Source organism: Pipistrellus kuhlii, unplaced genomic scaffold, assembly GCF_014108245.1.
Source record: "Pipistrellus kuhlii isolate mPipKuh1 unplaced genomic scaffold, mPipKuh1.p scaffold_m20_p_5, whole genome shotgun sequence".
NCBI lineage: Eukaryota > Metazoa > Chordata > Mammalia > Chiroptera > Vespertilionidae > Pipistrellus > Pipistrellus kuhlii.
Window position 1 is genome coordinate 31,726,084 of NW_023425551.1, and position 66,260 is coordinate 31,792,343.

The 66,260-nt window shown below is 42.7% G+C and overlaps 1 protein-coding gene and 1 pseudogene across 1 annotated transcript; one reads left to right on the forward strand and one right to left on the reverse strand.

Moving 5' to 3' along the window:
• Nucleotides 1–24,799: 24,799 nt before the first annotated feature.
• On the reverse strand, nucleotides 24,800–28,555 carry LOC118706168 (annotated as a pseudogene).
• Nucleotides 28,548–46,742, forward strand: OSTM1 (osteoclastogenesis associated transmembrane protein 1). The gene is made up of 6 exons (XM_036415451.2): nucleotides 28,548–29,040; nucleotides 31,398–31,512; nucleotides 38,146–38,243; nucleotides 40,424–40,591; nucleotides 42,964–43,129; nucleotides 45,027–46,742. The coding sequence occupies exons 1-6, from the start codon at nucleotides 28,639–28,641 to the stop codon at nucleotides 45,080–45,082; spliced, it is 1,005 nt and encodes a 334-aa protein (XP_036271344.1). The 5' UTR covers nucleotides 28,548–28,638; the 3' UTR covers nucleotides 45,083–46,742.
• The last annotated feature ends 19,518 nt before the right edge of the window (nucleotides 46,743–66,260 follow it).

Sequence of the window (66,260 nt, forward strand, 5' to 3'; positions counted from 1 at the left end):
AGAGAATCATCGATCAGCTGCCTCTTGCACACCCCCTACTGGAGATGTGCCCGCAGCCAAGGTACATGCCCTTGACCGGAATCGAACCAGGTATTCTCAGTCCGGAGGCCGAGGCTCTATCAACTGAGCCAAACCGGTTTTGGCTAGTTCCAGAACATTTTTACCATCCCAAAAAAGAAACTCCATTTCCATTAGTAGTCACTTCCCATTTCCTCCTCCCACCAGCCCCCAGAAACCACTAATTTACTTTCTGCTTCTGTGGGTTTGCCTATTCTGAACATTTCATATAAGTGAAATCACTCACTATGTAATCTTTTGTATCTGACTTCTTTCACTTAACGTGTTTTCAAGATTTATTCTGTTGTAGCATGTATCAGTACATCATTTCTTTTTATTGCCAAATACTATCCCATTATATATGTATGGCACATTTCATTTATTCATCCATCAGTTGATAGACATTTGAGTTGTTTCTACATTTTGGCTATTATGAATAATGCTGCTATGAATAGTCCTGTCTAAGTTTTGTGAGGATGTATCATATGTTTTTAGTTCTCTTAGATATATATCTGGGTGTAGAATTGCTTGGTTAGAAGGTTTAACTTTTTTGAAGAAATGCCAAACTGTTTTCCAAAGTGACTGCACTATTTTACATTTTCATCTGCAATGCATGAAGGTTCCAATTTCTCTGCATAGTTGCTAACACTTGTTATTTTCTATCCTTTTTATTACAGCCATTTTAGTGGTGTGAAGTGGTATCTCAATGTGGTTTTCATTTGCATTTCCTTAAGGGCTAAAGAGGTTGAAGAGGCATTTACTTTTATGATTTAAAATAATCTTGATTGAAGGAGCACCACGAAACCATTTGAGTTTTTACAAGACACTCTACCTGGACTTCACACCATGTAGAGTGGTGAAAATATTTGCCAGGATAGTCTATTGCTATTTGGAATGTAATAGAAAACCAGTTCAAAATGACTTAAATAATGAGAAATATTATTTCACATAACAATAAGTACAAGGTCAGGGAATTACAGAGTTGTCAACTACTTAGAGCTATCATATGGAGATTCACAACTTCCTTCCTTTTTCCCTACTAGCATGTCCATTTTGTCTGCACACCTGCTTTCTTTGTGGTAGCAAGATGTCTACTGAAATTCTGAGCAGTCCATCTGGGCCTGGAAATGTCCTGTGGAAGAGAAATCTTTCTCAGAAGACTTTATCTGTCTTTTCACATGTTTCATTGGCCTAGAATTATACCACATGCCCAAATCTAAGGCAATCATCTGCAAACCAGGTAGGAATTCCATGTATATGGTTTAGTTGAAGTGAGATTTACTACCTTCCTAAGTAATAATTACATGGGGGTTCTGCTAACAGGGAGGAAGACAGGCAACTAACAGCATCCCTGTTAGGTAGCTATAGACTACAATATCATGATAATGAAAAATATTAGGTTGAATCTTGAAATTGCTTCTATTGGGCCATTGACACAACACTAATTTTATATGGTTTGATCTAATAATTCCAATGCCATTTTCACAGATTGGGCTGAAGAGTGAGGAGAGGATAATATAGCTCCAGGTTTTAGTTCAATCACTTAAAATAGCTCATGAACTGTGAATCACTTAAATTGATTGATACAAGTAAATCAGACTCATGAGCAAGAAGAATTTGTGTAATATGAAATCTTATTTGATTTCTGTATCTCTTTCTTGGCACATCTCAAATGTTAGGAAATATTTTCTACAATCCTGAGGCCTAAAGATTTTGTCCCAATGTCCGTGCTAATGAAGCCTGTGAATGTTTTATTTATACAGACTTACAGTTTATTGAATTTTAATTTTGAACAATTAAATCACAGAATGCATTATTCTGTTTTCATTAAAAATGTTTAAAGATTTCAGAGAGAGTGACTGTCTACCTTCCATTTTAGGGCTCTCTTTTAATCTAGGCAGACTTTGAGAAGTCTAAAATAAGCTTAGTAAATGAACAGGATGATTTTAAGACTGGGCTACCCTTGATTGTAAGAGCTATGCACAGAGCAGATTGGAAAATGGCAACCTTTGTCTTTCTAAAAGTTTAAATGTATGTTTCTTTTAATAGGTAATGCAGTCACATAGCACAAATTCAAAAGATACAAAAGCTATAGTGAGGTCTCCCTCCCACAACTTTTCCTTAGCCACTCAGTTCTCTTCTCCTAAGACAACTACAACTAGAACAAAGTTTTATGAATAGTCAAACCACGCTTTTCCCTACAAGTGGTGGCATGCTTTACACACTATTCTGCTCCTTCTTCATGTTGTTGCTTTGGCTTTTACCACTCAGGCTATTTTAGAGAATATTCTATATTGGTATACAATGAGCACCCTCATCTGTTTGGTTATGGCTGCATAATAGTCCACTGGGTAGATGTACCACATTTTTAAAAAATAGTCCTCTGTTTATGGACATTTAGAGAGTTTTCCATCTACTATAAACAGTGCTGAGAAGCATAACTTTATACATGTGTCATTGGGCACATATATATCTGTACAGAAAATTTTTAGAGAGGAATTGCTGCCTCAAAAAATGGATGCTTTGTAATTTGATAAATAATGCCAGATTGCCTCTATTCCAGAGAGTTTGTAGCAATTTAAACTCCCACAGCAGGCATGAGAACACTTGTTTTCCCACCAGTGGTAGCTTTCCAGAAGAGAAATGTCATAAAGTTGCCCCCTGCACCTTCAATATGGGTATGTGAGCAGGACCCCAAATGTATCCTATTCCCATTTTTATTAAAAAAAATATTTTTATTATCCATGAAAATGCTGTAGAAATATGTCACTATTTTGGAGTTGTTTATTTTAGGTGCATGATCTTTAAAGGTATGTGATTGGTATTCCTATATAGTCTCTTGTAAAGAACAAAGATGGTGACATATACATGCTTGGTAAGCCTAATAAAGGCATTAAGAGTTAAGCTGTTTAGCCGAAACTGGTTTCGCTCAGTGGTAGAGTGTCGGTCTGTGGACTGAGGGGTCCCGGGTTGGATTCCGGTGAGGGGCATGTACATTGGTTGTGGACACATCCCCAGTGGGGGGTGTGCAGGAGGCAGCTGGTCAATGTTTCTCTCTCATTGACGTTTCTAGCTCTCTATCTCCTCCTTTCCTCCTCTCTGTAAAATATTAAAAAATATATATTTTTTAAAAAGTTAAGCTGTTTAATTACCCATAAGTCTATGTTGTAAGGACAAATTAGAGTATTTATTGTTAAATATCCAATTTTCTCAGAAAGAATAAAGCTTTTACTTGCTTGAGTTAAAAAATATATATATATATATATTTTATTGATTTCAGAGAGGAAGGAAGAGGAGGAGGAGGAGGAGGAGGAGGAGGAGGAGGAGGAGGAGGAGAGAGAGAGAGAGAGAGAGAGAGAGAGAGAAACATCAATGAGAGAGAATCATTGACTGGCTGCCTCCTGCATGCCCCCTACTGGGGATGGAGTCTGCATCCTGAACACGTGCCCTGACCAGAATCAAACCATGACCTCCTGGTTCTTAGGTCAATGCTCAACTACTGAGCCACACTGGCTGGGCCCTGTTCCCATTTTTAATGACTCAGAGTAATACTCATCATATGGTATTAAAAGAACAAACAAAAAAAAAATACAAATCTGAATTGTGTAAAAATTTTGGGGTAAAAAATAGAAAAAAGAATGGAAAGACATCATTAAAATCTTGGCAGTTTTTGTAATTTCTACAACGACTTCTGGTTCTACCCGGTGTTTCCCCGAAAATAAGACATCCTCCGAAAATAAGACCTAGCACATGGAAAGATAAGACATCCCCTGAAAATAAGACCTAGCGCAACTTTGGGAGAAAAAAATAATATAAGACACTGTCTTATTTTCAGGGAAACAGGGTATTTATAATGAGAAAAACAATACTAAAGTCACTGCTGCTGTTGTACTTGGGCTGAGAATCTCAGAGGAGCTCCCATCAGCAAAGCCTTCCTTTAAAGGAGCCTCTAGCTGAAACCGGTTTGGCTCGGTGGATAGAGCTTCGGCCTGCAGGCTGAAAGGTCCCGGGTTTGATTCCAGACAATGGCATGTACCTTGGTTGCGGGCACATCCCCAGTGGGGGTTGTGCAAGAGGCAGCTGATCAATGATTCTCTCTCATCGATGTTTCTAACTTTCTGTCCCTCTCTCTTCCCCTCTGTAAAAAATCAATAGAATATATTTTAAAAATAAATAAATAAAGGAGCCTCCGTCTCTGTACCATTTTAAGCTGAGCACCTGCTCTCCCCTTGGGTGTCTCCTCAGCTTGGTCAGAGAGGCAGCCTCAACTCACCTGTATAGTCTGACAAACCTACCAAAACTAAAGTTCCAACCAGATTATATCTTACTTTATTATTATTATTACTATCATCATCATCCTGGTTTACCAATTTCACCAATCACAGCAGGTTTAATCGTACTTTCTGACTTTTCCATAATTATGGCTTCTGTTTTCGTTAAGACCATTAAAATGTTTCTGAACACCTCAAAGATAACTATCCAGAAAAAGGCCTGTTCATTTGCTAATAGTCCTTGGGCCCGCCAGGCAGCTCATCCCGGCCTGGGCCAGGGCAGCATGCTTGAAGCTTGTTTGGGGGAGGTGACGTGGAGCTATCCAAGTCCCTGGCCCTGGCCTGCACTCACGTTGCATAAAGGCTGCTGGCTGTGGCAGTTGCAATGTTCTCTCTAAACCCCACTCCTTTTGTTGACTTGCAGAGGCTTACATTCCAAAAAAAGGTAATTTGAAAGTGCTGCTGAATTTAGACGCATTTTGCTAATTTGTTTGTATTATGCATAGAAATATTGGTATAAAAGGTGTTTCAATTATTTTCTAAGGGAGGGACCTATGCATTCTCATGGGCTACAAAGCTTTTAAATGAAGTTATTTTTCTCGGCCTATAATCGTTCTCGCTTTTAAGTGCCTGAGCAGAGAAAGTAAGTTTACTGCTCCTCACACAATGGGCCTCTTCACTTTTTAGGTTTGGGAGACCTGGGTGACCTAGGAAAGTTAATTAGAAGGTTAACAAAGACGAAGACAGAGTCGAATCCATCGCCTCTCCTTCAGCCAAAGATGTCATCCATTAATTAGGGAAATCGTTAAGGTGGCCTTTATAGAATCCATAGAAAATCTGCCATTGGCGGTCGACAGTTTTGATCAGATTTTCCTCTCCCCAATAATGCTACCCTTAATGGCACGAAAAGCAGAGGCTGGGGTGGGCAGAGGGGGAGGGGGAGGGGGTGGGAAGGATGTGTTTCAGCAACATTACAGTTAACCAGCCGCTGATTGTGACGGCTTTGATTCTCAGGCTGCCCCGCATACTTGCTCCATGAGGTAATCCTATTGAACCTGGAGGCCGGGGAGCGGGAGGGAGGCTGCTGCTCCAGCCTCGCAATCTCAGGAGGCCCTGGGAGTTAGTGGCGCGGCCCCCGAGGTGGACCGCTGAGGGCCAGACAGTCTCCCCTGCAGCTCAGCGTCTGCCGCCCTGAGGACTGCCTGGGCGCTGGATGGGCAGCATTTCTTGGGGAGGTAACTTGGAGCTCTGAGCCCCTGGCCCTGTCCTGCATTCACTCTGCATGAAGGCTGTTGACTGTGGCTGGTGGGGGTCTGACTGGCTCTGGTGGGCAGCCCAGCCTTTTTTCATTGCTTTGAGGAAGATTTCTCCTGTCTCCCTCCCCTCTCCCTGCTCTGCCACTAAAATACCCACTCAACTAAGGGAACATTTGTCTGATTAGCTCTTTACCATCTTGAGAACAACCCTGCTAATAGCAAGTCTGGGTATTTGGGGAGGTTGTATTTGAACCTAGAATTTCTGATTTAGACAGTTACTTAAGCCTTCGGGCTATTAATTTTGGTATGATATGTTTAAAGAAGGCATTCATTCTGAATATGAAATGTCTTATTTTTTAATGTGGAATTTTTAAAAAATCATTTTGAAATGTACAGTGGCATTAAGTACATTCCCAATGTTGTACAACCATCACCACCATCCGTCTTCCCAAACTGAAACTCTGCATTGTGGGACTTATTTATAAAACATTTCAGGGTTGGCTCCATGGTTTTTCAAGTTATCAGTAAATGCTCTTTAAGCAATCAATATCTTTTAAGGAGTTGGGAGTTTTTGCACAACTTCATGGCAAAATCTGGTCCAATATAATGTAGCCCTCCTTTGCCATGTAAGGCATTTCTAGGTACTTTTGTCTCTCGCTGGACTGAGCAGACACACTGTACAAAAGCTCACTCAGATAGGACATTGCCATTTTGGTTTGCCTTGTTCACCCCGTGGCAGAGTGGGTAAGAGTTGCTGTGCCTCATGCTCAGCTCTTAACATCACTGATGGAAGGACCAGAACTACTATTCTCAATATATAATCATACCTGGTGACTCCACCACACCCAGGCTCTGGTTCCTTCCTCTGCCAGGGTGGAGAGGAGTTTCTCTTGTCATCCAGCCTCCTCTCCCTCCCCCCCCACAGCAGGCCAAATGCCAGGTCCAGATCAGGGCTCTGGGACAGCAGCTGCCACACAGGCTCTGTCAGCAGCTCCTTCAGTGGAGTCCTCATTCCTCCTTTCCTGGGTGTGCCCACAGACCGGAGGAAATTAGAGTGATGTGCCCCTGATATCCCAGAAGAAAAGGTGGTAAATATTTCTAAAAAATCAGCCCTATCCAGTTTGGCTCAGTGGCTAGAGTGTCGGCCTGTGGACTCAAGGGTCCCAGGTTTGATTCCAGTCAAGGGCATGTACCTTGGTTGCGGGCACATCCCCAGTAGGGGATATGCAGGAGGCAGCTGATCGATGTCTCTCTCTCATCAATGTTTCTAACTCTCTATCCCCATCCCTTCTCTCTGTAAAAAAAATAAATAAAATTATACTTTAAAAAATCAGCTAAATTATTAAAAGTACATAAAATTAAAAGTACACAAATTATGAAACATAGCCATAGCTCTCTTTGTCATCAAAGTTTAAAATAAAATCTTTATTTGGACTGGAACCTTTAGTCTTTCTTACTGCTTACAGTAAAATGCAGGAGGAGCGATGTGATGATAACAATGTATGGAGCCACCTAACTTGTCTGCTTTCACAGGTTTGCAGCAGGAGAGGAATTTCACCTTCCCTAGAGTCTCACTCCTATCTGATTTAGATGATATTGAGATGAGATTTTAGATACTAGTTTGGTGGAACAACTAGTTAAGACTTTTGGGACTATTGAAATGGAGTACAAGTATTTGTCTGTGAGAAGAACACGGATTTTCAGGGAGCGTTGTAGACTGAATGTGTGTGTCCTCCCTACCCCAAATTCATATTTTGAAGCCCTAACCCCTTATGTGACTATATGCTGAGACAGGGCCCATGAGGAGGTGATATAGGTTAAATGAAGTCATAAGAGTAAGGCTTTAATCTAATAGGGCTGGTACCTTTATAAGAAGAGGGAAAGACATGAGCTCTCTGTTCCTCGTGTGAGAACAAAGAGAGAAGACAGCCATCAAAAAACCAAAAAGGACAGGCCTAAGACAAGTGCAGCAGTTAGGACCTTTCAGGAGCAAAGATCAGTGGGGGTGTAGGACAGGAGTGGGGGTGTAGGGGGAGCAGTTAAGAAGATGGGGAAGGTGGGGAGATTGAAGAATGCAAAACAGACTTAGCAGGCATTGCAGTTTTCCCCAGGACATCTGGTCATTCAGACTCTCCACGGTTTCTCATCCACTTCATCTTGAGGGTGACCTTTGTCATCATTGTCCTAATCAACGCAAATTTGATTGTAAGGATACAAAAACCCATTCAAACTTATATATTAGGGGAGGGCTGGAAATACAGCTGGATTTCTTGGAAAACTACAGGTATTCCCTACCCCCTCTTTCTCTGAGGCCCTGTGCTAGTTTTGCTGGGCTGGTCTGCCCATCTCTCTTTGGTAGGATGGGCCTGAGAGGGGGGGTATGTTATCAAACATCTACTAAGAAAAGGAATCCTGAAATTTTCTATTCAAACCATAGAAATATCCAAAAATACCTTGTTTTTTTTTCTTCTCTATTTTAAATCCTACATAACCAGATTTAAATTTAGATTAATGGATATATTATACTGAGGAGTGAAGTACATTGACTCATTTTCTGATAAAATCTTTGTGTTAATCAGAAAATGCTTTTATTAAAAAATAAAGTCCCACCCTAGCTGGTTTGGCTCAGTTGATAGAGCATTGGCCTGTGGACTAAAGGGTCCCAGGTTTGATTCCTGTCAAGGGCACATGCTCTGGTTGTGGGCTTGACCCTCAGGAGAGGGCATGCAGAAGGCAGCCGATCAATGATTCTCTCTCATCATTGATGTTTCTATCTCTCCCTTCCTTTCTGAAATCAATTTAAAATATATATTAAAAAACACCCAAAACTAGGGTCCCTTGGCCTGGTTTGTGGGGATTGGGCCAAAACCAGCACTTTGACATCTTCCGAGGGGTCCCAGATTGCGAGAGGGTGCATACCAGGCCATGGGCCCCCACCACTGCATGATTAGGGTCAGGGAGAGACCACAGGAGGGCTCCAGGGTGAGTCCTGCCCATCTTGCTCAGTCCCAATGGGCTGAACCCCAGAAACAAGCTAACCTACTGGTGGTCATAGTGACTGGTGGAACAGTCAAATGGTTGGAAGGACAATTAGCATATTAAGCTTTTATATGTATATATATACTAGTAGACTAGAAGCCTGGTGCATGTGGAAGGAGGGAGGGACGATGGGAGGTTGGCCGGCAGGTCTGATTGAGCAATTGGGGCCTGCCAACCGGGGGGAGAGACCATGGGAGGTTGGCTGCTGGCCCCGGGGAGGGAGCTGGCCCTTGGTCACCTTGGGAAAGGGGCCGCATCCACTGCCACCCATGCCCAGTTCCCCACCCCAGCCCAGGGCCTGAAGGCACCAGCGGAGTCAGGAGAGGAGGTGACCGGTCTCCAGGCCAGGTGCGGAAGGAACAGACACCGATGTCAATATTGGCGCCCCACCACCTTGAGATTTCCTGCCTCCCCCCCTCCTTCCCTTGCTGCTGCTTCAATACCACAGCAGGCGGGCGGCCCCCCGGGGAAGGGAGAGGATGGGAATGAGGCAACCCCTTGTGTTAAGAACTGCCTTTCAATAGATCGCAGTGAGGGAGCTGCTCTGCTATGTACAAAACCCCAAATCAGAAGCAGGTTGTCTATGTCTATGAACGGTTAGCACCAGGGACTGATGGGGGCTGGCCGGCCATGGGGAGGGGCCACAGGAAGTTGGCTGTGGGAGTGCACTGACCGCTAGAGGGTAGCCCCTGTGTTGAGCATCTTCCCCATGGTGGTCAGTGCACATCATAGTGACTGGTGACTGGTCATTCTGGTTATTCAGCCATAATGGTCACTTAGGTATATATATATATATATATATATATATATATATATATATATATCATAGATAGATAGATAGATATAGATAGAGATAGATATAGATAGATATAGATAGATATAGATAGATATATAACCTATATATATCTATATCTATCTATCTATATATATAATTACTTTAAATTTATGTGTGAAATTAATTAGTAAATTTAAAGCGTAAGTTATTTTAGTCTTTGGCATATAGGACTTGCTCCATAAATGTCGAATGACTTCTATGGTGCTAAGGATCTCCATGCATAAGATATATTATAGGAAATTGGGCTGAATCTGTGCAAATCCTAATCTCATTAACTATTATATCAAGGTTAGTTTTTTTGATACTAAATTCCTCATAAGAGCTAGTTCTGTTAGCTACTTTCACAAAGTGTGATATAGGGGAAGAATCAGGTAAATTGAGGGTTTCATTCATTGAGTTCAGGTTTATCTGAGCTGCTATCATAAAAGAAAGGCATTAGTAATGCATTCATTTTTTAAACTTACTCAACAAATTTTTACCGAGGACACTGGGGATATACAGTATGATTGAACAGAAGCAGACACGATCTTTGCCCTTAGGGAGCTGACAAGGAGCTGGTACTCAAACTCTCTCACACATCCAAAAGGCGTGGGGAGAAGCTTCATCTTCCTTGACCGGTTTCCTTAGTCTCTGCAAGTGTCTCTCTCACCAGCGCCTCGGAGGAGGTGGGACAAGCAAGATAAACACCAAGATCTAGTATCTAGTATCCAGAAGAGGGCTGGGGCCTGAACATAACCCCACATGAAAGTGTGTGTGTGTGTGTGTGTGTGTGTGTGTGTGTGTGTGTCCCCACACACACACATAGAGGTTTTTAGATCACTGTGTTGGCTGGCGGTAGGGGAGAGTTTTTTCCACCAATGGTGAGACACCGTCAGTGACTTTGAGTATTATGGTTTCAAATGCCATGTCTTGCCTTAACTTAAATCTGACAATAGCCAATACTTTTGGAGAGCTTATTAAAGGTCAGGCACTGTGCTGGACACTTTCCATGTTTTGTGTTTAATCCCATCCTCAGTTTGCTTATGAGGGGACTGTAGCTGTAGAGCAGTGTTTCCCAGGGGTACGGGAAGAGTTTGGTGGGGGTACCCGTTGCACTGGAGTTTGGTGGGGATATGCACTGCACCGTGCTTAGCTGCGCCTAATTCTATGTTCTCATGAGTATGAGGAGTACTTAGCGTTATAGAAAATTATAGAAGGGGTACACATATGTCAAAAGTTTGGGAAACACTGCGACATAGTCAAGGTTACAATAAGTGGTTGCAAGAGAACCAAACCTGTTTTATCCTACTTGAGTGCCTACGCTCTGCCAACCCATGCAGGCCCTTTACTCTTTTCTAAACAGAACAGTGGAAACCTTGAATTTCTATTCCTTTTCACAATGAGAGAGAGAAGTGCACATATTTTTCAATATATAGAAAAATAATGATAACAATAGCTAATTGCGATTACTATGTACCAGACACAATTTTAAGATCTTTAAATGTATTCTTTTAATCCTCACAAACCTAGGAAGTGGCTTCTAATTATTTAATATTATTCCTCTATTATTTCATAGATGAGAAGTTGAGACACAGAGGTTAAGCAATTTACTCAAGGTGACTCAGCTGGTAATTGACAGAGACAGAGTTTAGACCCAAGGTGTCTGGGTCCAGAGCTTAAAATTTTGTCAGGTCATCCAAAAGAAATACATTATTTAAAACATCTATGGCAGTTTTGAGTTGGTGAAATAAAGATCACTAGCATGGGCAGGGCCCCTCTGTCCTCACCCCGACCGCGATAAGCTTGAGACCTGATTCCATCCAGTCTGACTGAATGCATCCCTCTCTCATTGCGCAGAGTTCGACCTGTGCAACGGTACACAACAGCACTGAATTCCATCCACCATAAAATGGCCTATGGCCAAAAAGTGCACCAAATTTAGTTTCTGTTCCCACATGTATAACATTTTCCAAACTCTGCGAGTTCTCTCAGAGAGTTAACTGCATGCCTTGAAAGGAGACACTGAAGAAACCTAGGAGCATTTTCTGTACCAGCTAAGGCAAGGGACTGAAAAGCCAAACATTAATTGTTTGAAACATTAAATTTTCAATTTTCACTCCCATCAGCTGGCTACGTGGATAAATTGGACAGTGCATCACTGACTAGGCACCAACCTCAGTGGCTCCGCTGGGGCAAGGCAGAGGCAGGAGGCAGCAGGGAAGTTTGCTGGTGGATTTTAACCTTCGACCTCTAAGAACATGCTCCATCTTCCTGCATCACTGCGACACACATGAGTGATCCCTGAAGCAGGCTGATGTCCTCAGACGTAAACCTAGTTTGTGACCATGAACCATTAAGGATGCTCGATAACTACTAATTAAATGAATTAGGTGCACAATATCTAATTACTAATGCTCTACATTTCTCCTTTCTTTGCGAAACCACGACAGCAAAAAGTTCCCAGGGCAATCGATTTGTATAAGCAAAAAACAACAACAAACAAACAAAAATTACACGAAATTAAATTAAGAGGTCACACACCAATAGCAAAAACAAAATCAGGAAAGCATTTTCTAATCAGAAACCGCAAAGAACACAGGGCTTTTCTAGAATAGCAAAATCAGGGTTTGGATGGTGGCATTCTTTCAACCAAGATTTCACAAATATTTCCTGGAACAGGCCCAAGGTTGGAATCCTAATTTAGCCTATTCTTTCTCAGACGTGATTGAATTCACTTGCTTAGGTTCCTGCCTCCCCCACCTTCCCTCCAGTGGCACTGTGCACCCTGTTTGCTAGTCTCTCCTCCAGGGAGAGGAGGCTCGGTCCATCCTCAGCTGCTTCGTATCAGGGAAGTTTCCCCCGACCTTTGTTCCTGCTGGTACTGCTCCTCAAGGCCACTCACCATGCTCTGCACTCCCAGCCCACACAGTGGCTCTCCACTCCCTCAGCTGGGGAGGTGATCATCTAAAAAACATTATCTGGAAGGAATCTGGTGCAAGAAAATATGAAGAAGGGTGTAGTCACTTAAAACGTCACTGAGCTGAAGCAACTTAGGTTCCTGTGGCTAAAGGAACCTTGAGGCATAAGAACCTGGAGAGGTAACTCTTGCTGTGTCAGCGCCCGGTGAGGGTTTAGCAGCACATACACCAGGGTGGAGGGAAGGTCCCTAAGGAAGCATTCGCTCCCATGTTAGCCTCCACAGGGCAGGCCTCTGGCTCGCCATCCACTTGGCCCACACACGAAAGCCATTGCCACAGGGAAGACCTGAAGGCCCCCTCCTGCTTCTGGAGTTCTCCCTGGCAGGTTGGCTGGCTGACTTGGCTTCAGAGTTTGACAAACATTAGCTTCCATGCCTGCTCCTTGAGGATAAACACTGTTCAGATGAAGGCAGGGGAGGGAAACATCAGAAGCCCATGTCTCTCTCCTCTCTGTTCTTGAATGTTTTTTAAAAAGGAGTTTGGCCCTGACTGGTTTGGCTCAGTGGATAGAACCTCAGCCAGCGGACTGAAGAATCAAGGATTTGATGCAGGTCAAGGGCCTATATCTTGGTTGCAGGCTTGATCCCTGGCCCACATCTTTGTGTCTTTTTCTGTGTCTCTCATCTTCCCTTCCACTCTTTCTAAAAACCAATGGGAAAATATACTTGGGTGAGGATTAACAAACAAACAAAATGGATGGATGCAGAAACTTAAATAAAAGCATCTCCCCTCTCCTCTGGGGGGATTCTTTCCCCACTGTTTGCCAGTGGTTAGCTAAGGTGGTTTGGAAAACACACACATTCACACACACATACAAGCATGAGCATCCCCCAAAAGTCAGCAGTCCCTGCTCTAGTACTCACGTTTTATCCCCAAGGAAGTATGGGCCTCCAGGACAAGACCCCCAGTCACTGGGAAGTAGAGTTTGGTGAGCAGCCAGGGGGCTGGTGGGCCCCAGCTGCTCTTGCCATGAGGGCTTCTTTAGCCTGGTTTAGTAGGAATCAGAGTCGGTATAATTTCTGCCATGGCGACCCAGAATCTAGTTGTCCCGGCTCCAAGTGCAGTCTTCTAACGTGTAACAAGAGAATGCGGGCTTCTTTGAAACAGGCTTCTTAGAGCATGAGCACAGGGAGCCAAGTGTGAAGGGTGTCAGCAGCGGTGACACGCCCTGGGGGAAGATGTGGGACTAGCTGGGCTCAGAGCCAACAGCAGGAGAGGGGAAGGCTGCTGGGAGTCTGAGGAGATCTCCCAGGATCCTGTTTGCTTAAAGTGACCCCTCACCATTGCTGAGGCTCCAGGGCATGCACAAACATTATTCCTTGGCAATCAAGTCATTCTCATACAAATGGTGTTGCTTAGTCCCTATAACCCAGGTATTAAGTGGCATTACCTCCATTTTATTGATGAACAAACCATGGATTCAGAGTGGTTTACAAATTGTTTCCTAAGGTAAGCCTATTAGTACTTGCAAAGACATGAAGTCTTGGGGTTCCTGCAGTTCTCTTTCTTGCATACCTTTCGTCAATGGACAAGTGTGTACTATATTCCTAGCATTTTGAGAAAACACCCTAACATCCATTCCTGACTTCCTGGCACTTATAACCTGGTTAGCCAGATTATCAGGCGAGGAAGGCTTGGATGGTGTGCATTTCATGAATTTTGGGGTATGCACTCAGCAATTGGTTCTTGAGCATTATGTGCCAGACACTGGGCTAGGAGTCATAGACACAAAGATGACAAGGACACACGTTCTATTCTCAAGGCAAGAAACTTTCACTGCTTAAAGCTGTTCAGGGGCTTCCTATTGCTTCTGGGGTGAAATCCAAAATTCTTGACGTGACTCACAAGGCTGTAGGAGATCAGACCTCTCTCCCACCTTCCTCTGCTCCCCCACACTGGGCTTTGCTGAAGCCCTCAATAAGGCTGAACCTCCTTCCTTCCCTAAGGTCTTTACACCCTGGGATATCTTCACAGAAGGGTCATTTGAGCAGGGTCTTGAAGTGTGCATAGGAGATTTCTCAGGAGAAAGTGATGGTGGAGAACGTGGAATTCCAGGTAGAAGAGTTTGAGTGGGGAGGGGACTAAGTGAATAAGAGTGACTGGGAGGAAAAAAACCTCAAAAAGAAAATAAATAAAGAGTGGCTGGAAAGTTTCCCAGAAAAGGCAAAACATTCATTCTTTGTATGTACCTGGTGTTCAATAACTATCTGTTGAATGGAGCCAGGCTGGGGATGCACAGTGCAGAATGGGAGAGCAGGAGGGCGAGGGCAGGACCACAGAAGCAAAGCTTCAGCTGAGCATGGAGTGGTGGGCGGAGGAGGGGAGGGATGGTATCAGAGAAGCCATTTAGGAGGCAGTTTGGGGAGATGAAGCAGTGATTTGTGGGAGGGTGGGTGTTTGTGACATTGGACAAATCATTTCTCTTGTCTGGGCTTCAGAACTTGTGAGGAAGATGGAGCCTCTAAACCTAGAAACCTCTCCTTTCCAGCTGACATGAGCTCTTTAAAGTTCAGGTAATGACAGAGAGTTGCAGAAGCCAGGATGGATGTAAGACCCTGGAAAAGAAGAGGAAATCCCAGAAGCATAGAGAGAGCCCAGACAGAGTGCTGGCATCAGAGGCCTGAGGGAAGGGGGGGAGCTGCCATCCGGGACTCATCTGTGCCCCAGGGGGACAGATCAGACTCCAAAGGAATTTTGTAAGACAACCTGACTTTTCCTCACTTCTCCCCTGATCTCAAGTCTAATGTGGGGGGAACCAGGCCCACCATCGGAGGAGAAGGCCATGGTGGCCAGTAAAACTGAGGGCCAACTTCAAAGAGTAAGGGAGGCGGAGAAAGAACTGAGGGGCTTTTCGGACCGTGCAAATGACTGGACAAGTCCCTAACCCAGGTTTTATCTCTACTGACCCTATTCTGCCCCGTGGATGTCACTTTTTCCCCCCTCTCTTCTCTTTTCTTCTCTTTTCTTCTCTTTTCTTCTCTTTTCTTTCTTTCTTTCTTTCTTTCTTTCTTTCTTTCTTTCTTTCTTTCTTTCTTTCTTTCTTTCTTCTCTCTCTCTCTCTCTCTCTCTCTCTCTCTCTCTTTCTTTCTTTCTTTCTTTCTCTTTTTCTTTAGCTCATGGAGAGGGGGAGCAAGGCGAGGGAGGTGGGAAGAGACTTTTTTTTTTCACATGAGTCCTCAGAATTACAGTTCACAGACTATTCAGTACACTGACCGGCCTCAACCTCCCCTTCAACGGCCTAATCTAAGGGGTGGATCTATGTGTTTTGTTGCTTGTCAGAAACAATCGCCGCCCGGCCCATTACATTTACAGCACGTCGCCCTTTAATTGGTGTAACACGCTGAGGCCTGAAAGGAGGAGAGGCCCACAAAGGCGCCTGTGAATGAGCCTTGACTCACACAAAAACACGCTGCCGAAGTTCAGAGCTGGCCACTAACAAGGAGGTAGGGAGTTAGCTTGAAAAGGGGTGAAGTTCAGAAATGTGTCACCTTGAGGAGCCTCCCATCAAAGCAATGGTCGCATTGACAAGCTGCAAAGAAAAAAAGTTAAACCTCCCGGGCTGCAGACTTGCCTGCTGGATTTATTCTTTTTAAACTTGAGGCGGGGGTGGCGGGAGGAGAGGGGAGAGTCTTTCTTTTTCTTCTCCTCATCTCCACCCTTGTCTCTCTGCTCCCCCTTATTTACTTCAGAGAGCTTTCAAGAAGTCGGCGTGAAGAAACATACCTCCCACCCCCCTGCTAAGATCCACTATTTAAAAAAAAAGTATTAAAAAAAAAGTCAGGCTGAATGCGGCTGCCTTAGGCCTCCGCCGCCTCTGAGCTCAGCCTCTGTGGGAATATCGCTGCATCTCTGCCCTCGGGTCCCCCTGGGCGCATTTCCTAAGGCGACCCCCCCACTCCTGGGGCTGGGGGCGCGGCGCCTGGACACGGTGGACCTGGATTCCAGAAGGCGCGCGCTGGGTTTCAGGGTGACAGAGGGGACAGTGCGCGCTGGGCCGAAGTCCATGGACCCAGGTTTCCCTCCTCCTCCAGCCAGTAACACCTGGAGATGCTTCCCGGGAGTGTGTGTGTGTGTGTGTGTGTGTGTGTGCGTGTGTGTATCTATACTTTGGTTCCAGTTTGCACAATAAGACTTTCCTAAAACTAGAAGCTAACCAGCGCAGGTCCTGGGTGGAAGTGGGCCTGGGTCGCACCTTCCGTTCCTCCGCAGTCAGCTGCAGCTGCTCTGGCCCTCTCTCGCAACTTCCCCGCCCCATCCAGCTGCTGGGAATTTACTCGGTGACAGAGGTGGGGTTGATCTCTCTGAGCACCCTTCCCTGCCCCCAGCCCTCGCCGTCCTCCGTGGGGAGCTCCTGGGTGGGTAACACCTCTCCAGTTCCCGGGGCTCGCCCTGCGCTAGGAGGCGCCTCTTGGGCTCTCCCCCTCCCGCCTTTGTCTGGCGACGGGACCCCCATCCCCGCCGCCCTCCCCCCCCCCCAGCACCCACCCCCAGCCCCCAGCTCCTGTGAACCGGCTGCCCCGCGCGAAGGCGGGGCGCCTCTCAATGCCGCGCCGCAGCTCCCCCCAGGTTTGTAATCCGCCAAAAAGCCGCTGATGGCCGCGATCGTTACTTTCCATTAAGAAAACTTAGAAGCAATTTGGGAGAACCCTTCTCCATGAATACATGGGCCCCGAACGGCCTTTCTTCCCCGCCTCCACTTGATGAGTTTCTCTGGCGCGAATCCGTCCTTACAGGCGCAGAATGGGCAGTCCCTTGATCCCCGTCAATTGTCATCCCGAGTCGGGGCCACTTTGACCGCCAATAGCGGGGAAGTCAGAGCTAATCCTCAGAAGGAATCACGGGAAAAGAAAGGCAACAATAACCAAGTCAAGCGTAAAAAATGAAAGAGAAATCTCTATTATCACTCACTACATTTCCCAGCGATGTACTGAGAAAATCGGCCCGCTTGTCATGCGAGTCAGACACCCGCACAAGAATATGGGGTCGTGGCGGGTGGGTAGGCTCGCACGACGTCAGGAGAGCCCTCTGAGAGCCGGGGGGCCTCGCTCCCACCTCTGCCAAATCCCCTCACATCCGCCAGGACCATTAAATACAGACTGACTTTATTCTGTACCGGGAGGCCTGGGGCTGGATGGGGAGGGAGGCCAGGGGCCTGGGGGGTGGGGGAGAGGCCCGGGCCTGGGTAGGGAGGGAGGCCTAGCTGGGCCTGGACACAAAAATAATCCCCGGGGAGAGAGGAATGGGGGCGGGGTATCCAGACCAAAAAAACATGTCCCTCCCGGCCGGGCGCCTCCCGGTCTGGAACCCACCTAGGTCCAGCGGGAGCACGGGGCGGCCCCTGTGCCCTCTGCCCTCGCTACCCTGCTGGGCGCTGGGCCTGGGCGACTAGGCCTGCCCATGGGCCGGGTGCGCGGCTCCCATACGGCCAGCGGGCCGCAGGCTGCGCCAAGTCCCGGAGCCCCGCAGGCAGGCCCGGCCCCACGCTGGGGGCTGCGGGTGGGGAGTGAGAGGGTCGCGGGGCCTCGGTGCGGACGCAGGGACACCTGTGAACACTGCTGACACCTCCACTGGCCGCACACGGGTCTGGATCCCGTTATGCCGCAGCCAAGGGAGAGGCCACGTTAGTTCCAAAGAAGCCGAGGGAAGTGGGGAGCGTCCCGGGAGGGATTGCCCGGCAGCCGCGCCCCTCGCGCCCTCCCTCCGGGAGGGACAGAGGCCTCCAGCTGCTCTGGCAGCGCTTCTCCCGGCACTGGGCCTGGGAGGGCCGCGGGGGACCTGGACCCCACACTCCCTCGGGCAGAGAGAGGACCAGCCGGCCGGGGCAGGGACACTCAGTCTTGGCTGGTCCAGTGGCCGTTCTGGTTCTGGTGTCTCACTGAGTCGCAAAGCAGGTCGTGGGTGCCGTTTGGATACTTTCAGTTTCACTCGCTTGCTCGCTTGCTCGAGGGACGGAGGGTAGGGGCCACGCTGGGCAAGAAGGCTCCCGCCCTCTCCCCCCCCCCCCCCCCCCGCTTTTCCTCCGCCTCCCCCAGGCCTCAGAGGTTCAGCCTGAGCTCCCCCGCTTTCCTGGGCCTCGCACTGCAACTGCTGCCATCACCCTTCGGCCCCCAAACCCGTTAAGTCTGGAGCGCTTCTCCCTCCCGGGACCCTCTCCAGGCTGTGACTCCCTCCGCTTCTCGCCCCTCACGACACATACACGCACCCACTCTACAGACGATAGATATCACAAGTGTGCGCAGGGCACACACTGCATGCCACCCACACGAAGGTCCTCACACTGTGAACACGCATGCAGAAAAACGGCCCCGCAGTAGCAAGCTTACCAAACACATTCACATTCACACAAGCCCGGGCTCAACGCGTGCACATGGCCATCCGGGGCGCACATTCCTGCACACCCAGGCACACCGCATGGGCACTGTCTGTGCGGAATGAAGAGGGGGCAGTCAGCAGGATGGGAGTCAGGGACTTTGGCCCTGAGACCTGGACCTCAGTTGGGGATCCCCGAGTTCCCCTGAGGGGCCAGTGTGTTGAGCCCTACTGTGCTCACACTTCTGAACCCCCACTCCCCAGGCGGTGACTCGATCAGGCCAGAGCCATTGGCGGCTGAGACTGGCCAGAGGAACTCACTGCCTCCCGCAAGATTGTACTTAAGGTGTGGGGGAGCTTCCCTGTGGCCATGGGGTTGGGATTGGACTGGTCAGGGAAGGAGTGGATTCGACCTTACTGACCCGTTTCCCACCCAGGTCGGCCGGTGGAACCTGGAAGGATGGCTCAGAGAGCTGGGAGATTCTCACCTTCAAAGAGAGGCTGCCCAGATTTACATAAACGCCGGTCCCCTCTTCCTCTGAGCACTGGGAAGGGTGCTTGCAGAGACCGAGGCATTCTGCAATCCTAATTAGTGATTTTTGTCCCCTTGTTACTGCTCAGCATCTCATGCAAATGAACCCTTCATTTCAGCCACATTACCCCAGCTCCAGAATTAACTGACTCTTATCTTTAATGATATGCCGCTGAAGTTCTCCGAGCCCGGCTAGCTTTTTATCTTGATTACTCTAATCAATAAGAAGTGATAGCGCAGAAGTATAAACTCTATTGGTTTTTAAATGTTGCTGACAAGCCCTCTCTAGATGCCATCCCGGTTCATTGTTATTTATTGGAATGATCCTCAGCCTGACAGCAGATGCACAGAGGAGGTGGACAGGAACTAACTAGCCTTGGGATTCGTCCCAGGCAGTCCCTGGCATCTTTGGCCCCCACTCCCCAGGGAAGAGCCTGGGTGTTTTGGCTTGAGAAGGTGAAAGCATACACCTTTTTAAAAGAAAATTGCTCTTTTTGAGGCACAAAAGAAACACACACACACACACACACACACACACACACACAGAAACACCAGCTTTCTCATCCCATCCAGGTTGCTTTCCAGGTAGAAGCTTTGAAAAAGCACTTTGAGACACAAAGCCTCTAGACCTGGAAATGAATCAAATCCTTAAGACACAAATGCACGCTCCACCTACCTCACTGACCCTGCCCCCAGCTCACAGACGTTTGCATATCACTATCTGTAGACATTTGTATGTGTGTGTATATGTGTAATTTCAGACAGTTTGAACGCCGGAAATGCGATTTCCTCCACTTGGTTGTGTAGGGAGAAAAATGGGGACTGATTCCCTTCCAGTCTGCAGGTGATACCTTCAGCTCTCGCTGGGTGTTGGGTGATGATTGGCCAAGACGTCAAAGCACCTCGAATAATAAGTTTTTGGTTTTTAGATGTCCGGCACCCTGTCCCACCCGCCTCGGGCGACCCACCTCCTACACCCGTCCAAGGTCCAGGACGCAGGACTCTACGGGTCCGCACCTCCCTCACAAGCTCAGTCTGCTAAGCACCGTCTGCTTCCCAAAAAGCCCAAACAGAGGGAGCAGAGCTCTTCTTTCCTTGGCTCCTTCAGAGGGAAGTGTTCATGGTGTGAGAGAAATCTCTCTCCCCGCCCTGGACCAGCTTAACACTCCCCTATCCCCAGTCTTGGCTCGGAGTTCGGCCGCGGGCAGTGTGGGCGTTTTCTGGGGACCCTGGCCGTCGTCATCCATCATAATCAAGCACTGATTTGCTATTTTCGTTAGAGCCAGTGCCACCTATGGGGAGCCTACTCTGCACCAGCCCAGGCTCTTTGGACAGCGGCTTCCAAAGCTCCGAAAACGCACCTGCGGTCGGCGCGCACACACTGTCGCCGCAGCTCGGCCCTCCCGGCTCAGCAAACCCGCGGGCGGGCGGCCCCCAGCTGCCCAGAAGCCTTGCGCCTTGGGCGCGGCGCGCAGCCCCTCCAGCTCCTGTAACTGCGAATTCTGCACGCCCCGTCCCTCCCTGGCGGCCCTGGGCTCCCGGCCGCGCTTCGGGCCCTCAAGGGCGGGTGGGGAGGGGGAGTCGGTTGCGCGCCCAGTCTCTCCAGGGCGCACCGCGCCCAGAAACCCGCAACGGGAGGAGGTCTCCGCGGGAGGCAGCTCGCGGGGAGCGAAAGGGGCACGAATACAAACTTGGGTTCGCCCAGGCCGCGGTGGATCCGGGGAAGGAGAAGTTGGAAACTGCGGGCAGGCTAAGCCTTTTTTTTTTTTTTTTTTTTTTAAATGACACTTGGGGGGAAGGGCTGAATGTATCCAAATCATGTAAAATTTCTGTTCTTAGCAGCATCCTTGTTATTAGGAATGATGACTAAACCGCCAGGATTATTCTGGACTGTAAGTTATCAAGAGCCCACTAATTTCACATTAAAGCCCATTGACTGCAACGACGTGATTGAAGGGTTTTTAACAATTAACATAATCAGAAAATGAGCTGCGATAATTTTTATTCAACTCATTACTTTTTAATCATGTATTTCTTTTAATTAATATCTTCTCCGTGAACATAACACAAAGCGGGGCCTCACTGCTGGCCCAAACCAGCCCGTTTGGGACTGGATCTGACACAGCCAAACATCTCGCAGCCGCTTTCATCGCGTCTCCATTGTGGTGCGGGTGAAATAGGAAAGTCTTGTCCCAGAGTCACCGTGTTGTTTTGAAACACAATTTGAGGGAGGAGGAGAGCCGGGAGCGCACAATTATTTTTTTAAAGTATATTTTATTGATTTTGTACAGAGAGGAAGGGAGAGAGATAGAGAGCTAGAGTCATCGATCAGCTGCCTCTTGCACACCCCCTACCGGGGATATGCCCGCAGCCAAGGTACATGACCTTGACCGGAATCGAACCTGGGTCCCTCAGTCCCCAAGCCGACGCTCTATCCATTGAGCCAAACCAGTCTCGGTAAGCCACACGCTTTCAATTCAACTTGACGCGCAATGTTTGGGCGCCTCTGTTGGTTTACAGCCAAAGGGATACACATGGGAAGGAAAAAACAGGAGGAAAAACAAGAAGAAAACGGTTCTTTGGAGATGAATGAATCATTCCGGGTTTTAAGAGAATTGGGCTTTCTACCACCCAGCGGGCTGGGAGGCCTCGAAGGTCTGGCGGAGCTTGTCAGGGTCCAGGCGTTCAGCCCCAGCACCCTCCACCCCACCCGCCTCCCGGGCTGGGGCGCTCTCGGAGCTCAGTCTCTCCACTCCCCAGGCCCAAAGGGAAATGGGCGGCGACCCGAGGCCCTTTTTTTCTGGCAGGATCCAGATCCACCAACGTGGCGGCCTGACGCACCGCCCAGGTATTTGCATTGCAGTCTCGGGTCCTGACTGCACCCATCCCCCAGCACTTGATGGTATCCCCAACCCGTAAACTTGATCCAACTCAAATGCCTCAAACGGGGCGAGGAACGGACAGTTTTGTGTGTTTTTTTGTGTGTGTGGGGGGGGGGGGGGAAGGGAGAGGGGGGGTGGAGAGGGCTCGCCCTTGGCGAGCTCCTGCTTCACTCCTGTAACTTCCACCGGGGCGCATCTGGCCTGTGGCCTCACCACAATCCCAAAACAGGCTGTGTCTGGACTAAGATCTCTTGCTCTGTGCCTATCTGCATCCGCCTCTGAAAAAAAGAAACAAAGCCGACCCCTGGTGGAAGAAAATGTAAATTTAAGAAGATGAGGAAGGTTTGGGGGAGCCGCAGGCCCAAACTTCTGTACAGAGAAGGATGGCAGAAGGAAGACAGAGAGTGCGGAAATGGATAAATAATGGAAAGGAAAATTAAAAGCGGCAGAAAACAGGTGATTACGTAGCAGCAGGTGGAACTCAGGTGGACAAAGCTGGACAGAATGAGCTTATTTTTGGGGGCGCTGGGACCAAGTATCTATCAACTGTGTGTGGCCTGGCCAGTATCAAAGGTCAGGTGGGGCCATCTGATTTCTTTTCTTTCTACCCAGGGAAGGTCTGGAAGTTCTATGATTGCAGAGGGCAGCTGGGGGCTTCTGCTAGACACTGGCTGCCTGACCCAGAAAACATCCAGATTCCAGAAAACTCCGCTTTTCTCTAAACAAACTTCTGCCTCCCACCATCCTGACCTCTCAGTCTTAGCTAGATGATGGTAAGGCAAAAATCCAACCTTTCAAGGGAAAACATAGGCTGAGAATGCAAGCCTCATTCCTCTCTATTGTTTAACTAGTGGCCCAGTGCACAAAATTCGTGCACATTAAAAGGGAATTAGAGGAAATATTTTAATATTGCTATTTGCCCTTTCTCTATAATAGAAGTGTCAGAGATAAAAGAAAAATTAATAAAATATGAAAATCTACCTCCTGTCAGAGTTTGGAGCACGCTACAGGACTCAGAGTCAAGTTCCTGCCCACCCACGCCTCAAAATTCAGCAAGACCCAAACCCAGCCGGCCCCACTCCCATTAAGCCCTGCAGGGCAGGGGGCAGGACAGCCTCAGGTCCCCCATCAAGTCCCTCCAGGTGGGGGGGGCAAGGGGAGGGAGTTCAGGTTCCCTGGCATAGCCTCAGGTCCCCGGCCCCACCCATGAGGGCATGATGACCATTTGCATATTAACTTTTTATTATATAGGATTGTTTTTTTTAAAAATATATTTGTATTGATTTCAGAGAGGAAGGGCGAGAGGGAGAAAGAGATAGTAACATCAATGATGAAAGAGAAGCATTGATTGGCTGCCTCCAGGAAATCTCCCCTGCCCCCTGGGATTAAGCCCACAACCCAGGTATGTGCCCTTGACCTGAATCAAACCTGGAACCCTTCAGTCTGCAGGCTGCCGCTCTATCTACTGAACCAAACCAGCTAGGGCTGTTATCTAATTGTTAAATTTTAATGGGGACCATCTGGGGCATGAGTTTGTGTGTCTAAGCAGTATCTCAGGCACTAGAGGAAATCAGTGATGAGAGAACCACTTTACTAAAGCTTCTACTGGTGTCCAGGGCCAAACAGTTAAAAATAAAAGAAGAAAGAAAAGGTGACATCAAAGATAAAGATCTCATTGATGAGCAAGCCACTGTTTACCCAGAGTGAGCACTTCAGTTTAATCAAGGGAGAGCAAAGGGTGGCATTTATGTGCTTCAGCTCTTTTTAAAGCTTTATTTTTTTTTTAACCCACTATCAAGATTTGCTTCCTTGTTGCTCCCTCCTCATCTTCCTACCTTATCTTCATATTCTTCTATGTGTCCTGATATTATACAGGGGTTTATTTACACACCCATTTCTCCTGTGCCTATGACACACCAGGAGCATTTTCTTTTCCCAGAAGCCCACCCCTCCCTCATTATCCATTTATCCAGAACTCTGCCTAGTGTCAGTTCTCAGGAAATATTTGTTGAATTGTTGACTATCTCTGAGATTCAGAGTTTGGGCATACAAGCCAGGACTGTGAGCAGGGTAATTCTGGGCTGGTCTTTCTGGAACCTGGTATGAATCTGGTATTGCCACTCCTTGGCAACTAAGAACAATTATTGCTGTTACAGGAGGTAGTGTTTGAGTGTATGGTAAGAAAGAAAACCCATATGCTGTGCTGTGGCTCTCCAATGCAAGTGTCAAAGACGGGGAGAGAAAGAGGAAGGGTGGGCAGACACTCAGAGAGCACTGGAGTTCTGAAAACTGTTTTGAGTGAAGCAGGTCAGGAGGATCAGATTGGTGTCCTCGATAGAGGACAAATAGCTTCTCTCAATAAAAATCAATGAAGTTAAAAAAAAAATTAGTGAAGTAGTTATAGCTCATATTTATCCAAGATACGGGCTGCAGTAAATATTATTAAGAGGTGAGTCCATGTTCCGGTGAGAGTAGACAGTGTTATGTCTTATGCCCACAGAGTTGTGTCAGTGACAGTATATGCCCCTTTTGGAGTTTCTCCACTTTGCCTCCTGGTAGAGCCATCATCAGCTCCAGTAGAGCCTTGACCTCTGACCTAAAAGGTGACCTAGGCATGAGATGAGGGATGAAGTCAATAAAGGGAGCTCTGGCAAATGAATCCTAATTCCTGTGTCCACCCTTGAGGCAGGGCTGTGGTGACCCCAGTTGGCACAGGGCCCTTTCCTCAGACCACTCCATGTCGTCTTTAAAGCTTTCATGAACTCTCAGCAGCTGCATCTCTTCACTCTCTCCTGTTTAGCAGAGCATCACGACACACTCAGCTCATCCTCATACTGTAACCACTGGCCAATTTAAAAAATGATTTACTTTTTCCAATTCACACTGAGTCTAAACAGTATAAGGCAGAGAGGAATATGTAACTATTAAAGCACTTGAAGATTCAAGGCAGCCAAACTGCACAATTCAGGTCAGAATGTACTCTTAAAGATGGAAATATCTGAATTGTGTACCCCACTCTCTGTCACCAGGTGATTGCATGATTTTGCCTTGCTTTGTGTTCTGTAGACATGAGCTTGTTCCTTAGAAGAAGCTTCTTGGACATGCTCAGGGTGTTTGAGGAAGAACTTTGTATTTGAACTGCTTTTTTTTTTTTTTTAAATTCCATAATTCCTTTAGTGAAAAATTGAAAATCTGCTTACAGTGTATCTAGATAAAAAGAAAAAAAAATGAATACCAATTGATATTTAGTGAAAAATATTAAACCTGAATTATATGTCACATTATATATCATATCATACTTTTAAAATAGTTTTTTTTGTGTGAAAAATTTCCACCATACACAAAAGTAGAGTAATAATCTCTGATGCACCCATCACCCAACTCCAATAAGTACCACGTTTTGCTTTCTTGGCTCCTATCTTCTTGGTTTGGCTATGGATTTTTTAAAGTTTATCCCAAATATTACATATCATTTCACCCCTAAATACTTCATTATACATAGAACAAAATGACATTTCATAGTCACATGGCAATATCACATCTAATGAAAAATAATATTCTTTAATATCATATAGTATGATTTTAAAGTTTCCCTAATTGTCTAAGAAACATTTATTTTTGCAATTGGTTTGTTCAAATCAGGATCCAAAACAAGGTACACTTATATTTGGTTGTATAGCTCTTAAAATTTTTAAAAATATTTTTGAATGTTGCTGTTATACCTTTTAAGTCTTCAGAAATGTTTATTTGCTATAGTCTCTACGCTAATGTCACATGACATTGACTTTTTTTCAGAAATCAGATCATTTTTTTTCCCCTGAGGAATATTTCACATTCTGAACATGCCTGCTTGTTTCCTCATGGTATCATTCAGCAAAGATTTCATGTGTCAATGAAGCAGAGATTTAAATTGTTTTTCTTTCTCTTGCAGTACTTCCTGAAGTCTAAAAGATCTAATGATTTTAATAAATTCAGGTTTTATTTTTATTTTTTTATTGTTTGGGCAAGAATACCATTAGTCAGAGAACCCCATAGATAAATATTTTGCATAGTTATTCTTTCTCCACATTGTGGATGCCATTTTGACCTTCATCTCCATCAGCTAAGCATGCACTTAATACTGCTTAAAGCCCCAGGAATCTAAATTGAAAGAGAGAGGCTGAGTCTCCCTCCTTAGATTCTGACCCACGTTCTAGTTAGACATCTGAACTTTATCCCTCACTCAAATGACCAATGCCCCAAATGACCTCCCTCTTCAGGTGACAAGGGTATTCATAAGATTGGGGTCTGACTCTGAGTCTTGCAGGCCTCAGCAGGCTATTCATATTAGAATAGAAACTATCAGCCCCTCCCAAAATTCATACATAGCTGGGACACAGAATCATGTCTGGGTTGAGGGTAGAGTGGAAATGTATATTCATACTAGGGCCAATATTAGCTCTTCTAAGCAGAGAAGGATCATCTGAATGAGAAGTACGGGGGAGCTACAATGTAGAAATGACTTAGAAAGATTAGTATGGGCCAGAAAAACATGTTTTCAAACAGGTCGTAATAAGTGCATCCCAATAACGGTCAGAATTTGCATTTCTTTGTGGGAACTCCAGCCACCTTGCTTCTAAGAGCCCCTTGCTTCTGAATGTTGCATGTTGTCCCTAGAACATTCCTGGGGCCATTCTGGAGCACCTGATGCACCGCCATTATTAAATGTCTCTTGGCTTCCTGCTAAAATCTCATACTACGCGCCACTACCCTCTGCACGAATCTCCAATCTGGCTATGCAAGTTCCCAGATGCAAGCAACCATTAGGGCACATTCCTGGCCCTTCTCCTGTCTCTGACAAGTTTCAGGTGAGAGAGTTCAAGGCTGCTGACATGACCTATTGACATGTCTATAGGAAGAGGAGTGGCTTTGCTCCCAACTGGATTTCAGGCAGTTCATGCCCTAACCAGTTTGGCTCAGTGGACAGAGCGTCAGCCTGTGGACTGAAGGGTACCAGGTTTCATTCTGATCAAGGGCACATGCTGGCATTGCAGGCTCGATCCTCAGTAGGGGACATGCAGGAGGCAGCCGATCAATGATTCTCTTTCATTATTGATGTTTCTAACTCTTTCTCCTTCTTCCTTCCTCTTGAAATCAATAAAAATATAGTATTTTTTAAAAATAAGATGGGTAGAATAGGATTTTAAAATGCCAATTCTCAACTTTCAGGCCATGCTATATGAAACCTTTCAAGTCTTAGGCATGAATCACCTGAAATGCACCAGGCCTCTATCCTATCTAATAAAAGAGTAATATGCAGATTGACCATCACTCTAATACACAATATGGCTGCCCCCATGTGATCAAAGTTCCTGCCCCCACTGACCTGGACAAATATGATAGCTTGTCATGGATATTAAAGAGAGGCAACTAATTCCATGAAAGCAGGTGGACAGATACACCAGCATCTGTGTTTTTGAACTAGCCAAAAGGAGTCCAACAATGCCAGCAAAACCAGAAATACCAAGTCTTGGAACAAATGCAGGCGGTGCATTTTGGAGATATTCATAGCTGTGTAAACCCCACTGAACCCAACTTCGCATCTTGAGTTCAGTGTGGGAGTACAGTTCCCGACACCAACTTTTATATATGCTGGAGATATGAGACACTTTCTTCAAGTTGGGTCTTTGGCTCCTCCACCTATTTAGTTGACTCTCGGGAACCGAGTGGAGTGCCAGCTCATTAGCCTTCATGGAGTTTTGTGAGGCGAGTCCTTCTGTGATGCATAGACTTTGGAGGTGAGCAGACTCAGGCTGGCCGGCCCCACGGACCTCTGACTTACTTTGCACATGTCCTCGTTGGCAGTGGCGGCTCTGGCGGGTCCGCGTTTTTTGTTTTGTTGTTGTTGTTTTTTGTTTTTAAAGCTTGGAAGCCACGAGGCTCCACTACCAAAAATACTCACCAGCCGTTTTCACTCTTTCCGAACATGACGGGTAAGATCATGTTAAGAAACACCAAGTAAACAAATCTGCACAGGCACCTGCCAGCGGCCTTAGGGTAATTCGTAATTCCCCCGCGTCCATCTTTCTGCGGTGTGAGCTCTGGAGAGCAGGGAACGCCCAATGCAGTGGGCGATCCAGGGCCTCGACCCTTCTTTCCCCAGGCCGCCCCCCGAGATTTAATTGTTTTCAAAGCGGTGGAAACCCGCCTTCTCAGGGCGGCAGAGTTCGGCTCCGGGCCTTGCACACCCCTCCGTCAGCCGCGCGACGCCTGCAGGGGGCGCGAGGCCTCCGGAGCGTGCGCAGCGCAGCTCGCGCGCCGGCCTGCGGGCCGCGAGAGGTTCCGGGCAGCCAATGGGGCGGGGCGCCGCGCGCCGGGGGCGGGGCTATGACGCGCGCACCTCGTGACCCCAACTCGCGGCCTGCGCCCGGGGAAACCGGAAGCAGTGGCGGTCGGCGGCGCCGGCTCGGAGTAGAGGAGAGTCTGCGGCGGCGAGCGCCCTGGGGTGTGGGAACCCCGCGATGGATCCCGGCGTGACGCCTCCGCCGCGGAGTTCGTGGCTGCTGCCGGGGCTGCTGCTGGCGCCGCTGCTGTGGCCGGGGCTGGCGCTGGGCACGCTCGCCGTGGACGGCAGCCCCCGCAGGGTCCTGGACGACCTGCTGTCAGAGCAGCAGTGGCTGGACGTGGAAGACTTGTCCCTGGCCCTGCTGCGGGGAGGAAGACTGGGGCCACAGTCCCTGCCCCCGGACCTGCCGGACCTGGATCCCGAGTGCCGGGACCTGCTGCTGGACTTTGCCAACAGCAGCGCGGAGCTGACCGGGTGCCTGGTGCGCGGCGCCCGGCCGGTGCGCCTCTGCCAGACCTGCTACCCCCTCTTCCAACAGGTCGCCAGCAAGATGGACAACATCAGCCGAGCTGTGGGGGTACGCGGAGGAGCACACTCGGAATCCCTGGCGTGAGGGCTGGAAAGGAGGGCGAGAGGAGGCTGCCTCTGGGGTTGGGGGGCGGGACTCAGTCTTCCCATCTGTAAGAAAAAGGGGTTGGACTAGGACTTGTGGAGTTTGAGCATCAAGAAAGTGGATGGCGTTTTGGGGCTTGGGCTTGATTTTTTTTTTTTTTTTTTTTTTTTTTTTTTCCTTCGTAGCTGCTGTTGGTCATTCTCTTGGTACATACTGTATACAGATAGGTATGACTGGTTCTCTTGAGGCCCGTCCACCCCTCACCCTAGCCTTTCCCTTTCCATCTCCTCCTCTACTCCCTTCTCCAAACTCCTCCACAGCTTCCCATTTGCACCTGGAGGCCCCAGGAAGGACCCCGCCTCCCCTGAAATCCTAAGTGGACTGGGGAAGCTGTAGTGGTTAGGACCTTGAAGTTTGTAGCCAGAAAATGTTCAGACTCCCCCCACTTTATAGAAGTTTGTCCTCGTATTACTTTGGAGTCTTAGTTTCTTCCTCTTATTAGCTCTATCCTCCCCGCAAGTTGCATTCTTTGTGCTTGTTTTCTCATCTGTAAAATGGGGATAAAAATGACTCTTAGAAGATCGGCACCTAGTAATTGTTCTTAGTAAATGGGAGCTAACATTTTAGAAAACAGTAAAATTTACCTTCCATTCTTGGTACCCTTAGAGCTTTTCTGGTCATGTGGGTAGGGGCTATAAAGGACTTGAACAAAGAAAAAGAAAGCCCTGGCTTGTTTGCTCGATGGTTAGAGCGGTTGGTAGAGCCTTGGCCCGCTGATCAAAGGATCCGGGTTCGATTCCCTGTCAAGGGCATGTACCTGAGTTGCAGGCCCGATCCCAACCTGAGGTCGAGGCATGCAGAGGAGGCAACCCATCCATGTCTCTTATCTCTCAACCCCTCCTCCCTCCCTTCCACTCTCTCTAAGAATCAATGGGGAAAATATCCTCGCTTGGGGATTAATAATAACAAAAAGACACAGAAGATACCTTCCTGTTCCTAGGAACCTTATAGGGTCTAGAATAGGAAAAGATTAGAGTGGCAGGGCTGGTGGGAGTCAGGAGGTGTGGGCTGGATATGTCTTGTAAAGGGAAAGCATGAATAACTGGCATTGTGGAGTGGGGAAGTTTCTCTGGCATCGAGAGCACAGAAGTCTCATGAAAATGTGGTTGGAATTATTTCATAAATCATAATTGGTTTGGCAAAATACAGACTTGTATGTAGTTACATCTTGTTTTAAGTCAACCTGATATCAATTAACATAAATCTTTTTTTTTTTTTATATATAAAGAGGGGACTTATTGCATTAAATAAACCCTGTGGTCAATCTTTCTGTAAAGAGCTAGTTTTCAAAGTAGTTTTAAATAAATTTAGGTTTACATGCAATATTTTTCAGGCATACTTCTACTGGGCATGGCAAGGGGGAGATATATACATCTCACTATGATCCTATCTAATAAAGAGGGAATATGCTAATTGACCATCACTCCATCGCAAAGATGGCTGCACCCACAGCTGAGTCCAGTTCCCATAAGGAACCTTAAGGAGCAATCAGCAGGGACCTAAGGCTACACCCTCCCTGGGGCTTGACAGGGGACCTTAGGCCACACCCCTTGCCCTGGTATCAGGCAGGGGGACCTCAGGCTGCACTCCCCACCCAGTGGGGCTTGGTGGGGGACCTCAGAGTGTGCTTCCCATCCTGGTTCTGGGCTAGGGGACCTCAGGCTGCTCCCCCTGACCGGGTGACAGACCAGGGGACCTCAGGCCATGCCCCCCCCCCCCCCCCATCAGGTGGGGCTTGACAGGGGACCTCAGGCCACGCCTCCTTCCTGGTGCTGGGCTGGGGGACCTGAGGCTATGCCCCCCATCCAGGGCTTGATGGAGGACCTCAAGGCATGCCCCCCCCCCCCTGGGCTGGGGGACCTCAGGCCACGCCCCCTGTCCTGGTGCCAGACCAGGGGACCTGAGGCTACGCCCCCTGCCTGGTGGGGCTTGACAAGGGTGGGACTGGCCGGGTCTGGATCTAGCCCAATTGGGGGGGAGGGGGTGGCGACCAGGTCTGGGTCTCATGCGATTTTGAGACCCATGTGGGTGGGCAGAGACTTGACTCTGGGTCCCGTGGTGCGCCCCAGACTCTGACAGGAGGGAGGTTTTCATATACATTTTACTAATTTTCTTTCATCTCTGACACTTCTATTATAGAGAAAGGGCAAATAGCAATATTAAATTATTTCCTCTAATTAATCCCCTTTTAATGTGCACAAATTGTTTGGAAGCTCCTAAAAATACTCACATTGTATTTTTTCTTTTCTTTTTTGTTACAGAATACTTCAGAGAGTCATAGTTGTGCCAGAAGTCTCTTAATGGAAGATAGAATGCAAATAGTTGTGATTCTGTCTGAGTTCTTTAATTCCACATGGCAGAAGGCAAATTGTGCAAGTAAGTAATTATTTCATGTTCATGTTGCAGTCGCGGTTCAATTCAAATTTTAATGAACCTTGAAATCTTTGAATCTATGGAATACTTTTTATTACTATGTTTAATGAACTGTGCCTGGCATCGGAGTTTATTAGTGGGAACCACTTGGGCACTTACTGAAAGGTAGAAAAGTAGCAGTTACCAGCATGAGCTTTGCAGTCAGAGAGATCTGGATTTGATTTGAAATTTTGGCACTTATTAGCTATAACATAATAGCTGCCAGACCTTGGGCATGTAACTTTTGCTCTTGGGATTTTAGTTTCCTTATCTTTAAGTTGATGGTAATAATGGAACCTACATTATATCATTGTCTTGAGGATTAAATGAGATAATTTGTGTAAAGTACTTAACTAACTCAGTACCTGACACACAGTTAATGTTCAAGAAATGTTAACTGTTTAGTAATAATTATGATATTACTGAAAGATGCTAAAGTCTTCTCTTTACCTTTGCACATAAAAGAAAACCCATTTTTACATAGCTAGCCATTGTTTATGAAATCATTTGACTATAGAAATATGTAAAAGAATAACCCAACAAGGAAAAGCTGGAGTTCATCACCATAAAACCATTATTACATAAAATATTAAAGGGTATTATTTAAGAAGAAGAAGAAAAAATAAAAATATGAACAATAAAATGGCAATAAATACATTTTTATTAACAAACAAATCTAAAAAAACAAAATAAATGAAGAAGCAGTACAGAAACAGACTTAAAGATACAGAGAACATTTTAACATTGGAGGAGATAGGTGAAAAGGTGAAGGGATTAAGATGAACAAATTGGTTGTTACAGAATAGTCATTGGGATATGAAGTATAGCATAGGGAATATAGTCAATAATATTCTAGTAACTATATATGGTGTTAGATGGGTATGAGATTTATTAGGTTGATCAATCACTTAGAAAGTTATGTAATGTCTAATCATTAGGGTGAACACCTGAAAGTATAATGTATGTCAACTATAATTGAAAAGTGTTTGAAAAAGAAATATGTAAAAGAATACAAGGGGGGTTTGAGGGCAGGGGTAAGAGATCAACTAAAGGACTTGTATGCATGCATATAAGCATAACCAATGGACATAAGACACTGGGAGGGGGGTAAGGGCATGAGCCAGGGGTAGGGGAGGCTGGGGGAAGGTCAATTGGGGAAAAAAAAAAATAAGGAAACATATGTACTACTATTTGTAATACTTTAAATAATAAAAAATAGGGGAAAAAAGAATACAAGGGATATTTACTCTTTTAATAAAATGGAAGAAGGCAGTCAGATCACACTAATTTTAAACAAATTGTGCCCAATCAGAAGTTTTTCTAGGATGTTGTCATTTTGTATTGTAGGAGACCAAAATATACTACCCCAAAATATGACTATAAGAGACCAGATCATGCCACCCCAAAATAAGCCTCTTTGGCATAAGGATTATTTTGAGCTAATTATTTTGAGAAACAGCAGAAACAGGAGAAGCTCCGAAAATAGTAGGTTTTGTCAGGGAAATTTGTATTTATAAAATCTTAATTTGTGAGAGTGTTTCTATATATTCCAGGAAGAGCTCAGCTCTTTCAATTCACATTACAAATAATATGAAATCTAGTTCTTGTGGAGAATGACTGCTAAGAAGTAAAGAAAATATATATACTAATTCTCCTGTGCAGAACTTCGAAGCTGTTACCAGAAGTGCATTGTGGACCTAAGGATAAATTTGTTGTTGAGGTGCTTTTTGGTTGTCTTATGCATGTGACAGTTGAATAAGTAGCAAAATGACCAGATTTGATGAGACTATGGATTGTTTCATGGTTAAGTGTTTTCGTTCTTTGTTTTTTTTCTCTTTCAACTTTATTGAGATATAATTGACATATAACATTGTAAAAGTTTAAGGTATATAATGTGTTGATTTGATACACTTATATGTTGCAAATGGTTACCACTATAGTTTTATGTTAGGTAACACCTCCATCACATGACATAATTACCATTTCTTTTTTGGGGTGAGAACATTTAAGATTTAATCTCTTAGCAACTTTCAAGTACTTAATTCAGTATTGTTAACTATAATTATTACATGAGATTCCCAAAACTTTTTCATAACTGGAAGCTTGTATCCTTTGACCAACATCTCCCATTTCTCCTACCCCCAACCCTGGCAATCACCATTCCCCTCTCTGTTTTTATGTGTTCAGCTCACAGTTGACTTATGTCAGGGTTTATTCCTGGACTCTTGATTCTCTTCCATTGATTTCCTTTCTGGTGATAAATGTCAATCTTAGGTGATCAAACTCTCAGGGAAGGGATTTATGACAACTGAATTTCTTTTGGAGGATCTGTCTTTAGGCATATAAGAGGAATCACAAAAAGCTTCTCTCTGCATCTGCTGTTTCAAGTGCCTTCAGCTCAGAATAATTCTTATGGCAAAGAGGTATATTTTAGAAAGGTATATTCTGATACCCTTCACTTATTATATCTTGATTCTTTAAAAATCAATAATAAAACTTAATGGTTAACCCAAAGGTCAATTAATCAGGACCTCTTTTTCCCATATTTTAACTATATGATAATATACTAAGCACTAGACTCACTCATTTGTATCTTATAATTTAAAATGTCTTAGTTTTCATACTTATCAAACTTATGTTGTCCAGGGTCAAAGTTTTCTTAGTTTATACTATATTTTCTGAAGCTTGCCCTATTTTTCAGAAATTGGTGATTGTCTCTATCGTTTTCTATAAAACTAGTTTTGAAAAAAAAGCAGATATCTTTATACAAATTCCTATTAGATGCCAAATACTTTACGGAAAAATGTGTAATTCCTACTATTATATCAGTAGGTTTCCACGAAGGTCTTCACTTGAATTGTTAACACCCTTAAGAATGCCTTTTGAGCTGATGCTTCATCCCTCACTGAGAAAGAAGCTATGCTAATGTGACCTTGATGCTGCTGCATTGATTATCTGAGATGAGGAAAATTTATAATGACCACTTCATTTAGTGCTTAGAGGAAGCTTTATTATCATTAATATTCCTTAACTTAATAATTAAAATATATAGCCTCTCACTGTTTATAATTTCATATTCCCAGTTCCTATAAAACGATAAAAGGAATTTTACTGGCGTTCCTTTATTTTAAATCAGAAAGTCAGAGCTCTTTAATAATGAAGACATTTTTAGCCTCATTATATAATATAAATTAATTTCTTTATGCTGTATAATGCCACTGTTTAATGATTACTGAAAAATTTGATGATACTGCATTAATACAATATATAACAAGATGTTCAGTCTATATGACTAGCTTTTAATTTAATGTTCCAGTTATTTTAAGGGAAGAGGAATGGCTGTCAGTGAAATAGAAGAGATTAACTTCTTTGTTCAGAGACCTTCCTTTGTAAATCACTTTTTTTTTGTTTGCCTTTTTTAATTCTACAAATTACTTTTTTATAAAGAAATTTATATACTTTGTATGGAAGAAATTAGCATTGCTCTCAATTATTATGTACTAATTTTATAGGCAACACAGGGATGGACACACATTCATCTATCCCTATATTATGTATGTCAGTTGCCATGACATGGCTCATTATAACACAGATATATAATTACCATGTATGCAATTGTATTCCCTGTACAGGAAAACCTATTCAGTCTGGTTTGCCCAATATACTAATATTCTGCATATTTGTTATTGTGTTTCTTTTTATTTATATGTACTCTGCCTCATTAAAATGATTCAAGGCAACTTTGTGATGACGTTAAACCAGGATTAAGTGGAGGGTGCTTATGTTATATTTTAAAGAATTCAGTATGTGAACTTTCTGAAAGCTGACGGGTGGAGTAAAATTTTTAAATAGTAAAGAAAATGTGGAATAATTAAGGAGATACTTAATTGAAGATCTGGAGGATATATTTTATATTTCAATGCCTTACTAATTTGATGTATGATTCCCCTGTGTGCCACTTTGTTTCTCTGGCTATTTGCTAATTTATGAAGTGATCCCTCAGATTTTTAAATGATAATGTGAACAGTTAGAAAGGAATCACATTCTTGAGAAGAAAAAGCTATAGGGAATATAGATAAAGTGAGTTGAGAGAAGGAAAGATTGTAGAAATAGGTTCACTAGCAGGGCCTTATGTATACAAGGTGCAGACCAACCCGTGCACCTGAGGGATTGTATGAGGTGTGAACGGGGCCCAGCTCAGCCTCTGGAAGCAGGAGTGTGTGTGTGTGTGTGTGTGTGTGTGTGTGTGTGTGTGTTTGGTAGTTAGTTTGCCCACAGGGGAAGTCTTTAAAATTTGCATAAAGAAGTCTTAATTGCTATTGCTGCCCCATTCACCAGGTTTAGGTTTGTATCTCAGGCACCAACACTGATCATTTGGTAGTGACTGAATCTCTGCATTGTTTAATACATCTATGGGGAGGGAGGAGTGGTGACAGGTATTTTTTGACTCCAAGTATTAAACTTTAATGGTTAGAACTTATATGTAAATATTTAATTATTTTTTAGTGTTTGAAGGTGCAGGCTCAGGAATCAGACTGAGTAGAAATTTCAAGTTTTCACTTAACAGTTTTGTGACTTTGAGCAACTTCCTTAATTCCTCTAAGCCCCAGTTCCTTATTTAGGAAATGGAGATAGTTCTTGCCTCCTGGGCTTGTTGTAAGAATGAAACGGGAGGAAAAGTGTTTAAAGAACAAGCAGAGCACAAGTACTCAGTTAGTGTTAGCTTTCATTTTAATGGTTGTTGTTTATCATGCTACATGCCTGTCTCATAGTGTGTCATATCCTAGTGTCTGCTGTAGGGAAGAAAAACATCTTTTTCCTCTGTTTTAGGTTTTCTGGTTGAGACTCTGTAAATTAGACTGGCCAAAGACAGGTTAACAAGAGAAAAGCAAACAAGTTTTTAACATATGTATTGCACTTGTATACTTGGGAGCCCCCAATGACGAGTAACTCAAAGGGATGGTTAGAGTTTGGGTTTATATGCCATCTTACTCTAATGAAAGAAAAGGGACTTGGGGCTTCTGGGTGGAGGAGACAGGTTAGGGAGGGTGACCAGGAAAGGTATGGTAAACAAGGATTGTATAGTAAGGCTCGTGACAGAGGTTGAAGTTGATGCCTCTCCATTGGTAAGAGTTGTTGAGTCCTCTTTTTCCTTTTACACGATAGGCAAACATCTTTGCAAATGGAAATTTCCTTTGTAAATATTTACAAAATAAGAACTTGTGCCCTGCTTTTAGAGTTTTCTTGAGTCTGCTGGTTATCAATGGCCTTTAGCTCAAAATAATTCATATGCTATCGAGGCTTATTTTGAGGTCCCCTTTGCTGCCTACTCAGTCTCTATTATCCATTGAATTCTTTCATTTGCATTGCCACCTTTCTCTTGGATAATTGCAATAGCCTCCTATCCTGTCTCTCCATTCCCAGTTGAGAGCTATCATAATAGGTGGCCCTGTGGGGGTATATAGTACAGCTACCAGTTAAAATTAAGGCGAACAAGAGTGGGGTTGGTTGCTACAGAATGGAAAACAGTGGGAACATCCTTTGTAGAGTAATTGGCAGGGCATCTATAAGGATAGTTTTGTGAATTAGAATTTGAATTGTGAATTAGAAGTTTACTGTAACTTCAGAATTTTCTAAAATAATATTCTACAACTAGAATTGGAATTAAGAAAACAATGAAAAGGAATGGAGTCTGACCAAGGTTGAAAATGTTTGTATGTGGAACACAGAGGATCAGGGTTCTAGGAGGGTGAAATTGAAACTGCTGACCATGAGTTCTAGGATGTGAAGCTAGGCACTTGAACCGACCAGACGAGAGGGTAAACTGAGAACACGGAGAGGTAAAAGCAAAGTGAGGAAAAAGAATAGGTTTATTGAAGAAGGGAGAATAGGTAAATTGGGCTAAATTCAACATAGAAAACAATTAAAAGGAATGAACTTGAGTAATGCTAAGCAAGAGAAGCCAGTTGCAGAGGAATATCATTTGTGTGAGATTTTTTAAAACCTGTAAACAGTTATATTTTTTCTCCCCCATGTTTTACTTGAAGACTCTTTATCAGTATTTCAGGCAAAATTCCCACGAGCTTCTTTTCTGTTCTCCCAAAAGGTATATGAAAAAATGTTACCATGTTAGATGCAACAAATGACCCATTAGTGATGATGAGAGAAAGACCTACTAAATTAGATACAGAAAAGGATAAAAAAGGAGGTGAATTTAGGTAAAATTAATGCAGGATAAACAGTCTTATGCCTAAACAGCACTAAATCCTCCTACTAAGGCAGCATTTGACATCGGATGCTCATGATTAAGACGTTGAGCTGACAAAAACTGATTGGTATATTGTATTTTATAAAGAAAGTATATGGGATTATTTTGAGATTTTCATTAAAATGGTTATTATATAAAAAATAACTTTTGGAAACTAAAAGGGGTAAACTTTATGTATATGAGAAATTTCCTTATGTGGAACACTTTAAGCTTGTTTAAATAAAGAATTACTGTGGTGTGAAACAAGATGATAGCTTGAGGGAGAGAAATGGCAATATATAATTGTCGCTTGAGATATATTAATATACTTTTTTGCATTTTTTTGACAGATTGTTTAACGAACAAAAGTGAAGAATTATCAATTAGCACGTTAAACTTCCTCAATCAATTCAATAACACCTTGACCTGCTTTGAGAATAACCTTCAGGTATTTTATATCTGATACTTGAAATTAAAATGAATAAAAAATAATTCCAACTCTTATTGCATTAGTCTATAAACACAATATAGAGAAGTTAGTGGACCTGGATGTTTGCTAAGTTCTTCCATTACTAGCCCTTAGGCAAATCACAGAAACTTTCATTTTCTTTTTTGTACCTCGAGGATAGCAAGATCTACCCAGCCTACCTTTAAGTGTTCCGTAGTGAGGACCCAGTGAGATAATGAACATAAACACATTAACTGAGGCGTGTGATTGTTTAACTTAAATGTAACATTGTTCTGTGGGACAGTAATTGACTTTGACTTTGTGCAGTATGGTATTTTGCAATGCATACGATTCTGTGTGTCTGTGTTCACATATATTTTACCTTCTTAAAAAGGCACTGTTTAGTTGGTAACTTTGAGTATTGAATTAATAATATAAAAGGTAGCCTTCAAGAAACCTGCCCTCGTGGTTTTCAGTTTGTCCTTCTCTGATCCCTGAATGTTGGTGTTGGAACCTCCTTGGTGGTGGTGAGGGAGGATGAGATCGGAACTCTGATAAAATTATAGTTTTGAAACTCCCTTAACAAGTATATAATCCCCACAAGTAGATGTAAACATATTTAGGATATAGATATGTATGATTTCCTAATGATAACACAGAATTATGAATTTTCCTGACAATAATAAAAACTGTGTTCTGAAAGATGTTAGTAGATGCTTTTTTACTAATATGGTTGGGAAATGCTTTACTACAGGACTTCACAATTATAGTGGAGTAATGTGTGTTGTAAAACTCGAAACCGTAAATTTTGTATATCAAACCTATTTACCCAGAAACTCTTTGTTTTAAGAGATTAGTATTCTGATGAATGCATTTTAGGGAAATTAGCATTTCTCCTGGAATGTTAGTTGCAAATATTTTTCCTAGGTTTTTTTTTTTTTTTTTTTTTTTTTTTTTTTTTTTTTTTTTTTTTTTTTTTTTTAGCAAAGATGGAGATTTATTGAAGAACAAGTATTCAGACTCCCACATGGGGGGAGGAAGAGAGTCTCACAGAACAGACTCTCACATGGGAAGAGGAAAAGGTTCCCCTGTTTTTTGTCTTTTTATTCTGCTTTTTGTTATAAATAAATTTTAATGTTAGATTTATAAAATTTTTTTTTAATGGTTTGCAGATTTTGTGTCACACTAGGTCTTTTCCCACTTTGAGATTATTTTTTAAAATTCTTTTATGATTTCCTTTAGTACCTTCGTGGTTTTTATTGCTGTTAAAATATATGTGCATTTAAAATTTTAATATAAATGCCTAAATTACACTCTCCTGTCAAGGGTCTGTGCTCAGTTTTTGATGGAACACTTTTAGCTAAATGCACAGTTCTGTGAAAAAGAGGCAGTGAGCCATTTCTTGTGACAGAACTAGAGTCTTAGTTTCTCTGTCAAACAGATGGTAAGGCTAGCGTTACGGGGACTGTATTGTGTTAGATTCTCTTATTATTTCTTTCTCTTTTATTCTGATATTCAGTTAACATAGCATTTCTCCAGGCCACAAGGTGAAGAATAAAGTGAACCGACTCTTTAGAAAACACAGCATTAGTCCTAAGTAGAAAAGACTGAGATTCACTAACATACTATCTTGTATGTTATATCCATTACCTTCATTTTAGGTTAAAGAATTCTTTGGTGTTAGTCCCTTTTTGTTGAGTAGAAGGGCCTGGATTATAAACCTTGGGGTAAGAGGATCATGTGGGATGTAGTTTTAGTGACTTTTTCTTTCCCATTAATGAAGTCCTCTCTGTTGAAGTCGGCACAGGCAAGCTCATGTTTTATTTATGTGGTGAAAGTAAGCGCAAATGTAAAATGATTAAGATAATTTAGGAAAGTTTTGTTGTCCTCAGTTAACAGAGGGTAGTGCAGTGGTTTTCAGAATTTAGAGGTAACTGGAAAGTGCCAAAATATTTTGCCATGTGCTTTATATGCCAGGTTTCTAATAATTGGGACCAGGTAGTGTAGTCCTCCATTGAAGATGATAAAACGGAGGCTCGGAGTGATTTAGTGACCTGCTCCACATCATAGCTCAGCACTTAACATACTCTGTTATTTCCTGTTTTCTAGGAGGACAAATAGCTCACATTAAAGAGATGTAATGTTTATTGTATGTATTACATGTACCTTTGACATTTTAGGAGAGCATGCACAGTCTTCTTCAGTTAAAAAATTATTCAGAAGTATGCAAAAACTGTCTCAATGCATACAAAACTCTGAGTAGTATGTACAGTGAAATGCAAAAAAGGAACGAACATGAGAATAAGGCTGAACCTGGAACACATTTATGCATTGATGTGGAAGATGCAGTAAGTACTTTGCTTTTAATAAGATACATATTTTACAGTATTGTTGAATATGCCTTCAGTATTATTATCCCTTTCAGAGGTATATTGGAATCTTCATATTCTGTCTTCAACCAGAAATAACTAATTATAAAATAGTAAAGTTTTAGAATATTCTTATCTGTCAAACTAAAATGGAAATCAATCAGGTCTTCAGAACTGAGTTGATACTTTGATACATTTTGATTTTTAAGTTTGATAATGTGTATCATTTTGAGTTGTGTGGACTTTGTTATGTGTTTACATTTCAGTTTCTTATTCATGTGTTGCTGATTCAAGAACTTTTGCTATTATGTGTTTCTGAAGCCATTCCTCAATTACTTCTTATCCCATTGCTTTATTTCTTTATATCTATTACTATCTGAAAATTTTCTTATTTATAGTCTGTCTTCCCTCCACTAAAATACAAGCCACATTGAGGATAAAAGGACCTCATGCCCCTTTTTGTTTTCTGTTTAGTATTTAGAACAGGGTCTGAGTAATATGTATCGATGGAATGAATAATCAACAAAAAAGCTTTTTCTCCATTGTATAGCCTGCCTTTTTATGGGAATATGATGTCTTGAGCATTAAGGAATTAGAGGAAAGTGAGTAATTACTGGCTAAATGTAGAGAACTCAGGGTCAAAACTGATAAACTTAATGGTTGAGAATGATATGAATTACCATAGCAGCTCAGAGTTAACTATAGTGGATCAATAATATTCAGGATCGCCAAGACCGGTTTGGTTCAATGGATAGAGCGTCGGCTTGGGGACTGAAGGGTCCCGGGTTCGGTTCCGGTCAAGGGCATGTACCTTGGTTGCTGGTGTATCCCCAGTAGGGGGTGTGCAAGAGGCAGCTGATTGATGACTCACTCTCATCGATGTTTCTAACTCTCTATCTCTCTCCCTTCCTGTCTGTACAAAATCAATAAAATATAAAATAAAATAAAAAAAAAAGAATTATCTTATAAAAAAAATATTCAGGATGGCAAAAGTATTTCAAGAAGATGTACCCTGTGGATTTTTGTTTTTGTTTTTTACTGCTTTATTACCAATGTCTGGAATAGTACCTGGTTTTTTTCTTTTTTTTAATATATATTTTTATTGATTTCAGAGAGGAAGGGAGAGGGAAAGAGAGATAGGAACGTTAGTGATGAGAGAGAATCATTGATTGGCTACCTCCTGCATGCTCCCTACTGGGGATCGAGCCTGCAACCAAGGCATGTGCCCTTGGCCAAAATCGAATCCAGGACCCTTTAGTCCCTCAGGCCTGTGCTCTATTCACTGAGCAAAAGTGGCTAGGGCAGTGCCTGGTTTCTTGTAGCCTCTCAATAAGTAATAAATGTGTGTTTTTAAAACAATAGTTTATTTCATTGTTTTTAAAATAAAGAAGAAAAATGAATATTGGTTCTGTGACATAAATGGAATTACACAAGAAATCAACATGACCACCTACTTAAGAACATCCTTCTTGTAATAAGCAAAACTTATAGTAAACATATAATGTATTATTTGTAAACTGTACCTCAAGTAAACAAAATCCAGACAACAGTTTTCTACATTAAATTTGATAGTTTCCTTATATTATCAGACTGACAGAAATCAAGAGCTCAGTGAAAGTAAGATATTGCTGCCCCTAACTTGTATCTATTGCATGCTACTAAATAAGATATTATTATTGTCTAAGAAAGTTTCCTTGACTCATTGGGTATTATGTACTTAAACAAATATATTTGCCATGAGTATGAATCTTTTATATATCTCAAATAAAATATTAAGCATTTCATAAACAGAGAAGCCCTATAAAGTTGATATTTTTATGTTCATCTAAAAATATTGCAACAAGATTAGAGATTACATATGTTAACAGGAAAAAAATTTTTCCTGGTCCACTCCCCGAATTTTATTGAAGTATAATTGACAAAATTATAATATAATTAAAGTGTATAACGTTATGATTTGACATGTATACACTGTGAAAGGATTCCCATAGTCGAGTTAATTAACACATCTATCACATCATTTAGTTACCCTTTTAAATCTTTTTTGATATTCTTATTGATAAAAGTTCTCTGTTTCAACTCTATGAAAGGTCAGCATTATTTGGACATTAAGACATTATTTTAAACTTAGAATATGAAATTTTTGTATGGATATAAATTTGTACAATGACTAATTGTGAACCACCTTATTTCCTGGCAAAACATACTATACTCAACAATCCATAGATTTTTTTTACCATGTATATTTAGTTTAAATTCTAAGTGTTGGTTTAGTTATTAACAAAATAATTGTATGAAATTGAAGACAAACCAAATATAAAATAGAGTTATATTATTTGTTATTTTTCCAGATGAACATTACTCGAAAACTTTGGAGTCGAACTTTCAATTGTTCAGTTCCTTGCAGTGATACTGTGCCTGTAATCGCTGTTTCTGTGTTCATCCTTTTTCTACCTGTGGTCTTTTACCTTAGTAGCTTTCTTCATTCAGAACAAAAGAAACGAAAACTCATTCTACGTAAGTATCTTTTTATTTATTTAGTTAAAAACCTGTATTTAAAAAATTTAGTCCTGGCCTGGCCAGCATGGCTCAGTGGTTGAGCATTGACCTATGAACCAAGTGGTCACATCTTGATTTCCAATCAGGACACATACCGAGGTTGTGTGTTTGATCCCCAGTAGGGGGCATGCAGGAGGCAGCCAATAAATTATTCTCTCTCATCGTTGCTATTTCTCTCTTCCTCTCCTTTCCTCTATGAAGTCAATAAAAATATATTTTAAAAATAAAAATTTAGCTGAAACAGGTTTGGCTCAGTGGTAGAGCATCGGTCTGCAGACTGAAAGGCCCCAGGTTCGATTCCGGTCAAGGGCATGTACGTTGGTTGCGGGCACATCCCCAGTAGGGGATGTGCAAGAGGCAGCTGGTCGATATTTCTCTCTCATCAACATTTCTAGCTCTCTATCCCTCTCTCCTCCTCTCTGTAAAAAATCAATAAAATATATTTAAAAAAATAAATTAAAAAAAAAATAAAAATTTAGGCCTGTTTTAAAAATGATACATACTCTGAGAACTCAAAAGTTTACTAGCCTTAGACAATTCTTTACTTCCAATTTCACAATTATGCTTACTAATGAAAGAGATGTATTAAGAAATTTGTAAATGCAGATGATCAAAAGTCAACATACAGTATCTTTCAGATGCTTTAATTGAAAAAGCTAGAATCCCTGGAATAAGGTTGGCAACAGTGGAGGAATAAGCAGCTAAGATGTTGAAGACCTAAATGGCCACAGTGGGGAGATAGACAGCTCTTAGGCCCACTGGAGCCATGGCAGAAGCACCTGCATAGGATAAATGATAGCTTATGCACAGTTCGTTTTTGAACAAATTGAAATTGCAGTTGCAAGAACATTACTTGACATATAACATGTGCTAAATACAAATAAAACTTTTCCTTTGTTCCCATCAAATAGGGCAGAGCAGAAAAGGCACTAGCTAGAAGATCCCATTTTAGCTGAAGAAAGTGCCTCTAAGTCTCTTGAGATGCTTGATTACTATCAGAATGAAAGTAAGAGCTTCTCTTTTAGTAATTTTAGTTTATAAAAAGAAAATGTTTTTTAGAGAAAAAAGTTAGGCTCCCGCCTCCCCCCTCTTTACACTATTCTACCACCCCCTATCCTCCCTTTCCCTCTGGTAATCTCCATACTATTGTCTGAATTATTACTTTTAAATCCTCACTTGAGGGTATTTTTTTCCCCATTAATATTTAGAGAGAGTGGAATGGAGTGAGGGAGGGAGGGAAAGAGGAAAGGAGAGAGAGAGGGGGGGGTGGGGGGAAAGGAAGAGGAAGAAAAGCATGGAGGTGAGAGACATCAATTGGTTGCCTCCCGCAAGCTCTCCCACCAGGGCTGGGGAATCGAACCTGCAACTGAGGTACGTGTCCTTGACTGAAAAATCTAATCCTTGACCCTTTGGGCTGACTCTCTCAACTACTGAGCCAAACCGGCCAGGGCTGAACTGAATTCTTTTAAGAGAAATTTATATTTGGATTTCTAACTTAGACTTTTGAATATGTAATTTTATTATACTTTATAGCACTTCCATTTGTGAGTACTTTCACCTGTATTACATATTTAAGATTGTGATGCTCAATATGATATAAATTATGTCTGTTTTACTTGGTACTGCTTCTAACAAAGTTATGTTTTTTGAGTTTGATAGAAAAAAATAGACATAGGTTTTAATTCTTAGAAGATTGAACCTATTCTGATTCAAATATAAATTAATAGATGAGTACTATATATTTTAAAATACTATAGTTTACTCATTAAATACTATAGTTTATTCATTAAAACAATGAATAATCATGTTTAGAGAATTAAGTTTAAGTTAAATTTAATATTTTTTATTTATATAGCCAAACGTCTCAAGTCCAGTACCAGCTTTGCAAACTTTCAAGAAAATTTAAACTGAAACTTACAAAATGGAGATTTAACATCATATCCCATGGATGAATGATGAAAGATACAGCTTGGTCCAAAGGAAGATAAAGTTCTTAAGAAATTCAAGGACTTACGATTTATTTTTAAAAATAAGAATTTTCGATTTTTCTTTCCTTTTTCATCCCCTTTTTAAGGTTTTGGGTATTTTTAATTTACAGGCATAGCAATGTTGTCTATTTTAAAGTGTATTTATTATAATAACAAAAGATGCAAGAACAATCTTTGTTTTATTTTGTAGGCATATTATTATTTGAGACTTCTGGTATCTTATTAACAATATCTCAAGTAGCAAAGTTTTTGAAAACCAACATTTAAAAATTAATCAGTTATAGCAAAGACTTTGAAAAAGAAAATATACTTGCCAAAAAGTAGCAGATCCAAAGATTAATTTACATTACCATGGCAGTATTATTGTTACATATAAAATATGTCATACGTTATAAATAATAAGTAATTCATTCTCTAGTTTTCTTAAAGTCATTTTTGAAACCACTAATTATAGACCTCCCTAATAATTTTTAAAAGTGGGAAGACCCATTACATTTATCTTTGTAAAAAGATTTATGGTAACTGGTTTCTTACTTGACTTTTATAAATACTATTTTACACCTTATTTTTTGCCTTTATTTCATAAGTAATTTGAAATCATTGGACTGCTTTATTATATCCAGGGCAAGATGAATTCTTTTTATACCAGGGATTTTGCATTGTGAATTACATTAAGTTATTTGGCAATTTATAATTTATTTCTACTTTAAGTCAAATGTAGGATTATCACACTGTATTTAAATTGTGACTTTTTAATGGAGATTTTATTAATGATATATGGGGATTTTTGGAAGGGAGATACAGAAGGAGTGAAAAGAAGCTTAGGATTCAGACAGTAGACAGGGAGCTGAGGGGATGCTCACAGTAAGACCACTAAATGGTTTACTAGTATACTAGGGACATGAATCAGAATGATATAGAAAGCAGTTAGGATGATGCTTATTTTTTCTAAATTATGTAAATCAGATAAAAATGATATGATTGATATGAAGTCAAATATTTCACTCTCAAAACATTCTATTTGGAATGTTTCTGTCTTTTTTAAAAAGCTTCATTTCTGAATTGTTTACAATTTTCCCCCTCAGGTTTTTAGTGTTAGGTATTTCATTTAATTCCTACTTACGTTCTTGGTGGAAACAGGCTTTGTATTAAAATGAGTTTGGTTAAATGTTACAAGAATTTGAATATCTTCGTGTACTGTAAAATACTCTATAGAGAGACAGAAGGTGTTTTTGTTTTTAAATGTTTACCATGTAGGAGTGAAAAAAAGGCTCATCCTCGGACATGTAACATATCCACAAGCTGAACAGTTTTTCTGTTCTGCTGTGATCCATGAAGAATGTGCTGGGTTTGTTCTGTTGTTACTGTTCCCGCTGCTGATACTAATAGCACTGTTATGATTTGAAGCATACAGTTGAGGGCCATTGAAAGCAATCTTTCATCAATGCAGATAAAGCCGGTTTACATGTGCAAAGGTACAGAATGGCAGATTCGATTCTATAAGTAGTGACTCTGAGCACTTTTGAATATTATGTATTTCTAAAAACCATCGCTTTTGGAAATGTTTGCTAATAAGCACTTTATAAAAGAAAAGGCAGCCTTTACTATTTTTCTGGTTGAGTCATTGCTCTTTAGAAGTAGCATCAGAAAGAGATGTATTAAGTATTAAGTACTATACTAAAGGGTGTAAATATTTCATTTTTTAAGTCATATTGAAAAATTCTTTGCATAGTTCTGAATTCTTAGACACAGCACATGTGTGTGTACAACAACATCTTTAGGTTTTTTGACACTTTGAAATAAAGAAAGTAGCTTAAGGAAATTGCAGTGCCATATTTGATTTTTTAAAATTCCTTTTTAAATTTTGAGCTGTAATTAAACATCACATTTCAGTTTTTTAGGTATTGAGTTTAAATATCTACTTTAAAGTGCCACCTGTCTTATAATTTTGCTACAAATAAAAATGTACTTTTGGATTTACTTGTTTTTGTTGGATTTGGGAAGTAGCACCCACTACCTTAAAGTATAACTCTAAAGCAAGAAATAACACCAGGGCATAGTTGGTAAATATTACTTCCAATGGGACCAGTATTTTGATTGTTTTTAAAAATGTTTTTATTGATTTTAGAGAGAGAGGAAGGAAGAGGGAGGGGGAGAGGAAAACATTAATGAGAAACATCAAAATCAATTGGCTGCCTCCTGCACCCCTCTTGCTGGGGATTGAGGCTGAAATCCAGGCATGTGCCTTGATTGGGAGAACTGGGACCTCCTGGTACATGAATTGATGCTCAACCACTGAGCAACACTGGCCAGGTGGGACCAGTATTTTGTAATGTTTCATGGATGAGCTCTACTTTTTGCTGCAATATACTCCTTATAAAATGAAATTTTTCCCAAAGCAACATTGCAGTTGGGTTGCATTTCTGACTAACTACAGGTATATAATAGGCATTTCCAGCAATGAATTGTGAATGCAAAAACATAGTACTAGTAACCTTTGTAGCATTTTGTTTATTATTTTTTCACATTCCTTATTATTCTTTATTAGTTTCAGGTGTACAACATAGTGGTTAGACAATCATACACTTTACAGAGTGGTCTTCCTGATATTTCAAGTACCCCTGCCCTCCCCCCTTCCCGTGCATAGCTATTAATATTATTTTTCCCCCCATTGACTTCTCCCGGGCCACTCCCACCCCCAGCACATGCCCTCATCTGCTAGTGTCTGTGTACATTGGTAATGCTTATATGCATGCATACAAGTCCTTTGGTTGATATCTTAACCCCACCCTCTCCCTCCCTGCCTTCCCTCTGAGGTTTGACAGTTAGTTCAATGCTTCTCTGTGTCTGGATCTATTTTTGTTCATCAGTTTATGTTGTTCATTATATGCCACAAATGAGTAAGATCATGTGGTATTTATCTTTCTCCGACTGGCTTATTTCACTTAGTATAATGCTCTCCAGGTCTATCCATGCTGCTGTAAGTATTCCATTGTGTAGATGGAATACTATGCTGTTATAAAAAAGAAGGAATGCTCACTTATCCTACTGAGCTCCTAGCTGTAGAGAGCTGTTGCTTGTTTCTTTGTGCAAGTCTCATGCAGGCCCTGTGCTCTTAACTAGTTAACTGCTACATCTCCAAAATGGAAACCATCTCCACAAGCCATGATATTTTGAATTTAAAAAATTAATTTACAATGAATATTATAAAAATAAATCTATTACATTTTGGGTGTTCTTGAATATTTTCAGCTGAAAATTCTCACGAAAAATGATTTTAAAGTTGGTCAGGGCTGCCACTTAGGGAAAACATGGCGTGCAGGGAAAGGTCCGCCACTTGCATCTACAGATGCTTATGGCATACAATGGGTTAAACTAAGTGTGGGCCTGCCTCTCCTTGCAGCAGTTAGACTGCATTATAATGAGGGTCCTGAGTGAGTGTGAGTTTCCTGTTCCCCTCACAGGCAGTGGAACAGTGTCGGTGCAGGAATCCTGGTCACCAGTGTGGTAACTTCTGTCCCCTCCACCATCACAGCCAACCTTCTCCTGGCACCAGGGGACAGGAAGATTTTGTGCCATTCTTCTAAATGTTAAGAGAGAAAACAACAAAAAACAACAACAGCACCATGAGATTGATAACTTTGGAAAACGTAAAAAATGATCCAAGTCCCCAAGGGGTAGGGGGTAGTGAAATGAACTCAATGGGTTTTGTAGCAAATAAGACATAGAGATATTTAAGACCATATTAGAATATCTCTAGTGGGCTACACTTAGGAAAATAATTTTAAAGTACAGATGAAGTATAAGAGAAATAGAGAATGCAGTAAGATGGTTTAAATGTATTTAGAATCCCTGAAGCAAAGAAGAGAGAAAAATGGGACAGAAGCAATTTTTTAAAAAGCTAATAGCTGACAACTTTCAGAAACTGGTAATAAAGTCACAAATTATGTAGCCTAAGCCAAACTTAAAACAACCCCCATGTCCTAAGAGCGTCGGCCTGCAGACTGAAGAGTCCCAGGTTCAATTCAGGTCAAGGGCATGTACCTTGGTTGCAGGCACATCCCCGATAGGAGGTGTGCAAGAGGCAGCTGATCAATGTTTCTCATCAATGTTTCTAATTCTCTATTCCTCACCCTGTAAAAAATCAATAAAATACATATTTAAAAACAACAACCCCCAAAAAACGTAGTCACATTCACAATAAATGAACAGCAAAGAAAAAAAAAAAAAACCTTACAAAACATAAAGAAAAAAGACATTATCTTCCAAAGAACAATAGTCAAGCTTATTGCTGGTTTCTCAAAAGAAATAATGAACGCCAAAAGGCAAATGGGAAATTTTCACAGTGCTAAAAGAAAGTATAAACAATCTAGAAATCTATGCCAACAAAAAAACAACAAAAAATGTTCTTCAAAATTAAAAGAGCAATAAAAGCATCTCTGGACATCAAGGCAATTATCACAAACAGGCCTGCATTAATGGAGATAAGACAGGTGTTCAAGCAGAAGTAAAATGAACCGAGATGGAAAATCAGAGGGGCAAGAAGAAAAGATTGATGAGAAGGATAAAATCTGTGGACAAATCTAAATAAATATTGACAGCATATAACAATAATGCACTATGGGGTTTAAAACGTGTGTAGAGAAAATGAAAACACACAACAATGGCATGAAAGTCAAGAGGAGATTCTTGGAGTTAAAATGTTTTAAGATCGTTGCACTGTCTGGAAAAAAAAAGGGTTCTTTTGTGCTGTTCCTGGAACTTGAATTGACTGTCAAATGGATACTGCTAAAGACTTTGGTTATTTTATTTATTTTTTAAAATATATTTTATTGATTTTGTACAGAGAGGAAGGGAGAGAGATAGAGAGCTAGAAACATCGATGAGGGAGAGTCATCAATCAGCTGCCTCTTGCACATCTCCCACTGGGGATATGCCCGCAACCAAGGTACATTTCCTTGACTGGAACCGAACCCGGGACCCTTCAGTCCCCAAGCCGACGCTCTATCCATTGAGCCAAACCGGTCCTGGCGACTTTGGTTATTTTTAAATTGGATTGAAGGAACATTCTCCCTCAGATCCAATTCCACTTCTTTCATGACATTTTTAAAATGACTTTCTTCTGCTTTTGACTACACATTTCTTAAAGAAGCAACTTACTATAAAGGACAAAGCCAGGGCTTTGGAGTCAGACCTGGGTTTACACTCCCACTTGTCCCTTTACTTGGACAAGCAATTTACTGGAGCTTTCCCTTTTCACACCCGTGACATCGAAGGCAATAACACCAGCCTCTCAGGATTATTGTGCAAATTAAATGAGATTAAGTATACGAAGAGCCTGCAGTGTCATGGCCCATTCCGAGCTGCTCCATGAGAAGTAGCCGTCTTCCTCAGGGGCTGCAGTGCGCACAAACTGTCCCGTGCAGTTCGGCAGTTCACCTCCCAACTGCCTTCCAGGTTCCTATGTTTGTGATGATTATCCCTCCCCTTCTGACCAGATTGCAGTCTTCTCCAGGTCAGGGACTACATCTCCTTTTCCTCTTGTATCCCTAATTCAATGAATGGTTTTTGGAGGCAAGAGTAATACTTGTTTGGAGAAAACGTGTACATGAGATAAAATACACTCCTGAACCACACATTGTGTTGGACTGTGTCTTCATAGCTGCCATTGTAGAGGGATGTTTGCAACCTTGAATTTAGGTTCTTCAGCTGCCCACGAAAAGCATAAACGGTGAGAGCGTCACTAATTAGTGAAAAGAGAGAAGTGCTGTTTTACCATTCAGAAACCCTCTAGCTGAGGCACCGAAGAATCCAGCAAGGCCGGTGCTGAGTATCATGGATTGCTGCCCTTAAAACCAGCATCTCGAATCATATATAATACCTTTCCTGGGCAAGAATCCCAACTGCTTAATCTCTGCTAAATGAGTGTATATTAGATCTGACTGTTGAAAAATACCAAGCTAAATCAGACAGTTAAAAAAAAAATAATAATATATATATATATATATATATATATATATATATATATATATCTCAACAGAATGCCCATAACTGGTTTAATCTTCCAGTAACACACACATTACCTATTTTTTTGCTATAATGAACAAACCATTTCAGCTAAAATAAAATGTAACTGCTCAAACCGTGGTGTCACAGGCAGGGAACTTTAATGCCGCTTTGTGTTCCATTGTTTGTTTGTGAAAGGGAGTTCTCATGGTGACCAACAGATTTGCCCATCCATTCATTGGTTTAATCATTCAGTACATATTAAGCACCTACTGTGTGCCAAATCTCCTTCCTCAGAACTCTAAGAACTGAGAAAATCCTTGCTGACCATTTTGGTTGAAATGGGAAAAACGGTTGAAAAGAGCTAGTTAACAGTGTTGTTGTTTCTTCCTTTGTAATCAAGACCTTTCACTTAGGATTAGGGCTCCCCAGCCGATTCTCCCGATAGAACATTTGAAGCAGCAAATTTCTAAGTGTAGGTTACAGCCTGGCAGCAATGACAACATTCTGAATCAAACCTGCTGCCTCATCAGCACTCAATTGCACTGCTCTTGGTGAGCCCCCTCTGCTCTAATGGTGATGAAGCTCGCTTGCCACGCAGACTGTGCAAGGAAAATTGGGAGGGGGTTGGCTTTGCATCTGGAAAATGGCCTTGTGATGACTCAGGTGGGATCAAAGTTCAGAAAATCAATCCAAGTTCCCCCCAAATGAACAAACATTCATTCACCTGTTCTCTGCATCAAGGTCAAATCCCACTTCAGTGGAGCTTTTTAGACTGTTCCAGCCCCACACATCTCTCTCTCTCTCTCTCTCTCTCTCTCTCTTCCCTACCCACCTCTAGTTGCAATTATAGTTCTCCCTCCATTAAGGCTGATTATTGATTTATCTGAATCATATTGTTGTTCTGTATGGGCTACCACTAGTCTCTTCAGTTAGACTGCAAGCTCTCAGAAGTCGGGGACTAACATCTACATGATTCTGGGCCCATAAAAAGGGCCCAGTAATAGCACCTGACTGAAGGACATACCCTCTGTGTGATTTGACCCTTTAGGACTCTGCCTAGATAGTCTGCAGTGTGGAACAGCAGCCTGCAGGGAGCTCCTAAACCTTATTACGCATTCTCTTCTATGGATCAGATTCCATTTTGTTTGTGAAAGGGAGTTCTCATGGTGACCAACAGATTTGCCCATCCATTCATTGGTTTAATCATTCAGTACATATTAAGCACCTACTGTGTGCCAAATCTCCTTCCTCAGAACTCTAAGAACTGAGAAAATCCTTGCTGACCATTTTGGTTGAAATGGGAAAAACGGTTGAAAAGAGCTAGAAGAAAACTTTCTTCTCACACACTTCCCTTCAACCCCAACCCCAACGCCTGGGTACAGCTTCCTTTCTTGGTGCGTTTATTCACCACTTTCCCCCAGCCTCACCTCTTCTGCTAAAATCACTGCCCTGATAGGTGGAACCGCTCCTCCCTGGCCTCCCTGGCAGTGATAATAACAGGCTATTGCATTTCCTGTGTGAAACTGGTTTGCTCAGGTCTCTGCTGGGCAGGCTGCCCTCGCTAGGTTGGATGGGTTCCAGCTATGCTCCTCTGGATGGGATTTAGTGTGGGTCAGGATTCCTCCAAGGGCAGGAAGTGGGTTGGGAGGGAAGAGGAAGATTAAGTTGGCTCTGCTCTCTCTGCCTAGGGCCGTGGTCAACAAACTGCGGCTCTTTGGCTCCTTGAGTGTGGCTCTTCCACAAAATACCATGGCCTGGGCGAGTCTATTTTGAAGAAGTGGCGTTAGAAGAAGTTAAGTTTGAAAAATTTGGCTCTCAGAAGAAATTTTAATCATACTGTTGATATTTGGCTCTATTGACTAATGAGTTTGCCGACCACTGGTGTAGGGGATTAGATAACTTATTTTATAAATTACAAACAAGAAGCCCTGTCTTGGGTCTGCCCTCATCTCTAGCACAATAACCACTGACCATGTTTTAACTCCTCCAGAGAAAAGTCAGACCTTAGTTGCCCATGGGATGATCTATGCTGCTTCGGGAGTGTTGGAGCAGCTGCCATTGGAGCTGGGCCTCTTGGGAAACCTGAGGGCACTCTCTTGACAGCTGTGAATCCAAGAATGATGCACCCTACTCCCCAGCTTCCTTCATTTTCCTACTAGAAACAGGATGTGCTAGAATGATAGGCTGTTAGAACTCAATCATCCTTTATTCCAGGCCTCCTTATTTCTCAGGTGTAGAAATTATGAGTCAAAGAGGTTTATCCAAACAGGCAGAGCCAGCGCTGTGTGCAGGTCCCCTGACTCCTAGACTGGGGTTCTTTAATATGCTCTGTTATCGCTCACATTCTCTTTTCAACCCTCTGTTCTCTCAGTCTATTTCTTCTGCCTTGACTGACTCCTCTTACTGTTTTTCTTCCTTTTACAATTATAAAAGCAAAAATTACTAGCATAAGAAGGAAAACAAAAATGAGCAAAACCAGTTTCCTCAACATTCTGCTAAACAACCTTGATTTGCCCACAATTTGCTAGTATTTCTTAGATTTCAATCCGGTTGACTCATAATTGATTTCCTGTGGACTCCTAGAGGTCAGAGAGATAAGCTCTTGCATGACTGAGCCGAGTGAGCTTGTCCTCAACAACAGCTGACCTGTCACAAGCCCTGAGGATGAAAACCAATGGGACTCTTGTTTTGGAGCCGCCAGTGCCCAGCTAGCTCTTGGCGAGGTGCTTGGGAACAGGCTGACTAACATAATGGAGTAATTTCGTAATCTGTCATAATACCATAAGCCACGGATCCACAGGCCTTGACCCCTCACAGGTATAATAAGCTCCTTTTTTTTTCAGCTGCACATGTTCTCCCTGTGGGGAGTGGAGAGGGGGTACTTTTTCTAAATCATATCCAAAGCAGATGGTTTCCTGGAGAACAAAACATTGTATTCATTAGCAGCAATCTTACGTACAAACCAGTTCTTTTTACCACCCAGTTAACTAATTGACAGTTAAGAACTTGTATTAATAATATACTGTAGCCAGGCATTGCTTAATCTGACAGTTTTATTAAAAATGTAGGCAAGCTTTGCAAGCCAGCATGACTGTCAGCTTTAGGCAGGAATCCTGCTTAGCAAGGATCTTAACATGGCCTGTGAAACAATACCCCACCAGCAGAAAATTGTTCTCCCTCGTCAAAGTCCAAGAATCAGCAGAGTTACTCACTTGGAGGAATTTTTCTTGTTCCTTCTGTGATGCATATCAACAAAGAATTGATTTTTGTTCTGTTTTCTTAAAATCTTATTGTCCTGATTCACTTGTTCTGGCCCACCCATTTTTCAAGACCCAGCTTACATACTTCCCGAATCTTCTTTCATTTCCTCCTCTGGTGGAAATCAAGTATGTTCCTCTTCTACTGTCCCAGCACTTGCACTAAACTTCTCTTGTGCCCTTGCCTCACCTTGGGGCACAGTCTGTCCCATTTATGCTCTCATCTTCCCTCCCACGATCCCTTTTGCCCACAGCAAATACTAAATATTCACTAGGTCAAATGCCATTTACCTTTCAGTGGTATCTCTCATCTCAGTCAGTCAGTCTGTAAACAGTCTTTTGACCTCTGTGCTTTTTATAACTATCTCTAGAATCTAGTCCTCCTCTGTGCCAAGACCTTTAATACCTCTTGCCCATCTTCCTGTTTCAGCCTCAACCCCCCTGAGAGGAATATCTCAAAGACAAAAATATGACTGTGGGACTCCTCTCTTTAAAACTCTCCCACAGTTACTCATTCATTCCCCACATATTTACAGAGCACAGACTGTGTGCCAGGTACTGTGATGGGAGTGGGGACTTCAGCAGTGAACAAGACAATCCAAAATCCTGCGCTCATGGAGCTGATATTCTGGTGGGGGATGGGGGGCAGGGAGACAAACAATACATAAATAAGTAAGTATATAAGTGCTATGGGAGGAAAAAACACCAGCAAAAGGGATCTGGAGTGAAGAATGGGAAGGCCCTGCCAGCATGGCTCAATGGTGCAACATTGACCTATGAACCAGGAGGTCAAGGTTCAATTCCTGGTCACCCAATGGGGAGCATGCAAGAGGTGGCTAATCCACGATTCTCTCTCATCATTGATGTTTCTATCACTCTCTCCCTCTCCCTTCTTCTTTGAAATCAATAAAATATATTTTAAAAAAAGAAAAAGAAAGGAAAGGCCAGCGCATCCTGGGCTGAGCAGGAAGGAGAGGCTTCTGTGCAAAGGTGACTTTGAGCAGGGCCTGGGGAGTGAGGGAGAGAAGCAGGGGAAACCTGGGGGAAGAGCTCACCAGCTGGAGGGAACAGCAGTGGAAGGAGGTCCTGTGATAGGAAGGAGCAAGTCAGTGTGTTTGGGACAGAGTGAGGGTGAGAGGTGGAAGCGGGGAGTTGTGTTGGACTTTGTGGGCATTATAAGGACTGGATTTTACTGTGAGCGATATGGGGAGTTTAAAATGTTTCAGTTTTTAAAAGGTTACTCTGGCTACTGTGGTGAGTAGAATGCTAGGGAGGGCTGGATAAGGTCAGAGGTAGGGAGACCTGTTCAGAGGCTATTGTAGCAATCCGTCAGAGAGATGGCAGTCACCTGGACAAAGGTGGGCCACTACTCACACCTACCTCCTCCATGTCCCATACTCACATTCTTTCTCATGCCCAAATCTTTGCTCATAACAATCCCTCCTACTGGGTTGCCAACGTATGGCCATTTGTCTACAAGGTGAACTCCTCTTCCTCCTTCAAGACTTCCAAATCCTGCCCCTTCTCCCTTTCTGCCCCCCTCCCCTCTCTCTCACACACACTCATAATAGGCATATTTTCTTGCTTCTTTGAATATCTGGTAATCTTTGATTTGATGGCAGACATTGTACTTTGTTGGATAATTTATATTTTCCAATTTTTATAACTATTCTTCAACATTTTTCTGAAATGAAGTTAAGGTACTTGAGAATCACTTGATCCTTTTGGGCCTTTTGTTTAAGATATTTTAGAGAAAACTAGAGCAGTGTTTAGTCTAGGGCTAATAACCATTCCCCATTATTGAGGCAAGACCCTTCTGAGGACTACCAACCCTCCATGAATCTGGGATTTTCTGGTCTGGCTGGTGGACACAGACACTATTCTTAGGTCTGTGCAAGTACCAGGCATTACTCTCTCTGACCCATTTAGATAGTTATCTTTCCAACTTTGGGTTACTCCCCTCCCCATCCCCATATTCACGCTGATAAATATTCTATAGACTATTTGAAGGTGGTTTTCTGCAGTCTCTAGGCTTCTCCCCATGTGCAGTTCTCTCTTCTCTGACACTCTGTCCTGAGAACTTTACCTGCCTTGGTCTCCCACGCTCTCAGCACCGTCTCCTCCATTCAGGGAGTCCAACCAGAGCCACCAGAGTTCCACCAGAGTTCCACTTTGCTGTGGCCTATAAACCACTCAAGACAGAAAGCTAAGGAGATCATAGGACTCACCTCATTTGTTTCCTGTCTCTCAGAGACCGCTGTCCTCCATTGCCTGATCACGGCTGTCTCACACATTTAATCTGGCCATGTTGCTGTTGCAGGTCGGAGGTAAATCAAGTCTCTCTTACTCCATCATGGCTGAAGGCAAAAGTCCTAAAGGCTCCTCAAATCTGCTCTACAAAAGCTTAAACGAAAGCGTTGGGAAGATCAAACTCAAGTAACTTAGCTGCATGTTAGAATATAACAAATCCAGTGTCCAGCAATGTAAAATTCACAATGTCTGTCATCTAGGAAAAATTACCAGGCATACGAAGAAGCAGGAAAAGATGACCCACACCCAGGAGAAAAATCAACCAGTAGAGACAGATCCAGAAATGACAGAGGTGATGGAATTAGCAGACGAAGAACTTAAAACACATATTGTAAATTGTGAGGATGTTGAGAGATATGGAAGTTCTTTATTTTATAAAGAACCAGAGACTTGGATCCTAGTATTGATGCTTCCATAAGCTGGCTGTGTGATCCGGGGGAATACCTCTCCCTCTGTGGGCGAGTGACGTCCCTGCTAATACTCTTCCTTTCAACCCCTTTCTCATCCCCTGAGTTCTATATCCTACTAACTGCATGTCCCCATCTCTACCTCCCAGTCAGCTCTCCCCTGGACTATGGCAAGTCTCCCACTCTAAAAACTGCCATACCCAATGCCTTTCTCCCACAACATAGCCAGAGAGATTTTTCTGAAATGAACAGTAAACCATGCCTCTCTTCCGGCCTTCCACTGCCCTTACGATAAAGTCCATCTTGAGGCTCAAGACTCCTCTTGGTCTGGTCCCACCCTGCTAGCTCCCTTGAGCCTCTCCGGAAACCATTCTTCTGTTTCCCTCACGGCTCCACTCCCGCCCTTTCACCTGGGAGCTTCCTGCCTAGAATGTATCGCCAGATGATTTTTTTTTTTCACTCAGTTTCTGATTCTTCGTCAAATTCCTAGTTTCAGCACCAGGTCCTCAAGGAAGGTTTCCCTGTGTCCCGCCCCATGACTTGGTTGGGCGCTGCTCCTGCTCTGCACTTGCCTATTTCTCGGATTCAACGGTCACAGCACTTATTTCACCACATTATAAATGCTGAATTGTCTCTGCCCCAACCTCCGTGCCTGTTCCCCGTGGAGTTCCAGCACCTAACCCAGTGTCTGGTTCTAAAAAGAACAAACGAATGACTATCCCAGTTCTGCTCCTCCATCCCAGCCCCAGAGCCCTGGGCCAGGCCATGGCCCTGTCACCCTGGATCATGACATAGCCTCAGACCAGCCTCCCTGCCTTCACACAATGCGCCCTGCTCACAGCAGCAGGAGCCACTGTCCTCAAGCACTTTGATCATATCGCTGCCCTTCTTAGAAGCCTACAAGGGTTCCAATTGCCTCTTGAATTAAATTAAAACTGTTAATCATGGGTTTCAAGGGTCTCTACCAATTAGCTGCCTCCCTCCCCCCACATCTAACGGCTGTCATCTTCTCACAGGCCCTCAAGCAGGGCTTCCCCTGCTGCCCTGAAAACCTGCGCCCTGTCCACCCACCTCCCTCCGGAGCCAGTACCTGGGGCGTCGCTCTCCTTTCCTGGCTCGCTCCTTCCTCTCTCTCCCAAGTCATATCTCTTCCCCCTAGAAATACAGGCAAGGGCAAAAGTAGGCTTACAGTCGTTCATATGGAAAATAGTACAACAATGAATAAATAATGATACAAGAATAAACAATTTTGCATACTCACAACTGTAAAGGTAAGTTAACTGTTTCCTAAATCAGTTTCGTGTGGCTTTGTCCTTTGAATTATAACCTGTTTTCTGGTATGCAGGATGTCTGGGCTTATATGTTAGTGCCTCAGAGCCGGTGTCTCCTGCTACTTGAGTTTTGGTATCATCTGCCCTGTTAGGGTCCAGCAACGCCAAGGACAAGGGACTGTGTTTTTTCATCCCTTGGGACTGACTCCCTGAGATCCTCAAGCATGTTCTGTACCTGAGGTCCTTGCTCACCTTTGCAACAGAGATGGAAGGAGGACTGGAAAGTGAGAATTCCTAAAGGAAACCTGTTTTCCTTCAGGTTGCCCAGCCCAGACTCCAGGCAGTCTGACAGGGGCAGCCCAGCTGAGCGGCAGTTAGTGCTCACATCGCTGCCCCGGGCGGAGAGGGGGAATCTCAGTGTGGTGGTGAAGACGAGGGACAACAACAAACCTGAGTGCCCGCTCTGTGCCAGGCCCTGTGCTTGGAGCTTCACAGTTGTTATTTCATGTCCATGCCCCTGTTCTCCCCCAGCCCAAACCTGATGAGATAGGTGAGATTATTCTTAATTTACAAGCACTTCAGGAGTCAGAGCAGTGTGTATAATTGGCCCTCTCACTGACAGAGGTCTTGCAGATCCCTTACAGTGCTTCTCTTCTCACACCAGGAAGGACATGTAGGGGGAGTGGACCTTCTGGCACAGTGCTCCAGATCTAAACCCAAGGCTGACAATGCTGTATCCACACAACACATACACAACATACACAGTGTTGCCTCCCACTTTATGTCTGAGGAAGGCGCTCCAAGCCTGTCTGCCCCACACAATCCTGCTCACCCTGTTTCTTCTTCTTCTTCTTCTTCTTCTTCTTCTTCTTCTTCTTCTTCTTCTTCTTCTTCTTCTTCTTCTTCTTCTTTTTTAAATATATTTTTGTTATTGATTTCGGAGAAGAAGGGAGAGGGAAAGATAGAAACATCAATGAGAAGAGAGAATCATTGATCGGCTGCCGCCTGCATGCCCCACACTGGGGATCGAGCCTGCAACCCGGGCATGTGCCCTGACCAGAATCGAACCGTGACCTCCTGGTTCATAGGTAGATGCTAAACCACTGAGCCACGCTGGCTGGGCCCTGCTCACCTTGTCTGTCTAGTCAGCCCATGTGAGACAGGATTCTTCCTATAAATAAGTACTTTTTAAATTCTAGCCAAAGATTCCTTTAAGAATTTGATGAGAGCCTTGGACTCTTTTCTGAGAAAAAAACGACATGAACATATGACATTTATGCATAACAGCGGTGTGCGAGGCTCTCCTCCCCTGACTCCTCACCACCTGGTTATCCTGACCCAAGATCTGCAGAGAGAACTGCATGTTCTCTTACGCCTTTCCTGCTTACAGAATCCAGAACTTATTAAAGGGATGTGTTGGAGGACTCTGTGTCCACGTTATTTCTCTCTGTTCATGTTTCAAACAATGTGCTGCAGGAGTCTTGAGTTAACAATGCAAGTGCTGGCTTTCTAGCGGAGACCTAAGAGAAAGACTAGGGATTGAAATGGAACTTGGAGAAGGGGTTTGGGGGAAGGCAATTTCATGCTCCTTTGCTCTGGCTGTGCCCAGTGAACCTGTGGTCCCCACAGTCGGTTTGAGTCACAGCACCTTTATTTCCAGAGGGACTCTCGTTGTGAGGGTAGATTACACGATTATTCAGCTTCGGCTTCACGTTTTGAAGCCCCATGCCAGAGTGGGCTCCATTTACAAGGGGGAGCTCCTTTCCAAACAGTGAACTCGTCTTCCTGGAAAACTCTCCCCTTTGTATTTGATGAGAAAGAAAAAAAATAACTGGTCTTGTGGGAGGCTGTTTGGAGCTGAAACGTGACATCTCTTGGTGGAGAGATGGAAGGGCCTTCTAAGTAGATCACTTTTAAGTGCGACATGCCCGAGACCAGTGTCTGTGGCTTCAGAGGGCCCGTGAAACCCCTAAGGTGTATGCAAAATTTGGTGTGTAAAATACGCATTTTTTTTTTTTTTTAAACAAAAAGTAAGAAAAGGTCCAGAGCTTTCATCAGGTCTTCAAAGGCTTCTTTGCTCAGGAAAGGTTAAGGTTCACCGGGTTGGGCCTGCTTTCTCCAAGTGTTTGAGGGACGATACCCTCCAGCAGAACCACTGGGGGAGCTTGTTCAACACTCAGATTCTGGTCCCCCCGCCCCCCCAATCTTTTTATCAGAATCTCTAGTGGTGTGACCTGGAACTCGGAATCTTTCACAACTTCTTCCCCAGGTGATGTGGTTAAATTTCTGAGGTTTCAATTGTTTAACATCACCGATTAGAATAAGACCAACAATAACAGCGCAGTGCTTATATTTACCCAAATAGGCTTGGGTTCAAATCCCAGCCCAATAACTTACTAGTTATGTAACCTTGACAAATTATGAATCCCTCTGAACCTGGATGCCTTCATATATAACTGCGGGGCTAAATAATTCACCTGATTTGAGGTAATATTGCCCAGTGCTTAGTAGGGGTCCAAAAAATACTCACTGGCCCTAGCTCCTTTTGGAACATTGAGTATTTCCAAAACTTTCCAGCTCCAATGTTGTTTTCTTAAAAATGCCTTATGAGGCTTTCCCCACCCCCCTGACCTCCATAAAAATGTTGTCATTGAAAAAAACAAAAAAGGTTAATCATTTTCTACAAGGCTCCACCATCCATGTGTAAAGGAGTTTTGTTATGTCAACAAATATGCTGGAATTTCTTTGTCTCAACAAAATAGCAATATTCATATTTTGCAGGCTCTACTACACTGTAGCTCCCTCTGTGGAAACCCCTCCTTCTCTCCTCCCCCATGCACACACACTTGGTTGTTTTGGGCACATTCCTTCCCTCTGGTGATTTTGCAGCCCTATTCTACAACAGTTGCATGTTGTCTGCCATTGGAAAATCACTAACACAACTGGTCATTTTTTTTTAATATATATATTTTATTGATTTTTTTTACAGAGTGGAAGGTAGAGAGATAGAGAGCCAGAAACGTCGATGAGAGAGAAACATCGACCAGCCGCTTCCTGCACACTCCCCACCAGGGATGCACCAGCCGCCTCCTGCACACCCCCCATGGGGGATGTGCCCACAACCAACGTACATGCCCTTGACCGGAATCGAACCCGGGATCCCTCAGTCCGCAGACTGACGCTCTACCACTGAGCCAAACGGGTTTCGGCACAACTGTTCATTTTTATATACCAAAGAACATTTATGATATAAACAGAAAATCTAAAAGGCATAAATGTCTAAATAAAAACAACAATCTCTTCTCATATATTTTCACACAGTAGCTAAAGTTCTCATTTGAGGGGAAAAAAATCAAAGAATTTGTCCCTGGTGCCTTTTTTGAGGCTAGACATTTATTTCAGTCACCGGTGGAAGAATTGCCTGTTTTGAGCATGAGAAATTATGGCTCTGTGAAGAACCACAATTCTGCTTACCTTAAATTTATCATCTTATTCTTAACTTTGTTTATCAGAATCTTTTTGAATAGGATTAACCCGGGTTTTGTATTCTTTGATTGCCATCTGCTGGTGGTTCTCCATACTAGAAAATAAAAATTCCCAGGAAGATAGCAACTCCCTGGCTAATGCTTAAGTAGTTCTTGCAACCTCAGAGAGAACAGTATTCTAATGCCCATGATGATATCAGAGCATCATGCCACAGTTCCAGAGAACAGGCGTCTCAGAAACATACCGTGGGCAGTTGTTTCCTGGGAGGATGGTTGCACAGCTCCTAAGCATCACTCTGCAGGGCCAGTTGCTCACTTTTTTTTTTTTTTTTTTTTAAGTAGACTTTATTTTTTAGAGCAGTTTTAGGTTCACAGCAAAATTGAGAGTTCCCATATACCCCCTGCCTCCACACATGCACAGTTTGCATTGTGGTTAACTCTTGATGTTGTATAATATATTCTGTGGGCTTTGACAAATGTATAATGATGTGTATCTACAATAAAGAATAGTTTCACTGCCCTAAAAATCCTTCGTGTTCTGTTCATCCCTCCCTAAACTCTGGCTTTACACTCTCCATAGTTTTGCCTTTTCCAGAATGTAATGTAGTTGGAATCCAATCATACGTGGCCTTTTTATTTTATTATTTTTAAAAATATATTTTTCTTGATTTCAGAGAAGGGAGAGGAAGAGAGGAATAGATGAGAGAGAATTATTGACCCACACTGGGGATCGGGCTGCAACCTGGACATATGCCCTGACTGGGAATCAAACCGTGACCTCCAGGTTCATAGGCCGATGTTTAATCACTGAGCCACACTGGCCGGGCATGTACTACCCTGTTTGCCCGAAAAATAAGACAGTGTCTTATATTAATTTTTTCTCCCAAAGTTGCGCTAGGTCTTATTTTCAGGGGATGTCTTATCTTTCCATGCGCTAGGTCTTATTTTCGGAGGATGTCTTATTTTCGGGGAAACATGGTAGATCTTTAAAAGGTTTGGCTGATATTCAAGAGTAAAAACTATATTCTGAGTAGAGGAAAGAAGGAAATGGTAGAAATGGTGACCTAGTTCACCCTCTTGTTAACTGCAGGAACCATACTAGTTAAAAACCATACTAGTTAAAAACCACCTCTCTCTCTCTCTCTCTCTCTCTCTCTTTCTCTCTCTTGGCACCCAAAGGAGATTGCAATGTTTCTCACTCATGAACTCCTTCAATGAAGTTCATTTTAAAGGAAGTATTGCTAATGTGTAGACTGTAACCTTGAAGCTGGACTTAAAAGTATTTTCCCACCTGTTACTCCTGTTCACAGCCAGACTGGACTTCATACTATTTTCCAAATGTGCTCTGAGATAATTCCACCTGGATTTTTTTCTTTCATTTCTAGTTAAGTTCCAAGACCTAGCTCGATTGCCTTCTCTCTTCTTTGAGACCTTCTGATTCTCTCTGCCAAAAAAAAAAAAAAGAAATGACCCTTTCCTATGAACTTATAAATGATTTATTTGTATATCTCTTATAACATTTACAATTTCTTTTTTGTTTTTTTTCCACTTACTGAAATACTTTATTCTCCTTATTAGATTGTGAGTTTCTGGAGGTCAGAGACCCTGTCTTAAACATTCTTTTACTCCCCACACTGGCTAATCGTGTGTGTGAGCTCTGAGAATGTTGAATGTTGAGTGACTGAATTTATAAATATCTGTATATTTGGAGGTTGGGAGGTTCATTCATTCTGGAGTTGATGATGTTTTTATGTGGTTTATAGTTACTTCATGTATAGTTGCTACCACTTCCAGGAATGCCCCTTCCATCTCCACCCCCTGCAACAAACTCACCCAGCTTTACACATGAAAGATAGATATTTTTGTTGTTAATTCTCACCAGAGGAGATATATTGTGTGTGTGTGTGTATATATATATATAAATTTTCACCCCATTGATTTTTCAGAGAATGAAAGGGAGAGGGAGTGAGCGAGGGAGGGTGAGAGCAATGAGAGAGAGAGAGAGAGAAAGTGAGAGAGACAGAGAGAGAGAGAGAGAAACAGAGAGAGAGAGAGAGAGAGACAGAGAGAGACAGAGAGACAGAGAGACAGACATCGAAGTGAGAGAGAGACATCAATTGGTTGTCTCCCACACATGCCCCAACAGGGATTGAATATCAAGCCTGCAACCAAGGTATGTGCCCTTGACCGGAATCAAACCTGACACTCTCCAGTCCTCAGGCTGACACTCTAACCACCGAGCCAAACTGGCTAGGACAAGAGTGATACATCTTTTTTTTTTTTTTTTTTTTTTTAAATTGATTTTTACAGAGAGGAAGAGAGAGGGACAGAGAGTCAGAAACATCGATGAGAGAGAATCACTGATCAGCTTCCTCCTGCACACCTCCCCCACCCCACACACACTGGGGATGTGCCCACAACCAAGGTACATGCCTTTGACTGGAATCGAACCTGGGACCTTTCAGTCCACAGGTCAACGCTCTATCCACTGAGCCAAACCGGTTTCAGCAGAGTAGCACCTTAAGTTTTTAGGTAGTGGAGAAGCATTGCTTAAAATGTATGGAGTCAGAAACTATTCTGTGGAAAATTCTTCTACTCATTAGATGTTAAATTTGTTAAGCAGAGGATTTGATTGTCATTGAGCCTTGTCAAAAAGGAAAATCTATTTTAGTAGGAATGTGCTCAATATGCAGTGCATACAATTATAAATGCATCATATTTAAAAAAAAATTCTGATGGGAATCATGCAAAATAGAACTTACCAGAATTTTTCTGTTTGTAGAATACAAACTTACAGCAATTACAATTATTATAAGTTAGAGGCCTGGTGCACGAAATTCATGCACTTGGGGGTGGTGGTGGTCCCTCAGCCTGGCCTGAGCCCTCTCACAGTCTGGGACCCCTTACTCCTTACCACCTGCCTACTCACTGTTCCTTACCACTCACCTCTCTGCTCCTTAGTGCTGCCCTGGAGGTGGCAAAGGCTCCTACCACCACTGCTGCGCTTGCCAGATATGAGCCAGGCATCTGGCTGAATGGCGCTCCCCCTGTGGGAGCATACTGACCATCAGGGGGCAATTCCTGCATTGAGTGTCTGCCCCCTGATGGTCAGTGCACATAATATCAACCAGTTCTTCTGGTTGTTTCACCTCATTGGTCACTTAGGCTTTTATGATATAGATATTAACTTTTTCATTAGACCTTTATTTTTTAGAGCAGATTTAGGGTCACTGAAAAATCAAGTAGAAAGGACAGAGGTTTCTCATATTTTCTGCCCCCGCATCACCATCCCTCACCAGAGTGGTACATGTGTTACGACTGATGAACCCACATTACACATCATTATCACCCAAAGTCCATCGTAAGTATTAACTTTTGTACTCAATTTTATATTTTTCTTAATTAGACAACCTCAATTTTATAAGCTTCAGGACCCAGAAATATTTGCTTTTAAACAAGATGATTTATGTTTTTCCTGAAGTTCTAATTTCTATTGAGTATTTTTTAATTTTTATTCAAATATCTATATCTTTGAAATTGACCAGAGTGAACTCTTCTGTTGAGTTATAGCATTCTTCCAGGTTATAATTAAATCTGGATGGGAAATTTTACTAAGTGCTATTTTATGGCTTACTTTGCAATGCCAATCATTACTTTTTTCACCATGCAATTTAGCTGTGTTGGTGATGCATAAAGTTAATTCATAAAGAAATGACCTGAGTTTGTTGATACTTCATCGACAACTTGCTTTACAATAAATTTTCAGCTTTGTAATCACAATATTGACAAGCCCAACATACTAATGAAAACTGAGGAGCCAAAATACAAACCTGCTCCCAATACTAAAGAAAACACATAGACCTCAACTCCTCTTTTAAGGTTTTCATGGTTTTAGAGTAGAGCATAAACAAGTTCTAATGTCTTTCCAACTCACACCTCCCTTCACATTCTCTCCAAGTCTGAGATTGGGATTCCATTGGGTCCTAAGGGCCTTAGGGGGTTAGGGAATGAAAGAATTGCAATTGTTTAGTAGCTTTTACCTAGTCAAAGTTTCCACATGTAGGCTACAATTTGAAATTTCAACTGAAATAGCGCTGTGAAAGCTTTCTGTCAATCATAAGTGTTATAGAAATGTTACTTTGTTGATGTTACTATTGTCATGATGGAGGTTACTTTTCATTTTTATTAGAGACAAATAAAAGAAGTTGGTTAATTTACATATGAAGAAATTTAGCTCTTTTATAAATTATTGTTTTTTATTAATTTTAGAGTGAGAGGAAAAGAGAGGGATAGAGAGATAGAAACATCAATGACATTGAATGGCTACTTCCTGCACACCTCCTACTGGGGACCAAGCTTGCA

What these genes read in the sequence shown, in the direction of transcription:
- OSTM1 (XM_036415451.2), top strand. Translation starts at nt 28,639, where the DNA reads ATGGATCCCGGCGTGACGCCTCCGCCGCGGAGTTCGTGGCTGCTGCCG. An exon ending in GCAGAAGGCAAATTGTGCAA is followed by an intron (nt 31,513 to 38,145) that starts GTAAGTAATTAT and finishes TTTTTTTGACAG; the next exon opens with ATTGTTTAACGAACAAAAGT. An exon ending in GCATTGATGTGGAAGATGCA is followed by an intron (nt 40,592 to 42,963) that starts GTAAGTACTTTG and finishes TTATTTTTCCAG; the next exon opens with ATGAACATTACTCGAAAACT.